Raw genomic sequence first — 72,089 nt, 5'->3', positions numbered from 1 at the left:
AATGCTGGAAGAGGTAGAGACAGAGGTAGAGGAGGCCGATCTAGAGGCCGTGGTAAAAATCAGAATATGCAGCAAACTCAAGAAAACCAGTCCTATGGAGGAGGACGTGGTAACTCTAGAGGCAGGGGGAGCCAAAGAGGTCGTGGTGGATGGCAAAGAGGCCAAAATGTAAACAGCAATGTTGAATGCTACTACTATGGTAAAATGGGTCATATGGCTAAGGACTGCTATAAAAAGCAGAATGACATCATGAATGGTAAATTGCAACAAGGGAATTATGCATCTTCTAGTAGACAGGGTGATGCCAAAAATGAGCATTTGTTTATGGTGCAGCACATGAACAATTCTGTGACAAGTGCAGAAGAAAGCAACGATGTATGGTATGTTGACTCAGGTGCATCAAACCACATGACAGGTCATGCAGAATGGATGGAGGATGCAAGGAAAATGGAAAAACCAGGATTTGTGGAGACTGGTGATGATACTGCACATCCTATTGTGCAGATTGGAAAAATTCCTTTGTCTATGCAGGATGGGAAAAAGAAATACATGTCCGATGTATTTCATGTCCCGAATATCACCAAGAATCTAGTTTCTGTTGGTCAAATGGTTGAACAGGGCTTGCAAGTCAAATTTAATCCTCATGGATGCTTTGTTGAGGATATGAAAAATAAAGGTCGCTCGATAGCAAAAGGAAAGAAGAAGGGCAGAATGTTTACATTGGATGCAGACATGTCTGAATTGAGTGCAGCAATGTTTGCACATGGGACCGGTGTAGTTGCAGATATTGATATCTGGCATAAACGCATTGGTCATGTTAATGTACAGTGACTTAAATCAATGCAGGCCCAAAATATTGTTGCAGGATTGCCTAAATTCAAGGTTGCAGAAATGCATAAGGTATGTGAAGCCTGCCAATTTGGAAAACAGGCAAGGAAACCATTTCCTAGACATGTTCAAGAGAGTAAGAAGCCATTGGAATTAATCCACTCTGATGTGTGGACTACTAAAGCTGCATCTCTTGGAGGCTATCATTATTTTGTCACTTTTATTGATGACTATAGCAGAAAAGTTTGGGTGTATTTTATGAAAAAGAAAAGTGAAGTTTTTGGGCATTTCAAAACTCTTAAAGCTATGGTTGAAAAAGAAACAGGCCTGCAAATAAAATGCCTAAGGTCAGATGGAGGGGGAGAGTACCTCTCAAATGAGTTTGCAAGGTCCCTGCAGGAGCATGGCATAAAGCAGCAATATTCATGCAGTCATACCCCACAACAAAATGGAATTGCAGAAAGGAAAAACAGGCATATTGGAGAGGTATCTCGTGCCATGCTCAACGAAAAAGACTTGCCAGATTTTTACTGGGCTGAAGCAGTTGCTACGGCAGTCTATATAATGAACAGGACTCCCACTGCAGCAATACATGGGATGACTCCAGAGGAGAGGTATACTGGTAAGAAACCAGATATTTCTCATTTGAAATTTTTTGGTTGCATTGCCTATGTACATGTGCCAGATGAGTTGAGATCCAAGTTGGATCCAAAAGCTGAGAAGTGCATCTTTATTGGTTACTCTCTACAGCAAAAAGGGTATAGATGCTATAACCCTTTTACTCATAAGTTTACAGTGAGCAGAGACGTTGTTTTTTATGAGATGAGTAGCTGGTATAAACCAGTAAATGTGATTGATGATGCAAATGCACAAAATGGTAATGCTGCATAGAATTCACAGCAGCAGTCACAAAATATTAGTGGACCTGGAGCGTCCTCTAGCAGTGGTTCACATTCTTCGCCATGGACAAGCAGATTGAGATCAGGAGAATCTTCTCAAAGCAATGCAGATAGTGGTATTCAGGTATCACGAAAAGGAAAAGAGAAGATAGATCATCCCATGTTTGATGTGAATCCAGGTCACTCTTATGTGGATGGTGAATCCAGTGGCTCAGAACAGAGCATTGATGATGAGTTGGGTATTCCTTCTATTGTTACACCTGGAGTAAGGAAGACCAGGGATGTTTTGAGAGCACCTGGGAGTGAACTTACTTTGCGTAGGTCTACTAGAGCTAGGTATCCTGTGGATAGGCTGAAATATGATGGATTTACAGCCATTCACTATGCATATATGGTCAAAGTGATACAGGAACCAGAACCCACTTCTTTTGAGCAAGCCATGGAAAAAGAAAAATGGGAGAAAGCCATGGATGAAGAAATGGATACCTTGGAAGCAAATGCTACATGGGAATTGGTACCTTTGCCTAAAGGTAAGAATACAATTGGCTGTAAGTGGGTTTATAAGGTGAAGCACAATGCAGATGGTTCTGTGAATAGATACAAGACAAGATTAGCAGTCAAGGGGTATGCACAAACATATGGCATTGATAATGAAGAAACATTCAGTCCGGTTGCAAGGATGGCAACCGTAAGAGCAGTCATTGCTATGGCTGCATCAAAGGAATGGTCTTTACATCAAATGGATGTAAAGAATGCCTTCTTGCATGGTGATTTGCAAGAAGAGGTATATATGGAGCAGCCACCAGGTTATATGCATGCTGTTCATCCTGAGTTTGTTTGCAGGTTGAAGAAAGCATTGTATGACTTGAAGCAAGCACCTAGAGCATAGTCTGACAAGATAGGACAGTATCTTGTCACTATTGGCTTTCATATTTCCAAGGCAGATTTCTCACTTTATGTGAGAAAAACAGAGAAAGGTATTATGCTACTTGTCATTTATGTTGATGATTTGATTATGGCAGGTGACAGTGATGAAGATATCCTTCATGTGAAAATGCTATTGAAGCAAAAGTTTGAGATGAAGGATTTGGGAGAGCTGCGTTATTTCTTGGGCATTGAGGTGATTAGATCACCAAGTGGGATACAGCTCTTGCAGAGGTAGTATGGATTGGACATGTTGTCCAAATATGGGATGACAGGCTATAAGCCTATTTCAGTTCCTTTGGAGCAGAATGTGAAGCTGAGCGCAGATGCAGGTGAGCTTTTGGAAGACCCTACTATGTACAAACGCATAGTAGGAAGTTTGATTTATATGACTATTACTAGGCCAGATTTGAGCTATGCTGTTGGATTGGTAAGTCAAATTATACAGGCTCCAAGGAAACCGCATTTGGATGCGGCTAGACGCATATTCAGGTATGTGAAGTCCACATTGCAGTATGGACTATTTTATGAGACTGGGGTTCAGATACAGTTGCATGGATACACTAATGCTGATTGGGCTGGTAGTATTTCTGATAGACGATCTACCAGTGGATATGTGTTCTCTTTTGGGAGTGCTGCAGTCACTTGGAGCAGCAAGAAACAGCCTACAGTTGCCTTGTCGAGCACAGAGGCTGAGTACAAGGGTGCAGCTATGGCTGTATGTGAGATAGCTTGGTTGCATAAGCTACTTTATGATATGCATCAGCCTACAGATGGGCCAGTTGTCATTTATTGTGACAACATGAGCAGTATACACTTGGCAAATAGCCCAATCTATCATGCTAGAACAAAGCACATTGAGGTGCATTATCACTATGTGAGAGAGAGGGTTTTACTAGGTCTTATTGATCTAGTTTATGTCAACACAGAGGATCAGGTAGCTAATATATTTACGAAGGCATTGGGCGCAGAGAAGCTGCGCAAGTTCAGAGACCTGCTTGGTGTGCAGGAATTGGGATTGAGCTCGAGGGGGAGTGTTGAGATATTGAGCTCTACTCGTGATATGCCAGGATGACCGTTGTGCATTTATGTCACCGACTTGTCAGTTGTTGCAGATGCGGTTGGTACACCACCCATGAATAATAGCTACATGACAGCTATCATTATCTACTCTAGTTTGTGGCTCAGTTAGTATGCCACCTTAGTTAGTTGAGTTTGGTTTGAGACCCATATATAGGGTTCTTCTATTTCTATGTACTTGAGTTCTTTTGGCTTACACAACTAAGAAGAGGAAAACTGTTTTCAGCCTCCATCTTTGTGTGTATTCCCCCATTGTGCAAGCAAGAAAGCTACAAGTGAGACTCCTTCCTTCTCTCCCATAATCTGGACAACGTGTAGATCTTCTTCTAGAAGCAATTTATTATACAAGGGTTGTTTTTGGACAATGGCAAAAAGTTGGACCTCATGGACTGTTTCCAATACTCTAATGAGGTCGGGACAACGTACGTGGGATCATTTATTGATGTCCAAAGGGCTTTCCTTTGCTCAGTGGGTGTCATTAGTCAGTGGCCAATTTTGGCTGGGTTGGAGTACCATTTTTGCACAAATTTACCTTGTCCTTTCCCTTTTCATTTGATTGCTTCGAGCTTTTCCTTGCTTGTCTCACATTGAGCAGTATAGAATGAGGGTATCAAGCCCAATTCTCAAGTTGTGGATTTTGGGATGTCCTTTATGACTTCTTCAGCGAGATAGCTACATAGCGGGAGCAAACATGTTGTTGCTCGTCCCAAGTCATGGTTTTGGCTATGAGCTTTGTGAGCTCTGATATTGGTCTTCCGATGTCCACATGGACATATGCATGTGTGATTGGCTATCGGTTTGTGATCAAGCTTCATCTCTGGTTCATTGGTCAGATGCGCTATCTCATTGGCCAAATCTTTGAGAGATTTCTCCTCAAGCCTAGGCTTGAGGCGCTTCAGAATGTTGGTTGCGACATCTCTTCCCCAAGTGAATTGCTAAGGACACATTCCGCAAGGGGCATCGTGGCCAAAGGCTATGACTACTATGAATCCTAATTGGAAGTAGTAGCGGCTAGTTCAGTGGACTGGCTACTGTTGGTAGACTGCGGTGTCAAGTCCTTAGGCAAATCAAAAGTGGTCATGTCTTTTGTTGCCCTTTGCACATTCACTTGTGCAGATCAAGCATCAATTGAGCTAGTCATGGTGGATTGCACATGCATATCCTTAGGCTGAGAATTAGGGGTGGTGTCATGTCCTACACCTTGGACATTTAGAAGCTCAAATGGATATAGAGATTGGGATTGAGCAACTACACTTGACGATTTCTGTTGTGGGTGTAGGAGATTTGGGACTCCTAGGAGGTGGACTTCGCACTGGCTAGAAGATTTGCTCGTGGCTATGAGATGATTCTACCATTTTCTTTGTTGAGCGATCGGCCTTATCATGAGCAACGTTGCACCTATAATGCTCATTATCCTCTTGGGAAGTCAAAGGTTCCTTGAGCACTAGTGGTCTTTATGCACACTCGACAATTATATCGAATATCCTCTTGTTAAGCACGCTAGGTTGAGGATCTACCTTTCGAATAGTCTTGTTTGGTTTCTTGATTTCAATCGTGAGGGGCCCAGTCACTCCAATGTTTTTGACTCGAGACTTGATGAGGTCACCCTTACTAAAGGTTGTGATTATCCTCACACCTGATAATGTCAAGTGTATCCTCTGTGCTACATAATCGGCCTCACACTTTGTCGCCCTTTTGAAGGGTCTTTCTAGGAGGGTTTCCTTTCCACAATTTCCACTATTTAGAGGAACATGGAATAGGATAGGCAAGCTTTCAATTTCAATATTTACAAGGATCATGCACTTCCCTATAAGTGCTTGTGGGTGTCCCCCGTAAGGATTAAGAGTTGTATTGGTCAGTGTGAGCTCTAGTTGGCCTAGTCGAGTCCATGCTTCATAGGTTAAGATATTAAAATCTACTCCTTCATCAATGAGAGCATTTGGTTCGATTATGGGCTTTTGGTTGTTGTTTTGCAAGTGAGAATCGTGCAGAGCCATTACTACACTACGATCTTATTTGGAGGACCTGTCATGGCATACATTTTCTCTCCAGCCTACTTGGGGGAGGTGCGAAGGGGGCAAAGCCCCCCTCTGTGAGAGGGTCCGGGGGGAGGGGGGCGGGGCAATCCCCCCTAGCCACATGACCATTACACTAAATACCATGTGCAATTTGAAGGACCGTTTGTAGCCAAGTTTTGAACCACTTGATCTATATTTCCACCTAGTGATAGATCTATGATGTGCTTTCGGCTCTATATGGTCTTTGGGTCGGTTTCAGGGGTTAGATGTGTCAAATTTGTATTCTATTCACCTGTCCGATTTTGACAATTTTCTATCTGATTCTCAGAGTTGAATGTCTGATTTTGGATTGGTCCACCGATCGACTGATCAAACAGTCCAATTCTAGTGGTCCACCAATTTTGGATGGTTCGATTTTTGTGTGTCCAAAATTTTTTAGTCTGATTCTAGGAGTCCAATTCTAAGAATTGGATGTTCGATTTGACAACTGTCCATTTTGGAGTGTCTGATTCTAGATGGTCTGAGTGTCTGAATCAGACAAGTCCTGTGCGTTCGATGGGACGGTTTTTAGGGTATCCAAGTTCAAAAACTGGATTGCCTGAGTCCGATTCTGAAAATTGGACTTTGGTAACAATGTCCAAGTCCTACGGACGAGTTTCCAGGGATGACGAAAATCAACTCGATTCTAGTGATTTTGGTTATGAGGGATCACATAAACTTTTAGAATGTAAGAATAGAGCCTAATAAATGATTTTATATACCTGGAATAGCAAATAAACTCCAAAATACAAATTGGCAAACAAATCAAACCCTCTTGCCCTATTATGACAACAGAAACCCAAACTTATTTTTCTTTTTTTTTTCTCTATTTTTTCCTACCCTAATGCATCCAAAACACAAAGAAAACACCTACGCTACTCCAACTTGCATTTCCAAATCCAAAAAATCAAAAACTTACTTGCTAAGGAGATTAAATACCTCTTCAAACTCCCTTACTTCCTACCTATCTACCTCAAGCACCAGTTTGGGGCAATAATGGCTATCTCTCACATAGCCAACACACTATCTCTCTCTATGAGTGTAGTGAGTTTACCTCCATGCCCAATCGAGTTTCCTCCTCTCTCAAGCACTCCAGTAGCTCCACGATCCAAGTGCAAGCTTCAAGTGAGCTTGATCCTCAAGCTCCACACTCCAAGCTCCATTGCCCCGCAAGCAAGAGAAGAGAAGAGAAGAGAAGAGAAGAGAAGAAGAGAGGAGAAGATGGAGAGCTTCTCCACCACAGTCCCTCACCCTTACACACTCACTCCCTCACACTCCACACACTCTCTCTCAAGCTCAAGCTCAAGCAAGCAAGAAGAAGAAGAAGAAGAAGAAGAAGAAGAGAGCTACTTTTGGCCACACATAAGAATGAGCTTCTTCATTCACTTTTTGCCTTTTATACAAAACCCTAACCCTAATATCCTTTGGGTGGTCATCCCCTTTTTGGTCCATTCCTCCAACCCTTCTCCTCCTCTTCCCTATTGGCATGGCCTCAACCCATGCCTCTAACCATTTACAATTTGCGCGGGTGAGCACTCTTTTACAAAATAAATCATGGTGTGCATTGTGCTCTTTTACAAAAGTATTGATTGGTGCTTTTTCTTGCGTGCCTCTCCCCTTGATTTAGGACTTTTTTGCACTTCTTGTGTTTCCAGATTTTTCTTGGCGTGCCTTTGTCTTCCGTTTCACTATTTCCTTGGCCTTGTCTTCTGCTTTAGATTTTTTGGATTTTCCACCTTGTTCATCTAAGGGTTAACAACTATAATATATGATCTTGGCTTGAAATCTGAACATGCCATCATAGCTACAATATCCCCCATTGATTGATAATATTTTGATTGATGAGGAATTACATATTGCAAGTCACTTTGGAGAACTTTCCTTGCTTATTGATGTACCTTTGTGGATTGGCTATGAAACCACAATTGACTTGGATATTTTTGTTGAAATGAAGTATAATCTAAATTTGTATCATTTGAGGATTTTCAAAACCATAAAACATTGACTCTTCTACATAACTAATCCTAGTTAGCCTTGTAAATATTTTATTCTTTTGCTCAATGTCTTGCATTGGCAAGAGCTAAGCCCCTCCAACCTTCGGAATAATGCTACATCTTGTGCGAGGGGCCGGATCAAAGGTAGCTCAAAAATTTTACTCACAGTGAGATGGTGAAAATTAAACAATTTATTCATTATTCCTCTTGTCTTTTGACTTTAAATCCACTATATGGTACACTCAAAGCTTCACTAAGTGTATCCAAGAAGGGCATTGTCCTTTTAATGTCCAGTCTCTTGCACATGGAAACAATAAAGCTACATCTTGAGAAATTTCCAATCTATCAACAACAAATGGGTAGAATAAAGACAAACCATATATTCACTTCTTACTTCACATAAAGTCATATGCTTGAAAGGTCATCCAAGCAAGGATTTCCTTTTCATATCCTCTCGATTTGGAAGCACATAGAACATGATGGCTATGCTCTTAGTCTCTACAATCAATAGAATTTTGCATCTTCTAGGAGGGAATATGGTGATCCTCCATACGGTCTGACAACTACATTTGTTAAGATTGGCCAATCTCAATCCATACATCATAAGTCAAAGTGTTTTAATTTGAACCATCATCAATGAGAGCAACAATAATCAGCTCTCAATTGGCAATTAGTTTGACCCTAAGATATGCTAGATCAATCATCTCTTCATCTTCTCAATTATTTGTTATGGCTTTAACCTTGTGGATGCTAGGCATTGTAGACTAGGTTAGGGTGCTACATCGATGACACCATGCATGTTGGACAATCATGACATATGTGAGTGAAGCCACTCTCAATGCATCTTAGTTCAACCTTTATGAATTTATCTATCTTCATCTGGTCTGTTAGATGTGACCTCAGCTCTTGTGTCACTAGCTTGGTCATTTTATAAACAAGTAGTTTGATGGAAATATATGCTCTTTCTTATTGACTATAAGGTTTCAAGACTGTTAGACTTCACAATCTAGTCTATTGTTAAGCACATGAATAGAGTATCAGGCTCTCAAGAGCAAATGAAGATTTTTTAACTCTTATTGCAATGACAAGTACATGTGTGGCCTTGACTTATGTGTGTGGTTTCTTTTCTTGGACTCCTTAGGTTTTTCAAATTTCCTTTGCTCTCAAACTGTTTTTGCATTTTTGTCTCTCCAATTTTAATGATCGTCTCCTCAAATTTTTGGATCTTACACTATGTACAATTGTCCTTGGCCATTCTCGATGTTTCTTTGTCTTAGACAATCATTATTTGTTTGGACCTTGTCCTGATACCCATAGATCCTTGGGGATTGTGATCAAATTAACCTTGCAAGCTATAAGCTTAGGAGTCTCAAGAAGTCCAATAGTTCTTTTTAGGTTTTTTGTAAAGCCTTAGCTAAGGTTTAAAGCTTCATGCTTGCCATCAGCCTCATTTTGTTGGAGAGGCTTTGTAAATATCTTAAGAAAAAAGAAATTGTAGGCTTAGGAAACCTAGGAAATAAAGTGAGAGGCATGTTTCCTTTCCCATGGGATAGATAATTTGACTAACTTAAAAGATCCGCAAGGCCTACGTTAATCTCTTCCTTTAAAAAATATGCTTACTAGGGAAGTCTGTGCCTCTTAAATATAACCAAATAGTTTCAACATATTGTAATGAACAAATACAAATTAATAACATATGAGAAATTTAAGATGTCACCAATTACTATGTAGTTGACCTTCACATATGTAGTAAAGGAACCAAAGCTAGAAATTTTAGTCTTCTCTTTTCTTCTCTTATAAAAATGAGGAAAGTAGGAAATAGCACACCCACAACATATGACAAAAATAGTTCCAATACTGTTCCAATTAAAGAATTCATTTTACTACACTTGAAAAATTAAGAATTCATCCATTATCACACAAATTTAACAATATTTGGGGAGGAAAACCATAAATTCTCCTTTCTTATCTCCTATAAATCATATTTTTTAATTCTATCTAAACCAAGTTCCTTTCTCGTTAAGTAGTAACAATGACTAAAGCAAAGATGGAGGAGCCTCTTCCCAAAAACTCTCTCCTCTTCTCAACTGCAACAAAATGGAAACCAATCTGATGGAGTAGAGGTGGTCAATTTCTCCAATTCTACATAATCAAGATGTCCCTATACCCTTAGCTATGCCACGACAAGTTGTTCAGGTCTGTTGCTAATGTATTATTCTCATAGTTTGATTTATAAAAATTCATACAACAAGGGATAGGGTATATGCAACTAATGTTAGGCCCCAAGTAAAATATACATTCCCTTTTCACTCATCCTTCTATTAAAAAGAGTACTCTAATATAAGGCATTCAAATTAGACCCTAAACCAATTGAAAAGGATCTTAAGAGAATAGTAAGAGACCTTAAACTTATTGAAAAGGATTCAAAGAGCCCAAAAATAATTGAAATGATCTAAATATAATGTTGAGAGCCCTTTGACTAGTTGATAATGCTTCAAAGAGCCCCTAAACTTGTTGAAAGGATTTAAGAAACCCCTAGACTAATTGAAAATTATTAAAAGGATATTACCACATTATCAACTATGGCATTATAGAAATCTAGTTGTGAGATCTTCTAATAAAAATAACAGAGTTCTGCTTTCTTTAAAGTGATATTTAAGTCTTTATAAAATATTTGTATCAATGCAAAAGTTGGACATTAGTCTCAAAATTGATGATTCAAATCCAGAAGGTTAAAGCTAGTTTAAGAGAGGTAAACATGTATAATCCTTAAATTAATGTTTGCTTTAAATGCCTAAAGAATGATTTCTTCAAGAATGAGGAATCTTGAGCCTTTAAGGTTTCTAGATGAAACACTAATGAATATTAATTTTTGCAATAGTTGAGTTAATTTGTTAGAAGACTTAGATGGCATATTCTAGCCTCTATTGTAGTATAAGGTATCCTTGATTAATCCTAGTGGTTCAAGTTTGGATAAGCGGTAATATTGTAGATTTGTCACAATTGGCAAGGGTTGGGGCCACTAGCCCAATTATTCATTCATACATGTTATACTAATAAGTACAATATATCAAAGTAGAAAGATCAATCCATTTACATAATGGAATAATGCATGGATTTGTGCACATAACACTACTTGTCTCTCTTTTTTAGCTTTCATTGCAAGAGACAAATTATAGAAGTATCATAAGTTTATCAAGTTAGCAAAGCAAGGCATATATTTTTGCATGTAGTAATGCCTACTTTCTTTCAAGCTAAGTTCAAGCATAATGAAGAATTGTAGCCATATAGGCTATTCATTAGACTAATGGAGAAGTGTACTCCTACCTACATAGAACAACATTTACTTGTTTCCTTTGTTATAAAACTAGAACAAGTTTTGTAGACATACCATAGTAAACAAAGTACATTAGTTCACTAAATGCCTAAGATTAATTCTTACATAGAACAACACTTATTTACTTACTTCGTTAGAAAATTGGAACAAGTTTGGTAAGCATACAATAGTAAACAAAGTACGTTAGTTCACTAGAGGCGCAAGATTCCAAAATATAATGGATAATTATACTTGTTTTAATTCAAGGGACTAAACTAACACAAGCCATCATAGTAGACAATGCTTATTTCTAGTTCATTAATCAAGGTTATGGATTGTCTATTTCACTAAGCCATTTACTCTAACATATGTGGCACAAGTAATCATTCAACTATTTATCACGTGTGTGTGCAATGTACACAAAATTTGCAAAAAACTTTTACATAAGGATAGTTTGTACCCGAGGTTATGGATTAAGGCAAATTTCAAATAATTTTAGATGAATCACTATGGAATAGATCAGCAAGAAGCTAAAAATTGCATAAAAGCTATGATAAATTAGTGTGTTTAGATTTTACTTGAACAAGGTGGAAAGATCAAAGCTATCTCGACCATTTAACATTGGTTTGTTACTAATGTCGTGTAAGTTTTTTGAAAAAAATAACTTTTATTAAGGATCTACAGACATACATACATACATGTGATGATTTTGCCATCATTTTGTTACCAATCCAAAAGCACTTCTTATTTGTGGAAGTAATGTTCTTCATGTAAGGAATGTAGTAATATTTGCAATGAAGCTTGCATTCTAAAAAGTACGGGAAGTTTTATTTGCTATAATTTAAGTAAGCACCATTATTTTCTGTTGTACTATTTAGTATTTTGGATATTTGCATGGGTATTTCTCAAAAGTGATGGTAGAATTGATAGAAAAAGATTAAGAATACATCATTTGGGAATGTCACGAAGCCAAAACCCTTTGGTGCAAGGTCAAAAGATGGGTCAATAGAGCAGGATTGCATGCGTGCATCTTGGTGAGGTTTCTTCTCTTTGGGTAGTAGAATGGAAAGAGTAAGAAGAAGACGAGGAGGAGGAGGAGGAGGATCTTTTGGTAATGTCCTAGAGCCAAAACCCTTTGGGGCAAGGTCAAAAGATGTGTGAATAGAGCAGGATTGCATGCTTACGTCTTGATGAGGTTTATTCTCCTTTGGTAGAAGAATGGAATGAAAAAATTCTTGAGCTATGGAACATCATAAGAGCTATGGTTATTAGACACATATAGAACCTTAGGAATTTAAGCTATTGGCATGGTTAAAAAACTCACAAACACTAGTGGGCAACATTTTGTAAATATCAAGATGTTGTACTAACAATACTCAAAGGACCTAAGAGATATGCATTAGCACGCAAGGTATATACAAGAGCCCTAGAAACAACCCCATGGTTGTAAGGTTAGGTGGATCCCTCTTTTTCATAAGAAGCTTGCCAATATGATATTAAGGTATTATAAATACTCATTTACTCTCTTACTTAATACAAACTCTACATTAAGAAGAAGAAGAAGAAGAAGAAGAAGAAGAAGAAGAAGAAGATGATGATGATGATGATGATGACAATGATGAATATGTTAACATAATTTCTTATCCAATTCTGAAAGCATGTTACGTCATTTGAGCTCATTATAAATACCTAATGATAGGGGCATTAATCATATTTCCATATTTCTTTATTTTTATTCTATAAGCACACTAAGTCAATACCAAAATCAATTTTGTTTGAAGCATTGAAACTTGTTATTATAAATTATGAAGATAGTTTCTAGTGCTAAACATATTGATTAACCTTATGTTTTGCAAGGTATGTTGTACAAGTTGATTTCAAAAAATCTAAAGCAAGTGTGTATATGCAAGTTGATTGTTAACTTTTACATTTTGTATTATGAAATGTCACTTAGATAAGAAAGGTGTAGCATTATGCAAATGGATTGTCACGTTTGGGCTAAATAAAATTTAGATATACTTGTGATTAGCTTCTTAGACATGTATGTATCATAAATAAACATTTGCTACGAATCTTATTATAAAAACCAATACAATTCTATGTTTGTCCTACATAGTCTAGAGAGCCAACAATGATCACTTCAAGTTATTGAGGGCCATTGTTTGAGAGGTGGTAGCCTACATAGACTAGAGAGCCAATAATGATTACTTCAAGTAATCAAGGGCCATGGGTAGAGAGGTGGTAGCCTTTGGCCTAATGGACAGTTTGATAGCATAGTCCCCTTGAAATCTAAGTAAAGCTACATCAATAGGTGAGTCGGATAAGTGAGTGGCAAGTTTACTTGGATTGTCCCCATTTGTATTTAATCAGATAGCCTCCAACACTAGACCATAGTAAAAAAGTAAAGGCTCAATAATATAGGAAGATAACAAGTAGAATCATGGCCCTACTTAGTTCTAAACACAAAGCTTCAAAAATATGGGTGAGTCTATCAAATACTTTATGGAGATGTAAACTGGCATATGTTCTTTTCAAGTTGTCACCAAACATTATAAATTCATTTAATTTACATTCCAAAGCAACCTTTAAAACTAGCTCAAAGCTTGTTGTGACCCTTTAAAATATTATTTGAGCTATAAATAGCTTCTAAATAATTTCAATGCTCTTGATATTAGATGTGGATTCCCACCTTCCATTGTATCCAAGGTGGTAAAAACTCACACTTGTACCTCTACATCTAACATTTGTCTAGATTAGAATTAAAGCTCATATAAGTGTTTTTGAAGTCTTTAAAAGTGAATTTTTTTAATATACATAATATCTATAGTAGATTTGACATGATATTGCAACTATTTTAATGATGATGTTTATAATTTAGTATCTTTTAGTGAAACTTTAAGATATAAATAGAAGCAATGTATTGAACTTTAAAGCACTTTTTACTATGGGATCCTTGTTATGGACTTTTAGACAGTTTATTCTTAGAAGTAAAAAGAACAAAATCAATTATAGCTAGAGCTATCGAGGCTTTGTACATTTTGCTTTATGCAATTTCTGTCTAGATAGTCCAAAAACAAGTGCATTTTCAATCTTATAGATTTGGATGATTCTTTCAATAGAACAAACATTGGACCACCTCACATAGTTTTAATGTGTACGAGAAAGAGACCTAGAAAAGTTAGGGAGTTGACATGAGAATTGGATTCCATTTTGGGAGGTGGGCTAGCTTACAATGGAGCATTGAGCATTACTTAAGTGATACGCAAGGAGTTGCTTATGCTTGTTTGGCTTGAGTGTTTCAATGAGTAGAAACCCATAATGTTGATAATAATTAAATTTAAATATTTACCATTTTCTATTATTATGCTATTAGCTTGAATATGATGTTTCCCAAATGTTTGAAAATGCTTAAGAGGACAAGCTAAATTCAAAATGAAGACCCTTGACCTCCATGGTACTCCTATAGGGTGTATTGAGTGTTTCCATGTGAGATCACATGGCTGCTCAATTATGAAATCTTTTAAAAAGGAAGGAAAAGACATATAAGTTCTACAACGATGTATTCAATATGTGTACAATTGATTTGTTGTGTAGCCACTAATTACTTGTCCTCATAAAGCGTGATAACAAACATTTAGTCTTCATAAACAAAATTCAATCTCATGGCAAAAGTGTGAACATGGAAATATCACTTCACCATAATGTTGTGCATTCATGAAGAAGTTAAAATATGTCACTTTTTTTCGAGTATTGGCAACACACATTTTACAAACAATGACAGATAGCTTGGGAAACATATCATTCCCAGGTTATCTTCTTTTTGGATATATATTCCACACTTTTATGCTTGTTTAAAAGCACATAGCTCTAGTAACTACAATGGACAACTTGCACTTGGAGACATAGTGACATGGCATGCCACAGGTTGACATGGGTGAGGTGAGGAATTATCTTCGATAAGGTAATTAATGAAGAGGTTGGTTTGGCAAGCACATTCCACCCACAATAATTATCATGAGCAACGTGACCATCATGTTGCTTAAAATTTACTTGTGCAAATGCATTTAATGCTGAGCTTGGTTGGGTGGAATTTTCCTATGCACAATTGATCTCATTGACAATGTGAACATCAAGCATTGCTTAGATTTATGGTTCGTATTTATACACAAACATTCAAATTTTCTTGAACTTAACAAGTATTTGAGGCTTATACCAACATATGGATGTGCTACCAATGCTTTTACATTACCAACAATAAAGAGTAATTGCATGTAGATGGAAGAACTTATCCGTAATGTAATATCGATGGGCTTATTAACACTATTTTTTAGGTGGGTTGAGCTTGTAATTAATAATTGCATTGCTAAACAAAGGTGGGCTAGATGAGATCTGTAATTATGCATGGCTATTGTGGTTATAAGTCCATTGTGCATAGGAGATGAGCTCTTAGTGAAAGTACATGTGGCAATGCCACTCCAAGATCCTTGAGAGAGTTTACACAAAGCATGTATCATGACAAATATGACCTCAAGATTGTCTATTCAAAGCATGTAACACAACACATGTCCGCGTGTCTTGTAACTTTTCATTAGATCAAATATGTTTCCTAGGAATGGCATTGTGACTTTATAATTGTGATAGGAATGACATTAATATTAATAGAAAGAACATTACTAGCTTGGTAACTTATGTTTGTAACCCTATCCCTTCTACTTCCTCAATTGGGCTACACATACAAAGGGCAATTACTAGCCCTCTGAAATGGTCCTTTTTATGAAAGTACCAACATTTCTCACTCATGACACACTGCAAAAGCATTCTTAATAGTGCTTATTTGAGATTCAGTAAAACCAGGTTTTTAATTTTGTGCTTACATAGGTCTAGTTTATCATAGGGCCCCTTGGGGTGGAGATGGTAGTTTTCTATCCAGCACGACTCTCACATCCTTTTATGTCAATAGTAAGGCAAATCAGGTGACTTTGTACTAGCTTACAAATGGTGTGAGAAGATATGTCACAATACCTTATTGACCTTTATATTAGTGTGCAAATAGAGGAATGATAAAATAGGGGTCGAGAAATATACTTGTTGATTGACATATGAATGGTTCTATAAGGTAAATGGGCTAGTTGTTGAGCACCTTAACTTCATTAGATCAATCTATGTAATCAATAGAAAATCTGTAGGTTTAACATCACTAATATGTAGAGCTATGTTGGTAAGACTGAAAAACAATGTGGGTGTTTGCGATAAAAGATTTCATTGTCAATGAAAAGGGGAAATAAATCATTTAATAAAAAATAACTCTTTTAATGCGACATGATCAAGGGCTTTTCAAAAATGTGTTGTTGCACAAATTTGAACATGCATCTTGTGCACTTCTATGCACTCCACATAGCAACTACACCACAATAATATTCCATGTCTTGAGAGTAACTAATTTTTTTAATGGCCTTTGCTAGTAGGTATTACATTATTGGAGGGCGTTCTACGATTGGCTCCTTTACCCTATGTAAAGACCCTTTTTTCCTTATGCCTTGTAGATTTAGAAGTAAGCCATCTATTTTTTGACAAGGTGATTTTCACTTTGTGAAAAAAAGAGCTAGCTCTAGGATGAAGCAAGTGTGTATTTGCAGGAGCTATGCTATGATTACAATTGGCATTATTGAGGGGTAGCTTAGCTAGTTGAGCAAGTGGATTGATTAAAGAAATGGTAGGCTTGAGTGCAATCGGGTCCACTAGCAATCAAGTTGCCTTCACCCAAAATGGGCCTCGTCATGTAGATGATGGAGGCGCGACCACCTTGGCTAATGTGGCAACCACTAATGGAGGTCATGCACGAAGGTGATAGTGACATGTTGACCACTTGGGTGGGTAAATGGACTAAACTAGAAGGGCTTGGCCCATCTCACCATTGACGACATTGGATGGTGGCGATTATGCTACATGTACAAGTCACACCCTTTCTTCTCTCCTCTCTTGCCCTTTTATTGCCATGTCAGTCTTTAGAAAAGAAAAATTTTGATAGAAGACTTCAACCTTGAAAGATGCCTCAAGGGATGTATCGAAGGTATGACACCCATACACACACCCCACACACTCAAACCACTTGGACTACAAACCCATTGGCAACACCACTCTACTTTCCTCATTTGACAAAATAGTTGAGAAGGGAAATGATGGCCATTGGCCACCACCATAGTTGGCTGATGATTGGCGCGCTAGTCACCACTGACACCGATGGTGCCAGGTAATGAGATGCAATCCAGTGAAAATCCCATTGCATCCATAACTAATTTTTCGATGATTCTCAATCTTAATGCTCATCCTTCAATGATGCTCAATCTCATCTCATCTCATCCTCCTTAAATTTTATTTGATTTGATTTGATACAAACACTAGCCTAATGGAGTTTACTAAAATAGATCAAAATAACCCACCGCTTTTTAAAAAAAAGGATTATAAAAATCGAGTAAATTCAAACACGAAAAAAAAAGGCAAGTGTTCCTCACGCCCCCGTGATCCGCCATAGCCGGCGTCTCTCTCTCTCTCTCTCTCATTCCCCGTTCTCTCTCTGCAGCTTCGAGGAACTGACCCTTCTCTCCCTCTCTCTCTGGCTTTTTTGCTCACATTGTTTACGTTGCAGGTTTTTTTAACCTTTGTTCCGCTATTCATGACACCAACTCTCTACAGGATAAAGCTGTCGCCTTTCCTCCCGCAAGGAGTCCCGTAAATGGCAGGCGAGGCCTTCCGGTAACCACAAGCACGCAGAGAGAGAGAGAGAGAGAGAGAGAGAGAGAGAGAGAGAGAGAGAGAGAGAGAGAGAGAGAGAGAGAGAGAGAGAGAGAGAGAGCGCTTCTCCAACCAATGGCTTTAACCTCGTGAGCAGGAAGAAAGACATCTAGCAGGCCAAGACTCAAGCAGCAATTAAAGATCCGTGTGATGACTGCTGTTCCTGATACATGAATTTCAGACCATTGCTGTTTCAAGCGGAAGAAGAGATCCGTGATGGCTGCTGCTCCTGGCACATGAAATTGCAGGCCTTTAAAGGGGAGCTTTAGTGGAATGCAGGTTTCTAGGTCACAAGCCAGAATAAAAAATGGGGAATTCTTTGGGATGCTCGCCTTCAGGGGAACGCCTGGTCTCAGCTGCGCGCGATGGAGATCTGCAGGAGGCCCAGGCACTCCTTGAATTCAACCCCCGCCTTGCCAAGTACTCCACCTTTGGCGTCCGCAACTCCCCCATCCACTTCGCAGCGGCGCAGGGCCACAATGAGGTAAGTTTCCTCTGTCATTCTGCATTCAGATCAACTGCTGTAATAGTTTCTGATCCTTAACATGATGCCGAAGCAATGGCATGTCTCATGAATCTGTGATTGGACGCTTGCATACGATCTTGTTGTTTGAACCTCCCGATCCTTATTTCCCTCTCTCTTTTTGGGTCATTCTGCATAAACAAAGCTTGACCGTACATGTGCCTTGAAGAATCTCATTAAATCCAGTGCCCCATACAGATTGTTTCGCTCTTGCTTGAAAGTGGAGTTGAAGTCAACGTCAGAAATTACAGTGGCCAGGTACTTCTACCCTCACTATCTTGTCAGCTCACTTGGTTACTTAGAAGTACAATTCTATGTGGGCACATCCGTGCATATGTGAGACATTAGACTCTCAGTCCACACTTTCAGAAATAAGTATATTTCAAGTAAACCGTACCAACTGTGAGATATTCTTGGCTGCAGACAGCTCTTATGCAAGCATGCAGAAATGGCCATTGGGAAGTAGTGCAAACGCTGATACTCTTCAAGGCTAATGTAAGGACAACCATAGTTATACTGTTGTCCTTCTCATCTTAGTATGCTGGGTTTAGTTATTCAGTTAACTGCACTGGGTGTGGGTTTTTAGGTCAACAGGGCAGACTACCTAAATGGGAGGACTGCGTTACATTTTGCTGCAGTTAATGGCCATGCACGGTGTGTACGTCTATTACTTGCTGATCATTTTCCCAGTACATGTTACTCTGGGAATGAATCACCACAATCATCAAATGAGGAAGGCTCTTCTGTGAAGTCTTACCTTGACAGGAAGTAAGGCCATATGAGCCTGTACTAATTCTGCAGGTGAAAAATTCAGATTATATGTGCCTTAACAAGTTTGTGTTTGTCTAGCGCTACTTCAAGAATTGTGAACCGACCAGCAGATGGTGGGATCACTGCTTTACATATGGCTGCTCTGAATGGTCATGCGGATTGTGTTTTATTGCTGCTTGACCTTACTGCAAACGTAGCTGCTGTGACAGTGCAGGATGGCACCACTATTGATTTAATAGGTATGTTGTGCCTTTCTTTGTGGTCAAAATAAAGGTATCAATTATGAATGTACCGGCCAGGGTGATAGTTATTTAGATGTGAAAGTGGCATTTTTTTTTCCAAGAAGTGCGATCTGTGGGGTTGGATTTTCTTGAACTACATGTCATTGACTTTCATGTATCTTTTCTCGGCAGTTGTAATTTCTGGTGTAACTTGTTTTTGTTCTGATTTATATTATGTGTAAATCATGGTAGTATTGAAATCAGTCAGTGTGATTTTGGAGAAATGACAATCATCCCATTTGATCACAAAGTGTACTCCTTGCATTTGGTTTAAATCTTTCTTCAGTGGTTAACAAGATAATTCAGAAGAAAGGTAGGTTCTTAAAAGCCTCTTGATTGGTTTGAAGGATGTCATTGATACGGTGTAGCTGGAGATATTATCAAATTCATTTTGCTATAAGTGTCAATGGGCATGACATGAAATTGCACAATGGTTTTTCAAATGCCATTTGAAGGAAGTGACACTGCATAGTAGTTTTCAGAACTTTTTGCTGAGGTGTTTTCCTTTGTATGATGATCTTCTGATTCTCAACACTGGTGGGCTGGAAGAGCTCAATTCATGATATGCTGATAAAGAGTTGTTTTGCCTTGCCGTCATCTTGCCACCCTTTGACACTTAATGTGACAACCCACAAGCTAAGTGATGGACCTACAATGGTATAAATTCCATGTAATGTACAATGGCATGGTGGTTGGCCCAATCATGACAATGGATAATTTGAGAAAGGTGATATGGATATCTTATGTTTGACCCAATTTGAACAAAGTTGGCTCAATACGCATTCAGTCCTGCCAGTCATTAGAAATGCAAGTCACTTTGGAGCAAATCTAACTTCATTCATCCACAAATTTGTGCTCTCTCAACGTAGGTTGGACCAAGTTTGCTCACTGTGGGTTTGGACCTGCCAATCATTAGAAATGCAAGTCATTTTGGAACAAGTCTAACTTCATTCCTCCTCTAATCTGTGCTCTCTCCCTGTGTGTGACGTGTGTTCAGTTGTGATTGATGTGTGTTCCCACCCTAGCGCTATGTCATGTGTTTCTGCTGTCATTCTGTTCAACTTGATCAATGTCGTTTAATTGTATCAAATTATTTGCCTCCCAACATGTACCAAGGTACTTTTTGGTGATAAGTGAATTCTTAAAGTATTTTTGGCTTTCTGATTCAAGGCTGAGCTCTTGTTAAAAATATAAGAAGAGAGCTTGCAATCTTTAGGATCTAAGAAACCTTCTTTTTCTTGCCAAATCAAACTTCAGTGTGACTGTGCCAGGATGCACAAACAGATATCATGAGAAAGCTGTCTTTATATATGCTAATGTTTCCCATTGCGAGGCCACTTCAATGAGTTCATTGTTGTCATGAATGCTTGACATATTATGACATTTTTGACTTATAGGGTATCTATCATGTGGTTCTTTTAGGTGCTGGCAGCACTGCTTTACATTATGCAGCTTGTGGTGGTAATGCGGCTTGTTGTCAGGTATTATTTTGATAGTTGTCCCTATGTTTTTGAAATATTTTTCATACTGCACATGTACACCTTAAGGATAATCAAAAGGTATAATAAGGTATTCTAAATGGAATGGAAATCCACCAAGGGACATACAGAGGGGAACATAAAGGTCAACCCTTTTCAAGGAGTGATATTGCTATAAGATTGTTTAGGGAAGATCTAGATATCAAAGATGTCATTGAATAGCATGATTGAGCCATCTTAAAAAATGAGTATATAATTGATATACCCTCTAGGATAAAGAAAACTTGGATAGAGTTTACTTTGCTAGGATAGGTGAGGTAATGAATGGAGAATGTCTTGTGGTGATAGATGATTGGGCTCCGATATTGGGGTAATGATCATGTATTGTGACCTTCTTTAAACCTTTTAGGCTTAAGTACATCGTACTCCATGATGCCATGAAGTGGTACAAAAAATCCTCTTGGAAAAGAGAGTGATATCACCCTTTGATCTATAGTATGTAGTGGAGTATTATATGTAATGCTTCATCGACTCTACCTTAGTTGGAAAATGCTGTCCTTTGTTTCTTTAAACCTTTTAGGCTTAACTACATCGTACTCCATGATTCCATGAAGTGGTCCAAAACCCTCTTGGAAAAGACAATGATATCACCCTTTGATCTTATAGTACATAGTGGAGTATTATATGTAATACTCCATCGACTCTACCTTAGTTGGAAAATGCTATCCTTTGTTACAATATCCTCAGATCTCCTTGTCTCCATTTACAATATTGGTGTGACGAGGTGTAGATCTAAGTTATGGTACATTCAAGATTGTGAGGTGTGTATTCATATCTATTGACGTTGCATGTATAATGGGTATATGACGCCTAGAATCTAGATTGCTTGTATAGAGGGGTGTGTGTGTGTATGGTGTCAAGAAAAGCGATGGGACTGTATGCACTTCTACCATATCAGAGAGAGAGTAGGTTTGCAGGGAGAAACATAGAGTGTATGACAAATATTGAAGGAAGAAGAAACTCAAAAGAAGAAGAAGAAGAAGATGAATGATGAACATTGAATCATGCTGAATAAATCAAGCTGATACAATGAGCAAAGCTCAAAGATGATTGCATTGTCTTGGTTGATTAGGCGGCAGCACTTGTAGGGAATCTACACAGTGAAGGGAACGAAATGTAGTTCTTTGGGCAGTAGGGTATCAAAGGTAAATGCTAAATGGTGAAGGACAGTTGTAGAGGGAGCGGAACACAGCCCTTGGATGCCATCGGAGAGGAGAGAGAAGATCACCAGCAACCACCGCACTTTGGAGTTTGAGGGACAGTAGGGTGGCCTGCCTTTGGCAGAATTGTGGCAGAAGAGAGCCTCCTGGCAGCAAAACGCAGAATATCGGGGCGGCAAATAGCCCATAAGAGCTGATGTGGATGCTGTGAAGATGCCAGGCTACAAAAATGCAAATCCTAGGGTCTTAGAAAGTTGATGCTTGTAACAATCTAGAGTTCGCAACCAACTTGAAGATGTAAACCAACTAGATGACAGCATTTGGCCAGTAAACATAGCTTGCAAAGGGAGGTATAGGGCACTAGGCATCAAATAGCTGTGAAGGATTGCCTAGGAACTGAGTTCTCCTCTTGGTTTGGGTGTAAACATCAGTGGAGAGGCTGAGAAATAGAGAGAATACGAATAGAGTGGAGTGATCTAATAGAAAGACTAAATGGATGAATGTGTGGCAATGGGTGGAATGAAGGGAGTCAATGCCCTATTTATAGGCCTAGATAGTCTAGAGTGACACCCTAGAATGTGGGTGCCCAACCCTTTTTGGGTCATAAGTGCAAAACCAAAATGAATTAATTAAAAGATATGTAGTTAATGAATGGTTTTCAACACCCCTTTTAGGCTCCAAAAAGGAGCCATAAGAGATGTGTGAGAGAGAGAAGAAGATCCACCCTGTAATCTCATTATTCCACTTGTAAGGTAACGTGTAGTGAAGAACAATAGACATGATGAGTTGATAGTACTTGAAACTCAACCTTGGGAGAGAAGCCTCAAGCTCCGTGTGTTATGTCCTTGGATATCCGAATGGATGCTAGTAGCATTGGTCACGGTGGTTATGAAGTAACTTGATGTGAATGCACTAAGGACACTTCGGGGTTAGGGCAGTTGAGTCCTATAAATAGGACTCAAGGCCCCATTGTGTACATTCATTGTGTGATTACCACTCTTGGACTTTGGGCTTGATGGCCGATGCATTTATACACTGGGATGGTGTGGGCTATTGGTATGGAACGCCAACCCTTAGGATGTGGTTATGACTCGAAGTGTTGCTGGTTCCTAGGCTCGAGGGTGAGTCTATTTGGCTCTATGGGGGGGCAAAGAGGTGAGCCCTTTGTCGAGTCCCTTTTATGGTGAGTTTGGTTTGTGTCGTATCTTGTGTGCAGGTTGGTGGATCCTAGGTGGATGTTTCATTGGTATTAGAGCATCAACTTCCAATTAGGCTTGAGACTTGATGATGTGCACAAAACCACTTTTACTCATGAAACTGTGATGGTTCTTGCTTGATAGGTACGTCTTTATCTCGTTAAGGGTGGAATGGGACATTACTGGCAAGAGAAGCGTGCATGGGGGGCATGTGTTGCAAGTGGTGGGTACGAGAGCAAGGTATGTTTTGCACGTGTTCGGGTTTTGTGTTGGGGTGATGTTAGTGTGCAAGAATTTTTCAGTTGTTCCAATAATTGGAGTGTAGGGAGTTGCCACTTCGGGGCTATGGCAAACCATCGCTATAAAGAAAAATCTCGTAGCCCAAATCAACATTAGAAAAAATTTCATTGACAACGATGTAACATTTTGTATTAATGTTAATAGGGATTTAATGTTAAACATAACATTAAATATTCGTTTTATTTTAACATTTAATGTTTATAGTAATGTTACCATTAATTTTAATATTTATGTTATTAATAATATTGATATTGACTTTTTTGTCAATGTTCTTATTAGATGTCGAAGAGAGAGAAGGACATTAATGTTGATTGAATCGATTGGGAAAAGGGAACAAGTATCTTGCGGAGAGTTGTGATGACTAGAGAGAATGAAGTCTAAAAGAAGTGATTTTTAGCTCTTTGAGCACCTCTGCTCTGTTACCATGTCAAGAAAAGTGATAGGATGCTATGCACTCATACCATATCAAAGAAACAATAGGTTTTGTGGGGAGAAACATAGTGTATGGCAAGCATTGAAGGAAGAAAAGATACAAAAACTTATAAGAAGAAGAAGTTAATGAATAATGAACATTGAATCATGTTGAATAAATCAAGTTGATACAATGGAGCAAGGCTCGGAGGTGATTGTTGTGGCTGATCGTGTGGCAACACTTGTAGGGAATTTGCAGAGTGGAGAGCAAAATGCAGTCCTCGGATGCCATCGAAGAGGAGAGAGAAGATCACTAGTGACCATCGTGCTTCGGAGTTTGAGGGACAGTAGGGTGGCCTATCTCTGGCTGAATCTTGGAGAAGAGAGCCTCCTAGCAACGAAACACAAAATAATGGGGTAGAAGATAGCTTGTAGGAGCCGATGTCGATGCTAGGTTGCCAAATGCAAATCTTGGGGGTTGAGAAAGATGGTGCTTGCTGCAATCCAGTGTTCTCTAATCAATTTGAAGGTATAAACCAGTTGGGCAGTAGCATCTGGCCAGTAAACGCAGTCTATAAAGGGAGGAACAAGCTACCAAGCATTACTCAATTGCAAAAGATCATCCACAAACTGAGTTATTCTCTTGATCGGGTGTAAACAACAATGGAGAGGTTGAGGAATAGAGAGAAGATTGACAAAATGGAGTGATCTGATAGAAAGAGTGAATGGTTGAATGCGTGGCAGTGGATGGAATGAAGGGAGTCAATCCCCTATTTATAGGTATAGATAGTCTTTGGTGAAAGAGGAGGTTGTTAGAGAGCAAGGAGAGTTTGTTGATATGATTTGCAGCCACCAGAGATCAGTCCTACAGTATATGACAGCAGTTTGGAGCCCTCCAGGAGTAGATGACATCAGCCCAAGGTCCTCCTAGTGCAGATGATAGTATACATGAGGGGATAGCAGTCTTTTTGGTTGTCCTAAGTTGTAGTTGACAACTTCCATGGCTGTTTGAGCAAGGTAGTAGTAGCTTTTTAGCGTTTTTTGCTATGAAACTTTGAAAATTCTCTCTTTGCAGCATTATCTCTCATTCTCCAGCTATCTCTCAAGTTATCACAACATTTTCTAAAAGTTTGAGCCATTAGAGGAAGGGATTTTTGTCAATCTTTATTATTAACTATAATTTATAGCAGAAATTAGGGTGGTTTGATATCCACCTCAGGATGTATGCTCAGAATTGAGGGCCTAGGACTTGAATTCTAGTAGCTGAAATTGAGGAGGTTCAAGGAGATTCAAGAGGCCAACTAGTCAATATTAGATTTGGGGCTAAATTTGTCTTTCAAGGAGCACGGTGAAGGTCAATCCCCAAGCAAACCAAGGGGCAAATTGGTTCGAAGGCTTGTTGATCATTTGTGATAGCAAGAAGCATTTGGATTAATGAAGGAGATTAAGGATCTCAATTGTACTCCATTCAATCGCAATATAAGTTAAAGCAATATCTAAAGGGGTGCCTATCTTTGTCCAACAGGTTATCCAATGTCCAAGATTAAAGTGGTCAAGTGTGCATTGCAATTTATGTGAATTTTACACTTGTTGTAATTACTTGTAAATCAGATTATCACCACTCTATCCGAGGAGGAAGGTTGGTTTCACTTAGTGTCCTAGGAGTACATCTAGGGGCCAACTTAGAGTCATGGTAGGGATATTTTTCTAGGCATATTATGCCATGACCAGCATTCATGGCATTTCCAGATTTCAATAGGCCAATTTAGGGGTCTTGTGGATATTTGCAGCCATTCCCTACTTAGCAGTTAGTCCATCGTCATTGTATCAGTATTTTTTTCAATCAGTGCAGTATTCTTCCCTCATATTGTACTGTCTCTCTCTCTCTCTCTCTCTCTCTCTCTTTGCTTCTCTCTAGGTTTGTGTCTCTCTTTCGTTGTGCACTCTCACATGGTATCATTGCCTACGTGAGAACACAGTCTTTCTTACAGAAGAGTAGGTTTTCATCTTGGAGGAGCAATTCAAATTTCCAAAACGCAGATTTTCAGCCTACATTTACTGTGTTTATAGCTCAAACAGGTGGTCCACTGTTTGTTTTCACCCCCAGGTAGCTAGGCGACAGTCTCTAAGGACCAAGTGATAGCTTTTTTGCATTTGGAGGCATCAACTTTTGCATTTTGACCAAAACGCAAATTCGCTTTTTTTGCAAGTGTTGTTTCTTGGCTATAGCTTTCTGCTGTGGGTGACAATTTTTTGTGTAGGTGACAGCTCTTGCTGGTAGGCAACATTTGTTTCTCTGTCTAATGCATCTTTTTGGGAGATTGCAGGTTGGAAGATATCTTATCATTAGTTATTTGTTGACTTAGAGGATGAGGTATCGATTCCTTCCTTTGAGAGACGGAGAGATTTTCGTGCTAGTTCTGCGAATGGAGGTCTCCTAGCCCGTTTGTATGGGATCCCTCTCCTTCTCCATGTTTTCTCCATGTTTCACAAAAGGCCCGTTTTGTTGGCCTTTATATGCCATTCATGGCACCTTCTACATACACAGGTGCTCAGACTTCCTTCTTCAAAGAGGACCGGCTTGATGGTTCCAACTATTGGCTTTGGTCGTGTAAAGTGAAGTGTATCCTTAATACCTTTGATCTTTGGGAGTTTGTTACCCACCCTATCGCCTATTTAGTGGAGGATCTCATCGTTGGATCATTGATGGATTGTGTGGCCTTGTGGGATTGGGTCAACTCTAGGGCCCGATCTTCTCTTTATGAGCTTACAGGATTTTGTCCTAGTGTATGTGCGTAGGTTGCGGAAAGTAGCGAAAGTGTGGACAAAGCTTGCTTCATTGTACCATTAGAAGACATGTGCCCATCGGATTATTCTCGAGAAGAGATTACGGATGCGTGCTGTTGTTGATTCTCCTTCCATGAAGGATCATATCAATAGGCTGGAGGACATGAGGGATGAGCTTACGCCTATTGGTAGAATGATATCTTTAGATGATATTGCTATGATTCTTTTGACTCAGTTGCTATCTCCCTAGTTTGACGTCTTGTACACTAGCCTTCTAACATTGAGGACCCGTGAGAAGCTTCTATGGGAGGAGCTTGCCCTGTTTGTTTTGGAGCATGACGAGCATGCCAAAGAGGTAGTGAGTGAATCCACCTTTACCAAAGCTTTTGTTGTAGGTTCGAGAGGGGGAAAGAAGAAAAAAGAGAAATCAAAGGCTAAAAGATTGGAGAGTTTTTCAAGCTTTGACTCCGATTTGGAGAAGCCTAAATGCCCATACTGTGGGAAGGGGATACATCTAGAGGAGAACCTCTACTCTAGCGATTACCCATGAGTCAATGTTCCTTCGTATTGTTGACTTGGAGGAGGCTTCTTTAGTGGTTGCCTCATCTTCTGAGAGGCCTTGGCTGGTTGATAGTGGAGCTTCTACTCGTATGACTCTACAAGGTGATTTGTTGCAGGATCTATGTCCTTCCAAGGGTTTAGTCTCATTGTTGGTGACATTGTATTGGTGTCTATTTGTGATATTGACACTTTGCCTTTATTTCTCAATTGAATGGCGAGCTCCCTTTCATAAGCCCTTTATATTCTAGTCTTGCGGTTTCCACTCCTCTCACTTTATGGCCTTACTAGGTTTGGTACTCGAGTTGTCTTCATCAAGCAAGTTTTTTGTATTGAGGATTCTACTACAGGGCTTGTTATTGTGACATGTTGGAAGGAGAACGGGCTTTATAAGCTCCATTTCCCTTCTCTTATGCAAGGTCCTCTGAGGTAGTTGTTTATTGTTACACCTTTCCCGCTTGTGTACCATCTTTTCCATAGGTTCTACCCATCCCCCACCCTCTTCTCAGGAGGTTCCCTCCTATCCCCCATTCCTTTCAGAGGGGGACGATCTTGGTGATGAAGCTGTGGATTTCTTGGCTCCCTAGTGTTTTAGAGGGGGCTTCCTAGGATCATTAAGAGCTTCTTTATCGGTAGTCTTTATCGCCAAACTTCATCGACATTGGCATTTCTCTTACTACCCAAGGATTCGTTTATTCTTTGGTCTTCCACCACATCCAAGATTTGAGAGGGGGTGTTAATAGTCATGTTTGCCATGCCTTGTCATCTTTTGTTAGTGAGCCTCAGTCTGAGTCAAACGAGGACTTTCAGAGGACAGGTTTGCCACACGATTTGATAGGGGAGGATACTCATTCTAGAGTGGCTATTTGGGTGCATTTCTTTTGTTTGTTGGGTTTCAGTGTGTTTTTCATGGGCAGTTTTTGCATGTCCCAGACTGTCCACACCTATCGGACATTGTCCATACCAATTGGATTTTTTGATGGCCATTTGGTATTTTTCTAGGCTTTTATTGTGCCACAACCAGCATTAAATGTTGGTTGGCCAGCATTTATGGCATTTTCAGATTTCAGTAGGCTAGTTTATGGGTTTTGTGGCTATTTATAGCCATTCCTCACTTGGCAGTTAGCAGTCCATCATCATTGTATCAGCATTCCACTTTAGTTAGCCCTCATCTTATACTTCCTCTCTCTCTCTCACACACACACATTTTGCTTCTCTCTGTGTTTGTGTTTCTCTTCTATTGTGCAGTCTCACAAGTCTCCCTCTCTCCAAGGATGTAAGATGATGTGATACAACAATTGTATGGATGGAGCGTGTCATAGGGATGTGAAATTTTGAGATGCTTTAATCTTGTTGATAACATTTGATTAAGTTATTAATCAGATGTGCAAGGTTATTTAGCACATGTGATGCATATGGCAATTATTTCATGGTAACAAGCCAAGGACTTCGAGGATGCAGTGGATGCCAAAGGCAAAAGTTGTGATAAGTTATGCTAGCTAGGCTTTGGGGGTTAGTTGGTGGTAGTTTTGACCTTATGAGAGTTATTTGGTCAATAAGTGTTGGTGGTGATACTAGAGACTAGCATTAATTAATTAATTAGTCAATAAAGGTTGCGGACAATTCCAGGTTGCAAATGACCTAGCCAATTTAATTATGGATGGGCACATTTAATTTTGGGCAGAGTCAGAAGGGTTGAAATTAAATTTCAGGATTATTTAATTCTGAAAATTAATTAAATGATTGAATAATGTTAAAAAATGGATTTAGAAGGTTGCTACTTGGCAAAAATGCACATGCAATCTGAGAAAACGTTTTTAACAGTTGGGTCTTAGCCATTCAGTCAGTTTACAGCTTGGGGGGGGAGAGAGATGGAGAGAGTTGTAGGTCCATTTTTTGATTAGAGTACATCAATTTGCTACAGAAGGCAACCATCCGGGGGTGTCAGTAGGCAAGGACAGTAAGGAGTCACCTTTTAGGGGCTGGTAATAGTATTGTTGATCAGGTGACAGCATGTTGGAGGTGTCTCATAGTGGCTGATTGCATTAAATGCAAGTTGGAGCAAGCAACAAGTAGAATTTAGGGTTTTCTTGTGAAGAAAATCAGATTTCTCTCTCATCTTGGCTTTTTCTCACCTTCTCCAACCCATTCTTAGGAGATCTCAGCATTTCTTAGCCATTTTACTAGATCTCAGCCAAATTTGGTGGACAACAGAGAGATCTCTGCTGTAAACCGTAATTTTTTGTAGAAATTAGGGTTTGACAGCCACCTTGGAACCCATGCCTATTGGTGAAGCCACTGTATACTGGATTCAGCACTTGAAATTTGTATAATTGTCAGGGACTTCAGATGCCAGCCCATTCATTGTAATTGGGGCAGCATTTGGCCAGTTGGAGGGTCCATTCGTGTAAGTCTTGGGTGACAAATCAAGGGGCAATTGGCCAGAATTAATTGCTGATTGTTGTTACAGCAAAGAGGCTTTTGGAACAACAAAGGAGATTGTAAATCTTAGCTTGTACTCATTCCATTAGCAATCAAGCTAAAGAAATACCTAAAGAGGTGCTAGTTTTGGGGCCAATAGGGTGTCCAATGTCTGAGATTATTAAGGTAATTTGTGCATTTTAAGTTATGTTCATTTGTTGATTTCTGTAATTAAGTGCTTGATTAGGAAATTACCACCCTTTCCAAGAAGGAAGGCTGGTTTCAGAGCATATATAGGCCTCAAGATGACACGACCCTAGACAATTGAACCAACCCTAAAAGGGTTGTGCAAATGCATCTAAATGGTGTCCAACTGAAGGCTAGTCAAAGTGACTAAAGCCCACAAATCATACCAACATGACATCCATATATATGATGGCAATTGGGCCTAGAGTCCAATGTGGTGATCATACTCAATGCGGCACCATCGAGCCACTAAGTCCTTTTTATAAAATTGCAAGATTGGCCTACCCATGAGCATGTTCACACCGAGCTCCTAAGTAACCCAAGGCTATGACTTAAGTTATGGGCACCCATCTTGGATGTCCAATGATGTAACAGTGGAGGCGTATCTACTGTCATCTCATGCGTGCCCTACCAAGTGCACATTTGAGCATTTTATTTCCATCTACTGCTAATTTCTTGGGGGATGTGAGTGCTAGGCTTGGAGGACGTAGGTGGGGGTATCATCTTTAAAGGAATGTCCTGATCTTGGAGAGGACCTATGTAACCACAAGTATGGCATCTAGCTTTGCTCTAATAATCTCATGGGGTACCAATAGCTTGTTGTGAATCATACATGCCAACATCATAACCAGTGGTCCTTCCATGGGCTGCTGCTCTTCATGGAAAATTCTCTACAATTTGTTGGTCATGCAGCTATCTTTTCCTCTTGTGGTAAAGTCTAGGCTTGGAGATCTTTGCTCTAATCATTTCACGGGGTACCAATAGCTTCTTGTGAATCATAGATGCCAACATCATAACCGATGGTCCTTCCATGGGCTGCTGTTCATCATGGAAATTTCTCATCAATGTGTTGGTCATGCAACTATCTTTTCCTCTTGTGGTAAAGGCTAGGCCTGGAGATCTTTGCTACATTTGTGTGATCGATGTATCAAAAAGCCAGTTTGGTGTGTGGCTCCTAAAGTTGTGCATATGCATATTCTCTCTCAAGTGCCTCTGAGTGCTTAGATCCATGTATGTCTGAGAGAGATACTAGCATACAAAAATGTGTGGACCCCTGTTCTACTGTGGTTGCAATGTTTACTGACTTGAAAGTTAGAAAGTAAACATGTACATTATCACCTCTTAGTCATGTGCCTCTCTAGGGCATGTTCTTAGCTTGAGTTAGTGTACTGTAAGGTCTGTATCGATTTCCACTGCTTCAAAGGCCTGAACTAGCCGATGTTGCTTGCCATGCTCATATGGCTATTTGTAAATGTGATTGAAATATTCGATCTTGTTTTGACAACGGCATTACTTTGGTGGATGGTGGCATGGCCATCCTGTCCTTGTAGCTCCTCGGGTTTAAGAAGATGATTCCTTTCTCATTTTCAAGGATGGATTGGTTATATTGGTTGATGATGATCATACTATTTTGCAAACTTTGTTTTGCATTTAATATGGTTGTTAGACATGGATGTACTTGCTAGTGGGTTTTAAACTCTGGTAGGGTTTTCCCAAATTGAGAGAGAGAGAGAGAGAGAGAGAGAGAGAGACATTTTTAGTTTTGGCAGATTCTTATATCAAGAGGTGCAAGTCGTAGTGCCCAAAATACTAATGGGTATGTAGCTTTTTTGAGTGCTCACTTCTCCATCTTTCTCCCCTCCCAACTGTTCCCCCTTCTCCTCCCCAAACTTCTTTTCTTTGAATGGTAATTAAGCTAATTTGCTTTTGACTTGTGTATGCTGAATTTAATTTTTTTCTATGATCAGGTGGACACCTTTACAAGTTGCACGTCTTTGGCGTAGACATTGGCTTGAATCTTTGTTAGCTCCAGATTCTCAAGTATCAATACCGGCAATACCAGTTTCCCGTTATCTAGCACTTCCGCTAATAAGTATCATAAAAATTGCAAGGTATGACCTTGTGCATGGGCCTTTCCTTTTCTGTCAATTTAATTATTTAAGAAATTCTTCAATAGGATGCTTAACTAAACTTCTTGCTCAGTGCTGACTCCAAGTTGTGCCATAGATACATTGGCATGTTCATGATCTGAACTTAAATAATGAAACACAATAGTGTTTTATTTGTATTACAATATTATGCTGCACGAATAGGCATCATCAAAATAGAACTGATGTTGCTACCCTCAGCCTTTGGTCCCTCCCATTGGTTGAACTCGGCAAAGATAAAGGATTTTTATTATGTCCAGATTGCTTGTTGCCATATGCTGTGCTTGCTGCCCCATCAGTCTGCTGTCATGTTGCTACTGTCCACGATCAGTTTCCAGCTCAATTCTGCCTTGCTTTGACTATCACTCAACACACACAAATCTACTGCGAATCATCCTGCTGTTTACCCCATTGTATATCTTTGGACTGTCCCCTTTTTGCTGCTGTTCCTGAGCTGTCCTGCTGAGTCTTTGTGCCCAGAAACCCTGTGTTTTACCATGCTATAGTGTAGTCTCAGTTCAGATGACAAGGCGTTAGACCCTCCCTCAAATTAGAGTGTAATAAGGTCAATCCGAGTGCTCCAAGTAGTCTACAATGACTTGGACCAATGCTTGGTGGCTCATGATATCTAGCCTAGCCCTGGCACGCCACCTGGCACCAACAACTAGAAACTGTGTCCTCCTCAGAGAACATCCTAAGAACTGAAACCTTAGAGAGAACCCTCAAATGCAGTGCAGATGGCTTAGAAAATAGGTGGAGCTTTTAATGGAAAGCAATCAGCTCTGAGTGGCTGATTTATGTCTCAAGTACCTCAGTCAGCTTTGCCTGGAAAAAATGATGCAATAGGAATAGGAAGCAATCAATTTCATGTAATTGCTGGTTGTTTGTCACTTTTAAGCGTATGAGGGTACCTTGCACCTGCAAAAATATTCTTGGTGTGGACTGCTTTCTCCAGCTGTGGCTTTTAAGACTTGCATGTTCAGAACAAGTGAATATCCAGTTGAATCTGTTCGGCCCGGAAAACCTTAATGATGGAACTCCCCTTGAAAAAGAGGCTAATCACTGTGATTGTGCACCTCTCCACTATTAAATCATAACCATGCTTGTTTTCTTATCGTTTTCTCTATGTAGATGAGGATATAAAATATGTTCTACAGAAAATTCCAACAGAATTATGTTTTGGTTGCAGGGAATGTGGATGGAGGAATCTGGAAACTTGTCCTGGAGGGACTGAGGCTTGTGCAGTTTGCTTAGAAAGAAAATGCACAGTTGCTGCAGAGGGTAGGCTGCTCTGTTTTCACTTTTAATATATTTTTGCTTAGTTTGGTTCTCTCTTAGAGCAAACTACCATTAACTAGTGGAATATAAGCATTTTGTCCTTTTGCCATGCCTTTCAAGTTTTTGCTCATCCACTGGCAAAATTGCACACAGAAACACAGGTAAATGCTGCACGAAAGAAGTGCGAACTGCTTAACTTGAGTTTTGTCCTAGATGGGCTTGATCTTCTGAATATAACTGTTTTGAGTCTAGTTGAATTGATATGAACTGGACTGAGGATTAGAGAAACTGTGCAATCAAGCTTAAGGGTGTCAGCTGCAAACTGAGGGGGCAGCAGTGGAAGAAGGGCAGACACTGCTCCTGACAGCAGATTGCTGGAGCAGATGAACGTAATTTCTGGAGGACAGGAGCAGCAGTGATTGAGGGTGGCAACCTGAAGGCTGAGCTGGTGGCGTCAGGAGCTGTCTTTTGGGTGTGCAATTGCAGAGCAGCAGCAGACTGAGTTGGCTGTACTACTGACTCCGGAGTTGGAGTTGAGAGCCGCCTTGAAGGCAATGGCTTGAATGGCAGCTAGCCAAGTGTGGAGCTCAATGACAATGGCTGTGAAGGTAGATTGTGGAGAGCAATGGCAGGCTTTGATACCACTGTTGGCCCAGATGTGGAGAATTGTGGGAGAGAGAGAGTCAAATGAAGCACAAGAATATACTTAGTCATACTCAATTGAATCGAAATAATGATCCACAAATCCACTTTAGATTGTTGTGATCAACCATTGGTCCCTACCTCGCAGAGTATATGCGTCTTTTCGAAGGCACTCTTTGTGCCAAGTCACCGATGTGGCCGATGTAGATCATTTTGCGTTGGTCCATGCTCACGGCAATAAGATGCCCATGATGCATGCTAAGCCCTTTCGAGTATATCAAGGCATTGATAACAAGCCCTCCCCAAGACATACATAAATTGATGTGGAGTTTTCCTCTCCCGGTTCTTTATTTGCTCAAGGCCATAAGAGGCTTGTGACGGGCACTAAGCCTTTTTGAGCCCTTAGAGGCCATTAGACCTCATGAGGCAATAAGCCCTCTTGGAGATTGCCTCAATGAGCTACAGAGGTTTCTCCTACCTATTTTCAGGCTCAATGGCTTTCATGACCCTTGGCTTTGCAATCCGCTCCATTGATGGACAGTAGCTGTTTGCCACCTTCGGCTTTGCAGTCCACTCTAGCGAGAGACAGAGGCTGCCGCCTATGGCTTCATAGGAGCTACACATTCCCACTCACTTCTATGACTCACGGATGCAAATGCCACCATGAGCATTGATGAGATCATTTGTGCCCCAAATTCCACTTTTACTCAGCATCGGAAGGCCATGTTTGGTACCTGCTCGGAGGATTGTGTTTTGCTCCTCCACAGCTGCCCCAGTTCCCATACTTCTTTTGCTCTCTTGGTAGATATTCTTTCTACTTCAAAATGCTTGGAGGCCATCCTTCATGGAGTCTTTGGATTCCCTATCTCCTTGAGAGGGGGTCATGGTCCAGTAAGACCATTCACCAGATGAGAGTATTTTGCTTCCTCTCTATTGCAGACATCCATACACCACAGTGAGAGTTGTGGCTTTCATCCTCCATCTTTGATATCAACACTCAAGATCTATGGGTTCTACCTAGGTTGGAGCCTTGGATTTTCAGTTGTGCTTTGGTGGTTATGCATTTGCATCTCGTCCAACAAGGAGACGGGGATAGTGGTTACTGTTCTTCCTCATAGGTTTCTTCTTTGGTGGAGCCTCATCTCCTTGGATTTCAAGTGCTCCTATTTCAGTCCTCTTCTCTTGGATTGTTGGTGGAATGTGTAATGTGTTTTCCTCCCATTTCAGCTACTAATGATTCTCTACGACGGCACCTTGCCACATAACTGCTCTTAATGGGGGATTCTATGGTCTTGTTTATTGCCTAACATTTTTAAAGTTAATAATAGGGTGGAGTATGACTTGCTCTCCATCTTAGAACTCTTTTTGAACCTGAGAAGGGGTGTTGAGCCACCAAAATCAAAGCTTGCATTAACATCGAATTGCCACAAATTAATGCCTAATTTTGCTCCTTTAAAAACATCCTCCAAAAGCTTTATTTATGTTAAAAGGCCTTATTTGTGCACAATAGGACATACCCAAAATCCCCTTATAAAAGGACATGTTGTGGGCATCCCAATCCCATCCCAATCCCTAATTCACATTTACCCCTTGGTGTCTAGTGGATGCTGTCCTTCTCTAGGCTGCCACCCAGTCTGCTGGCTGTTGCCTAGCTGCTGCCCAGTAGATGCGACTTGCTGCCCACCATCATTTCAGGTTTTACCCCTCTCGGAGGCTGTTGCCCTTCAGTTGTTGCAATTGCCACCTCGTCCAGTCATTGTCTACTGCGTTTTTTGTGCTGCTGCTCTTGCTGGTGCTTGATGCCCATCTTCAATATGCTGTTGCCACCTGCATTTACAGCACCTGCCACCCTCACCGTCTGATCTGTCTCTTGACCTGGATCTGTCATCTTTAGACTTGTGCATTTTGCATTTGATGGCCCTAGACATTGCTTTTTCTTCACCACTAGCTACGGAGGACTACATTTTGCTCCCTTCACTACTGTCCACATCCATCTTGTGTCTTCTTCGGCATCCCCTTGTCTATGTTTGACTCCCTTCACAATGCACATCCCTTCTACAGATGTTGCCCTACTTCATCGGCAAGAAGAGTGGAGTCATCTTGAGCCACTCCATCATTATCTACTGCTTGGCTCAACCCGTAGCCTGACCTACAGATACAGAGTGAGGCCATTGGATAGTTGTTTGATTTCATTCATCATTCTTCCATTTGGTATCTTTTTGAGTTCATTCACTACTAGTGTTTGTTGTATGCCATTGTTCCCACTGCAAACCGTACTGTTTTTGTTCAAAGCCTAGGATTCATATATCGAGACATGTAGTGCACTATCACATTTTGCCAAAATTACTTAGACTTGTATAGTGCATTGTTATAGTTTGCCGAAATTAGTCAAGTTTGTATAAAGTTGAGTAATTTTGACAAGGTGTGATACTGCACTCTCTCTTAATATAAACCCTAACCTTGGTGTGCTAGGGTACTACCCTAACAAGTAACAATGGTGGGGTAAGGTGTACATGATTGTATGGTGCAAAGTATAATTATTAGTTTTGGAGAGTGGATGGAGCAAGAATCAAGGTCTTCTTTGGACTATTTTGTTAAGATGATTTGGCATGATGATGTAGCATCATAGCGTGATGATGTGGCATCAAATTTAATTTTGATTGTTGACAAGTGAAGTGACCTTTTGATTTTTATAATTTAAAAGGATTTAACTTGTAGTTTTTAACATTAAAGTTTCATTTGATGTTTTTAAAAGTCCAGTTTGTAGATTTTACAAGGAGACTATTTAAATTGGTTGTGGTGACTAATTTTTGAGTCATATGGTTTGTTGCTCTATTGTGAAGGTGCATGTGCAATCATTTGATTGGTCTTGCTATTGTAGGGGTTGATGTTATAGTGATGGTGCTTTTGCACTAGTTGTGGTAGTTAATGGCTGCTTGCTTGTTGCTCTAAGTTGTATTAAGAGATTTGGGACTACATGTTTGGTTGGGCCGACATAGGGTGCTGGCTTTGCATGTCTATGCTCGTGTTTTGGGATTTTGTGCAAGGATCAAGGATTGCTCCCATAGGGTGCAAGTGTATATTGCCAATGTTGAAGATTGCTAAATTACAAGGTGCAACAAACAGAACTTTGCAACTACACAACAAGTTAGAGAAGAAGTGAGATTTCTTCATTTCAAAACAAGGTTATATATTGACAGCTGTGTCCATCCATACATCTCCATAGTGATGCTTATATGAGCTTAGATGGTGGTTTAGATAGATTCTAGGTGAAGAGCTTAAAGTTTTCTTGATGGTTTTTTTATAGATAAGTGGATGATGATTGTTTTGGGCGGGTCATCTTTTTACAGCCCTTGAAGGTGGCAATCGGCATGGCTGACGTATCATATCATTAACCTTCCCTAGTTGGCCAATGAATATTCTTTCTAGATTATTATTAGATTAGGGGCATCTTTGCGGGTGCCCCTTGGGACTTTACAATCAAGTGCTATCTCCATGGCCCTTGTCTTATATGCTCACAACTCGATGTAGTGTGAGTTGAGTTGCTACCAACTTAACCTCTTTATCTTTGTACTATCCAATCACATAGACGTCATTTGACATGAAAGTTGTCCAAGCTTCCGTATGGCTTCTCCTAATAGGGGCCTTACAACTTTGGGCACATGGATCGCTAGTACCTCATGGGGATAGGACATTGAGCATATCTAACAAAGACTTCCAAGATACCTGATATACTTGTGTTCTTGGAATAAAGGTAAAGAAATATTGCAAGAGACACAATGTTTTTTGGGTCAATCTGTTGGTGGTGTCCAGGTGAATATGTTTAGTCACAATTTAGCTTCATTTGTATTGTGCTTTCAAACCTTGCTCGAAGTATTGAATTTGGACGGTGTGTCTATAAACCTTTTACAAGCACCTTGTACAAGTCTAGCCACCAGTGTGTAGTCCTAGATCTCCGGCCACAGAAGTAAGCATGCAGACGACAACCACAATTTGTCAAGAACTGCACAACGTAAAAGATGAGCTCATGACTGTAGAAAAACAGCCCATGACGGTAGCAAAAACAGTCGCTGGTGGAAAAGTCGCTCCTCTTTCCTAGATCAAAGTCATGGGCTTTCCCTAGTCGGAAAAGCCAAACACAGACACACACACACGCGCGTACATGCGCATGCATGCAGACACCACCACAACAACAACATAACACAACTATTGAAATTAATTTAAAATTAAAAAGTATTTAAACCTTAAAGAAGTCACTTTCTTGATCAGGTGTAAAACTAACGACACATGAATATGTTGTGCTTTTGTGTCATCATGCCACATCATGATGATGGAACATGGACATGTTTTACAGTCAGATGAATTGTCTCAGAAACCCCTTCCAAGGATGGAACTGCTATGTTTGAATTTCATCTCCAGAAGGGACCTTGGTTTTTGATCCATCAAGTGTCCAAGGACCAAAGACGCATAACTACTCTGCTCACCATACAATCTTATACACCTAGTCTCTCTACCCCACCATTGTTACACATTAGGGTCGATTTTATCTACAGAAACACTGCAGAGCCATAACTTGCGAAATTACTCAGGGTTGTAACAGCTACATCAAGTCAGTGGGTGTGATTGGCTATGGACCAAAAGAGGAGTCAATTGTTAGACCATGAGATCGGACATAGTTGCAAAAGTTGATGCTTTGCTTTGTGATCTTAGAGCCCCTTTTGACTTGGGAGACTGCAGTGAAGGAGATAGGATTTGCAAGGCAGCCCATGGTGGAATGCTTTGCTTTTTTCAGTAATTCTTTTGATAGAATAAGATTTATTGTTTGAAACGGAAAATACAAGATTTTCAGTAGTACTTTTTGGCAAAGCCCTAATAAAAGGTGGACCAGGTCCTTGCCTTCAACCTTTGATCTTTCATTATTTAATGGAAAATAAAAGTTATTTTCCCTGGTTTATGGACTAGTCAAGGAGATAAATAGCTGAAATGAACCCTTATGTCTGCACTTGCATGGAAGATGATGGAGGTAGCTCGGCCATCACATGTCAGCATCTTCTCTCAATGCACCTAATTGAGGGATGGTGTGTCTAGCTGGCAGGTGGTCAGTGTGTTGGACCTTTTTGGGGCTGGAGGAACAGACCACATCCAAGAGTACCTGCGGCAGAGAAGTGACTTAGGTCTGGTCTACTCCTGGCTCTGCTGGAGTAGTCTTGTTCCCCAAGTGGAAATCACAGGTGGCCGGTCAACAAGTTGCCGAAGTTTGGACAAACTGTGTAGATTCAGGGAGATTTTGTTCAAATGTGTGTGGCTGTGTCCATATGTAAAAGACATTTGAATGTCAAAATCTGAACATGTGTATCTAATTAAAGTGCTAAAATTCTTGTTTTTGAATACGAAGCAGTTCTTTAATGTGCTGAATGTGTTTGAACTTTAGGAATATCACAGATTTGTGAGTGTACCAGAATCATCAAGTTCATTTAGCATATATGTCATCTTTTTGTGTACCTGCTGAATGTTTTTACAGTGAATGTGCAGTGACTGAAAAAAATTAATTGTGAAATGCAGGTTGTGCTCATGAACTTTGTACCAAATGTGCTTTATACCTGTGCTCCACAAGCAGTGCTTCAACCACCACCACCGGGCCTCCTGGATCTATTCCTTGTCCGCTATGTCGGCATTGCATCACCTCGTTTGTGAAGCTCCCTGCTACACCAGTTATAAAAGAGCTAATGAAGCCTAACTTGTCTTTATCTCTATGCACTGTGTGCTCAGCACAAGTGGCTGAACCTATGACATTGTCTGGGCCAATCTCAAAGATGGAATATGGAGGCGGCAATGCTTCTTCTCCCGAGTCATCATCATCAAGTGCAGTCAGTTGCTCGGGTTTTCCTGCCATCAGCCTTCACTTCACATGCCATGGAGATCCGGATGAGGAAACCCCACCCCTTACAAGGTGTTACTCAGTAAAATCCTCGGAGCAAAGAAGGGACAACTTCTCATCGTGGTCCACACCTCGCCACTCCTTGTCTTCTCGAACACAGCTGGAGAACAGATGGTGTTTTCAAAACTTGTTGCCAGCAGTCACTTGAGGAGAAGTTCCACTCCAGCTATCGGGGAGCACACAAAATTCTGAACATACACCCATTTGTAATGTAAAATTTCACATTCTTTACTCCAAAGGTTCAGGTAATGCTGCAGTTGTACAGCTACTGACGAGTTTAGATGTGTGGGATTGCTATACATGTAATTGGTCTAATGATTGCTTTTATCACTCTGTAAGCTAGGGACTAAGATGCACATCAGTGTGTATAATCAAGATGACTTTCTTGATCTCCTTTGCCAGATATATATCTGCATTTTTTAAGTCTCAGAAAATACTGATTTGAACGAAAATATTTATCATGCATCAATTTATATTTTCCAATGTTTGGAAGGAAAAATACTGGTTTCACCATTATGAGTGAGTTATTAAAGGAGCATTTGCATGCGTATGGGATAAAACGCTTTAAAGACACACTCATGCCTCTGCTGATTCTAATTGCTTTGCATACACACTTGTGGTCTGACACACCAACTTGCCAGTACACACTCGTGGAATAGCAAGGCATTGTAAAGCAGATGTGAAACCTTTCTTGTTACAGGTCAAGTTACACAATGAATGAACCCAGCTTTGTGAAACAGAAGGCGTCTGGTCTCAAAGCCTCTCTTGGAGTCACCCTTCCTGATGAGCGAAAGGGCAGGGCATGCTCGTCCCTCCTCATCAAACCAAATCTTTGACTGTTAGTGTTATTACTAGAGCAAAAGAGCAGGGCATGTCGTTCTAATGCACTCCTTTGGATGCTAATGTTATCACCAAAAGTAAGCGTGATCCTAAGTATGCTTGTGGCATGTGGTTTGATTATCATCAGAAGAAAGATGGAGGAAGATGGCAAACATGAAGGCTCCCTACACATCTTAATCTAAGGATCTATAAAATTGATAAATGCATCGATGCAATTACTGACAACCGCTAAACGGATTCATGATGCAGAGGTCAAAATAAACGTTATAGAGAAGATCAAGCAGCAGATCCACACAGCAACATCTTTATACGAGATATGTGGAAGCGACTTGCAGTGCAAGCCAACCTTTCTGCAATCGCTTTTGTTCATTATAATGAAACGTGGTGCACTAATCCCCTCCATTCGTAAGCGACTCGCAATCTTCTATCACAGTAATCCATAAAACTGTGGAGGTGATGCCATCTCGCCAAGCTGGAGAGGATCACGATGCATAGCACTGCTGTGTTGGCGCGAGCTTAAGACGGCCGCCCTGCACACTAGAAGAGCAATGATCAACAAGAGATAGAAAAGGAACGAGAGAATCAGCAACGTAACTGCTAAATGTTTCAACCCCCGAAACCCTAAAACGTGTGTTTTACCTCCACACACACCACTTTTGGGCAGGTTCCAAGTGAAACGCCAAGTGAAACAATCGAGTAATGCTTGTGAGAATTTTTTATAAATGAGAAACATTCCAACTTACACATTTATACCATGTAAACCTTTTCATGTCAGCAAATGATGCCTTTTTTTTCGGGTACATGATAGTTTCGGTCAGCTGTTTTGCTTGAGAAGTTTTGTATTTTAGGTGTTTCGCTCGAAATGTGTTTCATGGTTACCGTACAAATCACTGACTTCAAACACCATTGCAAGTTATACCCTTTCCTCTACCCTAGTAGAATAGGTTTCATTCATGGTGCCATTCATCCTCTCTTGACTCCATGCAAAGCTTCCTCATTGATTGGGTCAAACATTAGTGACTCTAGAGTGGCTTTATACATGCTCTTCAACTAATGAAAGTAGTGCATAGATCAACTTCAAGAATAGCAAGTTGATGTAGGGCATGAGATTGTTGCTACGGTGACAAATTCTAGATCAAGTCATTGTTTTGATGCAAAGTAGCATGGGAATAGTACTAAATCAACTTGCTGCAGGACATGGGATTGTTGCTATGGTGACAAATTCTAGATCAAGTCATTGTTTTGATGAGTCTAATTAGCTCCAAATCTATATTATATTTTAGAAGTTGCTTTACAATTTACATTACACATAAGATTTTGATTTGTCAATTGTATTCGACATTTTGATATGGAAGGACCAACTGCATCATTATATTTTTGTGAATGTAAAACAACCGCCCTATTTTCTTAACACAAGGTTGCGGTGGTTGCCTTATCTCATAATCTTTTAAATGACTTTCACTGTGTTATTCACTCATTGTGATTCTTCATATTAGTCATGCCAAGGACTAATGGTCATGTCTTGCTAATATAGTGGAGCCCCAATAGGAACACCAAGAAAAATGGGGAATCTATTGTAAGAAAATCTATATATCACACCGACAAGCATGCTCTTCATATTTTAATCAATCATAAGAAGAAACATAATACCAATCTTCACAAATCTTCATGCAACATCATATAGCAATTCTCTCACGGATTTATCACAACAAATCTTCAACATATTCTTCATAGAAAGCATCAAATAACCACAATGACACAAAAGAAATATCAACTTTGAATGGAATTAATAACATAGTATTCATCTTTCATCATCTTCATACAATGTTTCTCATAGAAAATTGGCTCTCTCATACTCTCTCTCTCTCTCTCTCTCTCATATATGCTCTCTCTCAATAGTATATTGGAATAACCAAGAATTTCTCTCAATAATCCTCTCTTAATCATGGATACCCCTCCTAAGAGGTATGTTTGATATGAAGAGCCACGAGAGCCACTACAGTGTCCCTTGGAAGCTCACTACTATCACTGTCACTGCACTCTTCATCAGCTACTTCTTCTACTTCTTCAAGCTATTTCGAGCTTGTATTCTTTCTTTTTCAAGATTACAAAACATTTTCCAAGCTAAACATCCATCCATCAGAACACATACAAAAGTAAACAAAGGCTTACAAAACATACATGGAAGCTCTACAGAACAGTATAAAGGGTCAACAAAAGACATAAAAACCATACAGCTCAAACCAAATCCAGTTCAAACCATCAAAAACCTTCCAACACACTCTCAATCACTTTTTAAAAGACTCACTCACAATCTCAACCTCACAAACATAAAGAAATTAGATCAAAACAAAGGCAAAACATGCCCTATGAGAACCATTATAGAATCTATCAGAACATCATATCTATTAAAAAAAAACCATCATGAGCTTCTCAAACATACTCAACCCATCCCAACACACTCCAAAACACTTCCAAACTCAATAAAAGTCAATCATCAATAAACCCTCAAAATCAATCATTCAGCTCACAAAAAGAACAAAAATTAGCCTTAAAAAACAAGTCAATTCAGTCCTCAACATATCCCCAAACTTAATGAGGGAGCATCCTTGCAATCTTGAAACAAGGAACAACACTAAGCCCAAAATCTAACTCAGCAATTCTTTTTGGGAATTCGATCAATCAATCAGTATTCATGACCCAAAATCAAGTCCATCAATCTCCAAAATTATCTTGATCTATTATCAAATAGATTGATGAAAGGAAAACACCTGAAAGCATAAACCAATCCTTAGTTTTCGAAATAGAACAAAAAAAATTGGTAAATGGTATAAGAGGTTCTTCCATTCCTTTGCGATTCATCAAAACTTTAACCAAATCCATAAATCAATATCTTCGAATCTTTTTGACTGTCTCAAACCATATCTCCAGATAAACACAAATCAAACACACCCACACACTAACACATAGCACAAAAAAATCTGAATGACACCCCAATAAGGGAGAATGAAAAGAGAATCCATTAAAGCTCAATCCACCAATTACATCCAAAAAGAAATCATCAATGAAGATGTTCTCTTTTAAAGGCCTGATGATTTTGGAACCTATCCATAGAAAGGGATTCATCTACAAATATCTTGGAAGGATTTTGAAAGACTTGCAAACAACACATCCTCTCTACAAGGACAAGATATCTACTTGGAAGATAAAGATCATGGAAATACAAGATATCCAATAATTGATAGAGATTAACATCCACATTGGCATTCATACACAACTTTGGTATTGGCATCTGATCATTATGAGAATGTTGATGTATGTACGCTAGATACTAAGAAAAATGAGCAGTTAATTCAACTGAAGGATCAGTAGATTGATGATAGATTTGGGCAAACTACTAGTAGGCTTGGATAGGAGACTTTGCTAATCCCTTGGAATCACAAGGCAATTAATCTGAGGTCCTGTCAATGAATCAATTTGGCTCTACCCTCTTCATCTTTGTATTTGCAAATCAAAACATGATCCTTATCCTCATTAACAGTAGCTACGTAAGCCTACAAAGAGGATATTTTCACTTTCTCAGCTTCACGGATTCTAGTTTGTGACTCCATTTGTTTAAAAAGATCGGAAAGTGTTTTCTTAGTTGAGGCAAGCTCAGTATTAGCCTTATGTAACTCCTCCTTGGAGTGTTGCATCTTCTCATGGAAAGAATACTACAATTGTTGAACACAAGCTCTAAAAACTCATATCTTTATGGAACTCTAAATGTCCTTATAGAGGAAAGAAATGGCATCTCCTACCACTTGGTGATGTAGAGAAGGAACTGGTATGTCCAAACTACCATCTCTATGTGCCATGAATAAATTTGGAGATGTGAGGCATGCAGGAAAGGTATTGCTGTGCTCGATGTAGTAGGGATTGACATTGGAGGAACAAAAGTAGGAACTGTTTTAGCCACTCGCTTTAAGCGCTTCTTTGAATGACCAGAGAAGGAGGGGAGTCATGATCTCCGGGGATAGATTCAGAATCTTCAATAGAAGGAGGGGGAACCACTGAAGGATTTTTAGGAGGTGGTGGAATTTCCTTTGCAAGGGTAGACTATGTTAGGAAAACATACAAGTAAGAACCATATGTGATAGTCACATTACCCCTAGTCACCCTGATAAAGTGTTGATCCATTTTGGCAAGGAGATAGGAACTCCAATCAATGGTCATGCCCATGAGCACCATTCTAGAAGCAGTGAATAATTCCTTGGACATATAAGTAGATGGAGTCTTGGCATGCATAAACCTATCCTGAAGGAACTGACATAGCTGTTTCCAAAAGGGATCAAAGATCATGGAAACAAAAACTCCAAAAGTGGTGATGATCCATTTAGCATCCGATAAGTCCTTCGTTTGTTGTTGTAATAGCTTCAGAATATCAACATTGAAAAAGAGTTGGCGGGTTGGTGGAAAGAGTTCCCTATGATAGGGAAGAGACAAAGCCTTCTCCAATCCTTGAGGTGTTATCAAAATAGTGGTATCACGAACAGAGCTAGACTACTTGCTATAAGAGGTTAAAAATTCATCACATAGGGTGGGATCATCATGAATGAGTTGCAATGAGAGAGCCACAAAATGGGATAAGACAGCCTTAGTAACAAGGTCTGATTTTTGACAACTAAGAATAATCATGACTGACCAATGGACATATTGGATTAGAGGAGGAGTTTGAGGTGCCATTAAAAAATAAAAAAATACACACCACACAAATAAGCATAGAGGAGGCATGCAAAACATTCAAACAAAAAACAAATAAGATCTTAACAGAGGATAGTTCATCCACAATACAGAAGACCACCCTAAGCAAATCACATCCTAGAAAAAAATTGGCATGATCTACCCACAATGCGACCGACAACTTTGTGAAGTACAACAACATGCACCCTAATCCCCGTATCAAGAAAGAAAATAAAAAGCTTTGTACACACTACTGTAGCCCAAACTATAGCAGGGTGACCATCAAAGCAGAAGGAATATCACAAACTACACCACTCTTGATACAACTAACTGAAACCTGTCAACATGGATTGAGTAATAAACTACGTCACCTTCATTTCCATGTATCACATTCATTGATTAGACGAGAGATATGCAGTGAAGATGGATTTAGATTTAATGGTAGATGAATTTTACCAATCATTATCAGTGGGTGATTTTTTTAAAATTAGGTAATTAATATTAAAAAGAAAATAATGGCTCATTTTATTCTTTAAGAAAAATTATTACATGTTTACAATGCATTAAACGAACTCTAATCCCAACTCCATGGGTATTTAAATGCATATTCATTTATCACCATTTCTTGTGCATAGAGTGCTTTTTTTTTGCAAGTAAGAGTGATGGTTGATTTACTTTATCACAAATTAAAAATGTGCGTGTGTAGTGCATGAAGCACATGCAATGTGAATGGTATGCTTATTAATATTTTAGTGAATTTTAACTATTTTTTGAAAATTTCTAGATTTTATTTGAATTTTATTGTTTTATTTAGATTTTATAGTGTTTTTGGCATTTTTAGCAATTTTGAATTGCAAGAAGGCATGTACCGAGATCCGTTACTCTGTGTGTGAATAGCAACAATGCCTTGGGATGGTTGAGATCCCATGTGCATCCTCCCGCGCACCTGAATGGTAGCTTAATCACTGCTAGGGGGCGATAGGAGGATAGGAGAGGTGGAGGGGGAGGGGACAGGGGAGTAGGCAAGGGCACATGCGAGGGGGGAGGAGAAGGGAGGAGGGATGGAGGGAGAGAGGGAGGTACAAGGATGGGTGGGAGACGAGGAGAGAGAAAGAAGAAAGAGAGGAGAGAGAGAGAAAGAAGAAGAAGAAAGAGAGGGGGGGGGGGGGGGGGACACAATTGGGTGGGAGGGCCATCCTGCACACAAGGGCAAAGTGAGGTTTAAAAATGGCGGGAATAAATAGTAAAGGAGAAGGACATGCGAGTTGGCCACAAGACTATAGACTTGATTGCACGCAATACAAGGCAAAAACCATATGTTCGCATACAAACATGCAGGCAACAAAAAAAAAAAATCATGAAAAAAGTATTTTGAAAAGATCCGAACCTTGGATTGATATAGACAAAAAAAAAAGTGGGTAGGACGACAAGAGGAACATGGTGAACAACATAAACAATATGTCCAACATGAAAAATAGATGTTTACATGGAAAAATTATGAAAAAGGCACTTGAAAATGGGATAAAAAATTACTAATTTTTTTAAAAATGGCTGAAACAGTGTAGGAAAAAAAGTGGCCAGTTTGACAACATGGATAGAGCTAGGAAAGAAAACACAACTCCAGTAGAAACGGGAGCATTCACATGAAAAATGGTAAAAATACACACGAAAAGCATAACAAAAATTAATTTGAAAAGATATGCCAATTGAAACAGAGGGCAATGAAAATGAGAAATATTAGTGGAGAGGTGTTCCCGATTGCTATGTCGAAATGTAGTTTAGGTGTAAGAAAGATGTTTGCATGAAAAGAAGGTAAAAAATGTGTAGAAAAATACCATAAAAAATTAATAACACGAAATCCTTGTGTTGGAATGGAGGGAAGAAAAAAGGAAGAAGGTCCAATGCGACAAGCGGCTCAAGGCTATCCAAGTGAGACATCATTCCAACGATAAGAGAGAGTGTCCATATGAAAAAAGAGCAAAAAGCACATAAGAAATACTTGCAAATACATAAAAATGAGTAATGGCCAGTCAGATAAATAGGTTGTAAAAAGAAAAATTATGCAAAAGAATGAAAAGATCAGGGCTATCATGTTAGACTATAGTGTCGGGGTGAGAAAGGCACATTCACATGAAAATACATCCAATTCACACAAAATTCTTCAAAAATTAATAATGGAGGAATTGTGTCTTGGAATAGAGGAAAATAAAAAGAAAAACTGTCTAATTCGATGGGAAAAACATGGCTGTAAAGTTAAATTTCAATCTTGATGAATGTAGTATGAGTTCACATGAAAGAATGACAAAATGAGGAAAAAGGCTAAAAGGGCAAGGAAAGACCCCATGGATGGGTTAGAACATGACAATTAGGTGGGGAAGGGACCTCAACAGGGTGTAGATAAAGCATGATATCATTTAAAGATCAGATAGTGGGGTGTTCATGAATATATACAGACAAGACGTATAGGGACGTGCCCCACGCTTAAAACCTTAATCGATTGGTTTGTCAAATCAATAGGTACCTAGCATTTGACTATGATTAGAACCCTTGCATTCCCACACTTAAGACATGACACATATACATATAAACATACGAGGTAGTGTTAGAAACACTTGGCCCATTCAGTTGGTCGAGGTGGACTATTGGTCGACGCGCTGGGAGTCCAAGTCATTTGCAATACCACAGCTCACCACAACATGCATAGAGCATAGCAAGAACCATGCAACATCACCTAGGGAGGTAGCATTGTTGATGAAGACCCGTTAAGTTATCAGTGACGAAGAATATAGCACTTAGCTCAACAAGCGCTCATGTGAGAATGATAGATCAGTCTCTCTCCCCATGACTCACATCACTTAGAGAGGAAGAAAGAAGAACCCATATCTCACATACGATTGAGAAACCAACAAGGGGAATGATGCAGAGGGAGGTGCATCAGTGCATCCAACCCATTTGGCATAGGTGCAAGAAGGCAGGCAGGCTATGGAGCCTTGTGCAGTGCAGTGAACAAAATAGAGTGATGTGTCCTGTGATGATAGTAGAGGCTCGTTCCATGTGTGGCATAGGAAAAATAAAAGATACCTAGTGCTAGTGTCATAACATTCCTCAATCTACACCTCTTAGAGTTGATTGAAGGAAAAATCAATCACTCTCCACCCCCCTCTATCTTACACTATGTTGTTGATGAATACAAGAGAGCAGGCCATACTCACATCCCCAACAGCTTAGGATGAAAGCTCATATTACTCAAAGGGTTTATAGATAAAGAGCGACTTTGTCATATTGATGATGTCAACAAATAGTGTTTGCTGAGATAAAGAGGCATACTTAGCGAGATAGCCAATATGTCATGAACTTGAATTGCTTGTAGAAGAGGTCGTCTACTATGGCGGAGGTTAGATGCAATTGTTTAAGCACAAGACACAATGTACCAAGAGAGGTGGCTTTGGAAATGCATCTTGGGGATATCCACTAAGAAGTCAGCTGTTCTGTACTACGAGATATTGCTACCTTTTCCATAGCAGCAGGCAGCTTCCCATCCAAGGGTGTTTGCCACCTTTTCTTGGAATGAGGCCTACTATGATGGGGAATTTCTTCCTTTTCTCCCATAACAATTTTTATTATTTATTATTTTTCTCTTTTTTTTTCTTCTTTACTCTACTCATGAGGGTATTTTTACATTTTCTTGAAGAATAGGTCGGCATGACAAGGACTAAAGTCCTTTTCTCTCATAACCTATGTTTTTCATTTTTCTTTCGTTTGTTTCCCTAAATAAATGGCAGACCACCAATATCAGAACCACCTCGGCACTCAGTTGGATTGAATAGGAGGGTAACCAAATAGAGGCAAGAGTTGGAGGTGAGAGGCTAAGAGAAGGATGCCACTTCGTCAGGGTGAGAATGATAGCCATCAATAGCAACATGAGAAGTAGTAATAAGTGATGCCCACCAAGAGGGAGAGGGACTCTCAACTGTGATTGTCAAGATCCTTAGGGAGGGTAATACTTCTTCAAGAAATAACCATTATACCAGAAAGGATCATCAAAGACATCAATGGCTTGCACTTAGATAGAGCCGTTAGGATCAATAGGAGTACCTTGTAGGGCCCACCTAGCATTGTTAGAGCTTTCTTGGAAACTTGACAAAGTGCGAATCATAGGCAAAGGGCTAGATCACCTTCCTTGAATTCTTTGTGCTTGAGGAAGTTGCCATGGTAAGACTTTTGCCGAGCTTGTGTGGCTTCCATACACTATAAGACAATTTTTCGAGTCTCATCCAAACATTCCATGTGTAGGAGGTGGCGTCGTGTAGGGATTTAGCATCTCCCAATCGCTCTGTGATAGCCACTAGAAAAGAGGATAGTTCTAACTCGACAGGGAAGATGAATTTTGGGCTATACACATGCTAGAAAGGTGTCTATCTTGTAGTAGCCTTGTAAGAGGTTTTGTATGCCCAAAGAGCCTCTATAAGTATATTATCCCAATCACAACAATGTGCAGTAATCGTCCTTGTCAGGATCGAGCAAAGGATGCAATTGGTAATTTTGACTTGGTTGTTGGCTCTAGGGTAGTAGGGTGTGGACTTGCGATGGTGTATATTATAAAGGTGTGTTAGCTCTTCCATAATGTTGTTCAGGAAGTAAGTGTCTTTGCACTAACTAGCTCTAAGGGATTACCAAAGCGGGTGATGATATTCTCATATAGGAACAGGCCCATGTTTTTTACTGTCATTTCATTTGAGAGCTTTAGCTTCACACTACTTCGTTATATAGTCCGTACATACCAATATGTATCGGTTGTACTTTCTTCTGGTTGGAGGGTAAATTAGGCCCATGAAATCGATAGCCTACTTCTCAAATGGTTTTAAGGAAAGGATGGACACTATAGTGGCATAGCACTAGATTTGGTAGGCTTTTCCATCTGTTGACAAGCATCACAACATTTGTAGTAGTCATAGGCATCTTTATGTAGTGTAGGTCACCAATAGCCTACGAGTAGAGCCTTTTTGGCAGTCACTTCTCCCACAAAGTGTCCGCCACAGGGCTTGTCATGGCATGCTTTCAACATGATTCCAATCTCATCTCTTGCAACACATCTCCATAATACTTCATCTTTGTCTCTCTTGTACAAAGAGCCACCTAGCTAAGTGTAGGGGCTTGATTCCAACAGAAGCTTCTTCTTCTCTTTGTTAGAGATACCAGGGGGATACTATTGTGTGGCCAAGAGGTTGACACTGTCTACATACCATGGGTTTACTGTTTGTACAAAAAACAAGGAAGCATTAGGGAGGTTTGGATCATCCTGCTCCTCTTTTTCAGTCTAAGGGATCCGTAACAAATGATCAGCCAAAACATGGGGGGAGCTACCAAGCTTGATAACCACTTCAAAATCAAAATCTTGAAACATAAAGAGCCATCTCATCATTCTACCTTTAACATCTACCTTATTCATAAGGAAGGACACTGCCTCATGATCCACATAAAAATTGAAGTGCATTGACAATAAGTAGTATCGAAACTTCTCCAAGGCAAAGACCATTGCCAGGCACTCTAACTCCATCACTATGTAGTTCCTCTCTTGATCAACGACCTTATGGCTTGTGTAGTAGATGGGTTGATCCAACTTGGAGAAGCCTTTCTGGCACAAGACTGCACTTAACCCTTCTACAAATGCATCAGTGTGCACATGGAATTCCTTCGTCTAATTAGGGGATTGCAAGATGGGTGCTTCAATCAGACACTACGTCAAAGTGCTGAAAGCTTTTTCACAATCAGCGATCTAAGTAAACTTTGCATCTTTTCTCAAGAGCTTATGCAAGGGTGACACCTTTGTTGCAAAATGAGCGATGAACCGCCTGTAATAGCCCACATGGCCAAGAAACCCCCTCAACTATTTGAGGTTGATTGGTGTGGTTAGAGTTGCAATCTTCTCTATCTTGGTAGGAGGGCCTGTTGCTATTTCTTGTGTAGGAACAATGAGACCCAGAAGAACTCCTGAAGAGACTCCAAAAGATGCATTTATTGGGGTTGAGGGAGATCCCATACTCCTAGTATAAATCAAAGTACTACCCAGGTGTCCCCGATGCTCATGGATTATGCTATAAATACAAAATTCATCTAGATACACCTCAATGAGATCATGTAAGTGATTTTGGAATGCGGCCATCATCACTCTTTGAAAGGTAGTAGGGACATTACTACAGAGCCCAACTGGCATCACTTTGTAAGCATAGATTCCCCATTCTGTTGTGAAGGTTATTTTGGATTGATTCTCTTCTGCTATATGGACTTGGTTATACCCATTGAATCCATCCTAGAGCTCATGTTCCACCACGGTGTCTAATAGTTAGTATGTGAAAAGAATATGAAAATGATACTTCTTTATCTTGGAGTTCAACTTGTGAAAGTCCACACATATTCACAAATTTCCATTCTTCTTGGGTACTACCACAATGGGTGAAACCCATTCACTATTGGCCACTGGATAGATAAACTCAGCTTCAAGGAGCTTCAACAACTCTGCTTTCATTAGGGTTGAGTAATTTGTATTCATGCACCTTTGCCTATCGTGGGATTAATCCCCTTTAGATCTTTATATAACATTTTCCTTTGCCTTACTGGCTTTGACACAATGTGAGATCAATTCCCTTTAGATCGTTATATAACATTTTCCTTTGTATTACTGGCTTTGACACAATGTGGGATCAATCCCCTTTAGATCTTTATATGACTATGCAAAGACGTCCAAGGTCTCCTTTAGTAGGTCATGCAAGATCAATAACTCCTCTTTTGGAAGATTGGTACCCACATTCAAGTGATGTTGGTGCCATCTGCATCCGTAAAAGTTAATTGCTTTTCACTTCCACTTCACAGATGAAGGTCCCATGGACTGCTTCTAGATATAGATTTGACTCCTTCAAGGGAGTGGCCTCCTTGTCTGATGCTTCATTGGAAGCGACTTCTTCCTTCCATAGGGACTCCACTGGCTCTTTGGAATGCTGAAATGGTACCATGGCATTTTTGTATTTTATGGAAGAGTCAATTATCTCTTGACTCAAGGACTCATCTTCTGAGGATACCTCCAAGAAGATCATATATTAGGAACCATCTGAGTTTTGCTTCGGCTGCATGACTAGTGTTTGTTGGCAAGGTGCATAATCATTATCCTTTCTTAAGAAGGGTAAATTAGGGTGACAAGAGCCACTACTAAAGAAGGGCTTACTTTTCTTAATTCATTTCCTATAGAGATTTTGCATATGATGGGATTTTCAGCTTCAAAAGCTTGTGGGAGTTTTTGATTATTTCTATCCTCTTCCAATTGAATAGATTCCTCCACCTTGCTTTCATAATCTTCATCTTGACTTCCATCTTCATCCTCTTCAGAATTTGGCTTTGTCTCTATAGGGGCTATGTAGGAGAAGAACAAGCTCTCTGTTGCATCTTCTACTTTTGCTTTTGTATCTGCTTCTGTATTTGTCTATGCTTCTACTGTGGCTATGTAACAAGGGGAGTAGTGCCTCCATGATTCTATCTCACTATTAGAGGTAATTTTGAAAGTCATTTTTGGTTCAAGTAGAATATATTTATCCATTGACAAGGACTTTACTTCTTTTGGGAGTTGGCTTACAATGTCCACTATTAAGAAATGTACCTTTGTTTTCATAGGAAAGATCTATTTGACTTCTTCATTTGTTGATGTACCATCTGTAACTTCGTTGGAAAAGTCTATTAAGACTTCAATAGAGGTGAATCTATTATCTTTTTGCAAGCCATATAATTTCAGTATCGCATTGTTGGGTTCTTTGCCTAGGGTCAGGGTTCCCTTGAACCAATTTGTTTGTGCTTTTGCTTCAAAAAGCCATGGTCTTCCCAATAATAGAGGATATGAGGTCCCATAGGAATTTGGTTTTACCACAAGATAGGTCAACCCCAATAGTCTCGTCCTGTGAGAGTTGTCTTCACATATGGGAGAATGTCCAAAGGCTTAATTCTTCTCTGTTCTGCTAGTCTAATAAGCCAGTGTGTATAGGAGGTTGCATGTCTAGATCCTTCATTGTCATATCCATCATTATGCTCATTTATGAGATGCCATCAATCAATGCATCTATAAAATAAAACATCCTTCAATCCAAATGCCAATCTATGGGGTATGGGGATCCAAGAAGGCATTAGCCACATCCACTTCTTTCACAGGCTCTAAGCCTTTATTGAACTTGGTGGCAGTTGTGGGAGCAATCCTTAGGCTATGTCTACTTGTTAGTATGTTTTTAAATTTCCTTTAGTACAACTAGGGGATAGCATTAGTAACTATAGGAATGTTAGGTTTGATTTGAAGATGTTTAGGTCTTTAACCAAGTTATACTCTTTGATAGGATCCATGGGCTTCTCTAGTAAGCTAGGGAATGGGGCAACATATACTTTCATATTTCCTCTTTCTTCTAGCAATGGAAACATTGGAACTTCTTCTATTATTGGGGGTACTTGTGTATCCTCTATCTCTTGGAGCTCTAGTTTTGTCTCTAGAACTGTCACTGTGTCATGGGATTTCTCTATACTGCACTATTATGTTCTATACTATTATGTTTCTCTTTTAGAAGATTGAACTTCATAGTTTTGGTAGAGGGAATGTTCTCGTTTGGAAGTGTGGGTTCTCGTTTCTTGGAACATGTTATTGCGGTAACTTCCAATTCCACTAAGTTGGAGGTAGGTTCTTGGGTCTTCTATTGATTTTGAGCAGCACTGGCCTTCATAGGGATTGGATTGTGATAGTCTTTTGCAGAGTGGCCTTCTCCCTTGCATTGACTGCATAAGGGCTTATAGTCCATGGACCGTCTGGGACAATTTGGTGAGATATGTCTCTTTTCTCCATATTTGTAACACTTCACTTTTGATCTTTGGCTACTCCCAGACTGTCTTCCTCTATAACTTTGGGCAGGGAACGTCATGGGACTAAAATTAGGACCAAAATCTCTTGGCTTTAGTCCCATAACTTGGGTGGTCATCTTGGATTTCACTAGATTGAATCTTGCTTCTTTGTCTATCTTTCTTTTGTTATGCATCTCCTTTAGAGAACATATGTCTTCTGCATGATTGTTCTTTTAACAGTGCGAATATAAGACTCTAGGGATAGTTGAATTTTGGGTACATTCACTCGCTTGATTGCACTTTCTGTACCATGTATTTGATGGCATCACATCTCTTTCACCTCTTGTAGTACTAGATATGTTGGCAGTATTCACCTTCAGTGTCTATAGTTGTTTTGTAATTACATCCATCAGCTCTTTTTTGATGGTTGCAAGTGAATTCCATAAATAGTCCTTTAGGTTTTCCCTCTTGGAGTACTCATAGTAGGGTTTTGGAAAGTCTTTGTAATCACTTCATAGACTGGTTGGGTTGGTCCAAGGGGTTCTTTGTTTTGATTATGATTTAGAGCTCCTATTGAGACTAGTGATTTTTGGTTCCAATTGGTAGGATTCCACTATTGTTATTGAGTTGCCATTGGGGGAACTATTTGAGGCCACTGTTATTGTGGTTAAACCATCATTTGAGGTACTGTTGTCTGTGGCCATTGTGGTATCACTATTTGCATCTAAGGGTAGGGATATGGAACAATCATTGGGACTACATTTGGTGGGTATACCATCCTTGGCATGGGAGGGGGTAAGACTCCTCTTCGTGAGGTCATAGACAATCTTGCTTCAACTTCATCATACAGTCTTGCACCTTCCACTACAACTTGCTGGTTGACTGGTCCTCTCATCTCCACAAACTTACAAACTTCTGGTTGTAGGCCTCTAAGAAAAACTCCCTTTTGGATGCCTTCATCCAAGTAATGGTTGGTCTATCTCTTCAGTATATGGATTCTATTCTAGAGACATATATTTCCATCCATTCACCAGAAAACTAACTTAGATTCATGAACTCCTCTCATATCTCCTCTTCAAAACCTTCACACCTAAATTTGGTGAGGAAGGCCACCTTCAAGTCATCCCATATGCGAAAAGTTTCTTTTGCTTGTCTCTCATACCATTGAAACATCGCGCCTTTGAAAGTGGCACGGAATATTGCCAACCAATGCTTAGGGATTTTAGCATTGTTAGCTACACATGCTACCATGAACTTAGCTACATGAAGATCAGGGTCTTCATTGTACTCTCCCTTAAAGATTGCCAATGTGACTACATTTGCTGGTTTGTCATCCATATTTTCAGGACAATAGATCTGGCTAAGAAGGGGACCTTGATTTTCCATTGGGAATTTTGTAAAGAGTGCTACAAGGGTGTTAAAGGAGGCTTCTACTGCTAGCTTATTCTGGGTTTGCATTTCCTCTTCTCACATACCTCTGGATTTGTTCTAGTGCTTTGCTCTTTATTGTGGCTTCATCAGGGAGTTAGCTCCACCTAGTTTGTCTGTACTCAACAAAAGGGAATCAAGAGGACTTCAGTCCTTGGAGAAATATCTTGCCAACATTTCTTCTATTTTCTTCTTTTCAACATATCTGAATTCAACTTTCATTCCACTATAGAGGGGAAGATATTCAGTTATGAAAGTATCAAAATTCATTCTTTCGAGGATTACCATAATGCCATTGGCTTGATAATATCAATTTTGGAGGGTTTTAATAGCATATGTTGTGAAGAACACTCTATCTACTAGCTTTCAATGAGTTGCCACCAACTGGACAATTGTCTATACACTAAGCATCCCACGTATCTTGGTGTTGAGTATCCACAAACAAATTCCAACTTTTTTTCTTCTTATTCTTGTGAACCTAAATTGACCAAAACTCTTAAGCTTTTTCACAATCTCCCACATAATGATGTCTAGAAATTCTTCAATGAAGGCTAAGTCTCCCATGGATGGCCATTCTCTCTATTTCTGTTTTGCTTTTCAGCTTTGTGGGAAACATTTAGCTATAGTGATACAACTTTCTGTAGCTTCCAAAGACAATGGGATCAGTCTCTCACATAGAGCCTGCATCAAGATAGTGACATGTTTTCGCCATTGAGGGATACACTTCTTGTAGAAAGTGGTTTTAGCAATGAAGATATTCAATTCTTCAATAGTAGCAATAATTCTATAATCTTCCATTACTTTTCTTCCTCTTCAACAATGCCAGTTCTTCCATTTTTAATCTCTGTTGGTGCTTGTTGATGGTACTCTTTCTTGACTGTGCATAAAAAACATGGAGCCCCAAGAGGAACACCAAGAAAAATAAGAAATATATTGCAAGTAAATCTATCTTGTCACACCAACAAGCATGTTCTTTATATTTTAATCAACCACAAGAAGAAAAACAACATCAATCTTTACAAATCTTCACGCAATATCATATAGCAATTCTCCCACAAATTTATTACAACAAATACTCAATCCATTCTTCATATTCTTCATAGAAACCATCAAAGAACCACAATGACATAAAAGAAAGATAAACTTTGAATAGAATTCATCACATAGTATTCATCTTTCATCATCTTTATAATCTTTGTAGTCTTTCTCATGTAGATACAATGTTTCTCATAGAAAATTGGCTCTCTCTTATACTCCATCTCTCTCATATATGATCTCTCTTAATAGTACATTGTAATAACCAAGAATTACTCTTGATAATCCTCTCTTGGTCGTGGATACCCCTCTTAAGAGGTATGTCTAATATGAAGAGTCACTAGAGTCACTACAATGTCCCTTGGAAGCTCACTACTATCATTGTCACTGTAGTCTTCACTTCAAGTCTTCATTAGCTACTTCTTCTACTTCTTCAAGCTATTTAGAGCTCGTATTCTTCCTTTTCCAAGATTAAAAAACATCCTCTGAGCTAAAAATACATCCATGAGAACACATATAGAACCTGTACAGAACATTATAGAGGGTCAATAGAAGACATAAAAATCATATAGCTCAAAATGAAACCAATTCAAACCATCACAAACCTTCCAATACACTCTCAATCACTCCTAAAAAGACTCATTCACAATCTCAACCTCATAAATAGAAAGAAATCAGATCAAAACAGAGGCAAAATAGGCCCTATTAGAACCAAATAGACACATTATAGAACCTATCAGAACATCATATCTCAATCAAAAACCATCATGAACTTATCAAACACACTCAAACCATCCCAACACACTCCAAAATACTTCAAAAAAAAAAAGTAAACCCCTTAAAATCAATCATTCAGCTCACAAAAACAACAAAAATCAGCCCAAAAAACGAGTCAATTTAGCCCTTAACAGATCCCCGAACTTAATCGGGGAGTGTTCTTGTTGTAAAAAGATAGGGAGAGATAGATGAGGCAACACAGAGAGTCAACTCCCACATTCTCCTTATTTCATATATCACACACACATACATAAAATGATTAGAAAAGATCTAAGTCTACTCAAACTGACTAACTCTACTAGAGTTAAGTGTACTTGACTTATTGACTACAACTCCCATATTAGAGACAATTGGACACTACCTGTCATGTTGATGTACGTAAGTTGAGCTTGAAGTTTCAACACTCCCCCTCAAGCTTAGACTAGCTACTATACTCGAAGTAGCTCCCTAAAATGCACAAAATTCTCTTTACCAAGTGATTTGGTAAAGATGTCTGCTTCTTGGTCTTCTATCTTCACATGAAGTAGATCAATCTATCTTGCAAGTACCATTTCCCTGATGAAACGGTAATGAATCTCTATGTAGATGGGGTTGCTAGCTAGCATCACACTACTGAGATTGTCACAATGCAATGTGACTTTGCTGTCCAAGTGAATACCCAAATCATGTAGCAGTTTCACAAGCCAAACTGCTTCGCATGTTGCTAAGGCTACACCCTTGTATTCAGCCTCTGTACTAGATAAAGTAATGGTGGGCTACTTCTTACTACTCCAACTGATCATATTGTTTCCCAAACTAAAAGCATAACCACTAGTTGATGTCCTATCATATACACAACTAGCCGAATCAATATCTCTATAACCTGTCAAGTCAAATGATTTTCCATGTTCATATAACAATCCATAATTAGTAGTACCCTTTACGTATCACATAATCCTTCTATGATTGCATCTAAGTGTAGCTTACGAGGTTTTTGCATAAACTAGCTAATCAGTCCCATTGTATAACTCAAGTTAGGAGATGCGTAATATTAAGGTAAATCAGGTTGCCCACCATTTGTGTATACATAGTGACATTCTCAATCTCAGTCCCAATATCAACTACAAGTTTGACATTCTGATCCAATGGTGTTTCCATGGCTTTACACTCCATCATGCCATATTTCAGCAACATATCATGAGAATACTATTTTTGCAATAGCCATGTACCTTGAGGTGTAGACACAACCTCAATCCTGAGAAAGTACTTCAACTCACCACCAAGATCCTTGACTTTGAATTTAGCCTGTAACATTGGTTTAATTTTAGCAATCCCATGATCATAATCTCTAGTGATGATCAAATCATTGACATAAACCACCAGAAACACATAACCATGCTCTGTCTTTTTTGTAAACAGGCTGTGATCTGCATGACCTATCTGAAAACCAAGTTGCTACAAATAAGCGCTTATGTGAGCATTCCATGCTCTCAGTGCTTGTTTTAGCCCATACAATGTCTTTTTTAGCTTATATACATATGTTAGATAGTCACAATGTAAATAACCCTCAAGCTGCTCCATATACACCTCTTCAAGTAAGTCACCATTCAAGAATGCATTTTTGACATCCATCTGCCATAATTTCCAGTCCTTAGAAGCTGCTAATGCAATGACTGTTCTCACCATTGCCATCTTGGAAACCGTGCTGAAAGTCTCCTTATAATCTAGGCCGTATTGCTATGCATATCCCTTTGCAACCAGTCGGGCTTTATACCTTTCCAACAAACCATCTAACTTGCATTTCACTTTTCAAACCCATTTGTAGCCAATGAGTACTTTGCCTTCAGGTAGACAGACCAATTTCCATGTCTCATTTTTAGCCAATGCTACGTACTCCTCATCATGGCAACACACCAATTCTCATCTATAACTGCCTCACTGAACTTTGTAGGCTCTCTGTAACATGAAACTTAGTCATAATATGCATAATGTTTGGCTGAATACCCATTGTAGCCTATCAATTGGTTTTTTGACCCTTTTAGACCTCCTCAATTGCAGTGCACTTTGGGCTTGCCTCTCATGAGGCGGCACATACCTGCTTTGCCTTGCACCAGATGTCATAATTGATGGTATGCCCAATTCACTGTCAAGACTATCACTGCTAGGTGACTCATATCCAATTGTAAGCAGGCCAGTCACATCTTCAAACATCTTTTCTTTGCCTTTATCCAATCTCCCTCTCACTGATATATGCGTGTCAGTGGATGCAATATCACGACTTCGGAGTCGTTCTACAGTAGATGAACCATTACGTGTCGGCGGTCCACTCATAGACATACTAGTTGAAGGATAATTTTCAGCATAAGTAGGGCTAGTTGGTCCATTAGAGATTACTGCATTCGAGTTACCACACCATGAGGCCAGCTCATCAAAAACTACATCCCTGTTGATCAAGGTTTTCTGAGTGGACGGATCATAGCATTTGTAAGCCTTTTTTCTCTTGTGCTGCATAGCCAAGAAAGACACTTTTGACAGCTTTCAGATCTAACTTCTTCATCTTTTCATTAGGCACATGTATGTAGGCAATGCGGCCAAATACTTTTAGGTGACTAATATCACGCTTGTGCCCATATCATTTCTCATAGGGAGTCAAAACATGAACCCTAGCTGTAGATGTTTGATTTAGCATATAAACTGTTGTAACCACTGCTTCAGCAGCCCAATAAGCATTTGGAAAACTCTTTTCATTAAGTATTGCCCTATGGTTTGGCAACTTCCATAAGCACCCAATTTTTTCTATGTGCCACACCATTTTTCTGAGGCATGTGACTGCATGTGAGTTACCTTTTTATGCCATATTTAGCAAGGTACCTATTGTCAAACTTTCTGGATACATATTCTCCACCTCCATCAGATCTTAGACATGAGATATAACAACCAAGTTCATTTTTAGCATGCTTCTTAAAGTCCTTAAAGACATCGAGCACCTCATCCTTGTGCTTCAGAATGTACAACCATGTGTATCGGTTGAAATCATCAATGAAGGATACATAGTACCTAGCACCACCAAGAGACACATTATGGGCAGGACCCCATACATCGGAATGTATCAACTGCAAAGGCCGATAACTGTTTTTGACTTATCTCATGAACGGGAATCTTGCTTGTTTCCCAAAATGACAAGCCGAGCATACATGTCCAAGATCAGTGTACTTGAACTTCGGTAAGCCAAGTACAACCTCTTTTTGTTGCATATTTTTCAGCTTCTATACATTAACATTACTGATGTGTTTGTGTCAAATTTCTACATCCCAAACTACTCAATTATCATGGGCATTTGGCTGCCTTCAATTCAGGGATAGATGCATCCAAGGTAAACATTCTACCATCTCTCTTGCCTTTGGCAATAAATTTACAACAATTTCCATATTCTTCAATAAAACAACCATGCGTGTTGAATTTGACTTGCAGATTCTGTTCCATGTGTTCAAGTGACAGTAAATTCTTGGTAATATAAGGTTATCGTACATGTAGTACATCATGTAGGATTTTCTTTTTGCCATCATGCATAAGCAATGGAACCACACGTGTATGCCAAATATCATGTTGTGTATCATCACTAGTACATACAAATCCATGAGACCTTGCTACTAACTCATCAAACCATTCGCCATGAGGAGTCATATGATTGGATGCTCTTGAGTCTATGCACCATTTCTCATCTTTGCCTTGCTTAGGCGTATTCCTTGATACATGTTGAATAGCAAATAGTCTATCTCCTTGGTCCTCCTGAGTACCATTGGAAGATGCATAATGTCCATGTTGCCTGCCTTTTACCTTCATATCAACTTTTTGTTAATGGCAATCCTTTGTGATATGCCCATATCTTCCACAATAATGATAGTCTTTATCCCTGTTAGATTACTCATGCGACTGCCAAGAGCCACCTCCTCTGCCTCTCTAGGTGATCTCCCTTGCCGTTAAAGGCTCCAGATCCTCGCTGTCCTTGCATATTTGTGCTGTGCCAAGTATGTTGCTACTGTCCATGTGTGTTTCGAGTGTCTCCTCGACCCCAAAAAGCTTCACGAGCTCTACCACCTCTAGCTCACTGACTAGAGTAAGAGATAATGTCTTTACCACCTTGAGATGTGCTTGAACTTGTATTCAAGCCAAGCTTTACTTCTTCATGTAGTAGCAGTGCAAGGAGCTCATCCCAATTAGGGGGCTCTATTCTCACAAAAATGGATGTATCAAATGTCTTATACTCATTGCCTAACCTATTTAATGTCAATGCAATCATATCATCCTCTGAAATGTGAGATCCAATAGTAGCTAGGTGATCAACTATAGTCTTTATTTCCGTCGTGTATGCTTGAATACTCCTGCCATTCCTAGACATATTGTTGAACTACTGCTTCAGTTGTATCTTCCTTGTATCCCAAGCAACCTTTGGGGAATGGCAATTGGTAATCTGCATAGTCATCACATCAGAAATGCACAAAGAAAACCAATATAGTTACTTTGCTAGCTCCTTCCAACCACTGTTAGTGAGCTCTTTGTTGTTCCTATGTCAGATTCCATTCAGACAATTTGGGTTCAACTTCAGCCCCTCGGTACACAAATCCCAATAACCTTTGCCAATTAAAAAAGTATGCATCCTGAACTTCCATAGATTGAAGTTATTGTTGTTGAGCTTCTCACCGAAAATCTGAGTGATGCTATCAGTATCTTGAGCATTTTCCATAGCTGCAAATTTAGTGTTTGCTGAATGCTTGACTCTGTGCACACCTCTCAGGTGTTTATGATAGTTTTAGTTCAATAATCTGTTGCCATATGTATGTCAAATACATCCTAGTCATGTGGCAAAACATCTAGATGTAGTGTTATTCCAAATAGATAGCATGTGTTTGTATAGTAGACATGTAGGTATTCATGACACTCAATGACAAACAATAGTTTGTGACAGCAGTCTATGTATGACCAACAGTGTTTCCTCTGCTAGAACAAGAGTATTCAGACCTCAAAATAGTCACAAAACATATTAGACAGTTGTCACTCCATGTAATAGTTGATACCTATCCAACCATGCATCATAGATTGCATATACATCAAGTAGAGATGACATATAACCTTCCCATTGATGGATACCCTACCAACAATTAATCTATCTAGACTTTGAGCATTTACAACTCATACATACCATAAGAAAAACCCAATACATATAGCAATGACCCAAGCATTCATGGGTATCAAATAAGCTTCAGGAAGCTTCAAATGCCAGGTATAAATTGTCAAATTTCACGATAGCGCTCTGCTTAAATTTGTAACTTCAAATTTGAGTATTTAATGCTCATAACCTTTCATAAGCCATCCAACAAACATGTGACCTCATGTAAGCATGGTTAAGCATCAATACATGCTCCTATGAGCTTCAGAACTCCAAAACTTAGGTTTTTCAAAGATTATGACATCAGTATGTCTGTATAGTGTACATGAAGCTCAATAGCTTTCACAAATGCTTAACCAACCAAAGCTAATGGCATACACATTGATCAATCATGGTACCCTCTGCAGGTATGACATTCATCAACAATGGGTTGCCTTAATCATTGTGATACAAAGAAGGAAATAAGTACATTCCATGCTAGACTAAGTGATTTTTAGAACTACTTGATTGCATTTGTCTCTACTACAAGCACAAGGTCAATGCAATCTTTAGATGGTGCTTGCTGATGCCATACCAATTGTACTTTTCAAATCAATGCTTAGGACTTGCTGTTCATGCTCACATGACTTTTCAAACTGTCTTTAAACTACAGAAAACTGGAGCATTCTTCCATTGCTATCCACATTGATTTCTGCTCCTCTTGATTTCCAAAGTATTCAACCATACATGCTCAAGGTGTGGCAAATATGCTACTTCCCAGTAGTAGCTGTTAATGGCATTCACCAGGACAGCCATGTAATCATTCAAAATCTATTCCACAATCATTCAGAATCTGCATCATTTTCTGTTGCGCTTCATGCTGGGTTTGCAGTAGTACACCACAAGCATTTGTGGTTCATACATCCTTAGCAAATCACTTGGATGGATGCTACTCTATCTGCAGCCCGCCCTAGCAAGTGTCTCAGTTTGATAACTACAAGCTATGCTTGAATAGCTACTGATTACTCACTCCACACTGATTTGGCCATTCTTGGCACTGTCCACGTTAGGCAAAATGAGCACGTTTTTGTTGCTATGATTCACAGCTCTTGAGTGTGCATACTTTAGCTTGGTCACACAACTCACTAGTATGCTTCTTGACAAGAGAGGAAGGTCCATCCATGACATTCAAGGTGCTTCTTGAAGTATTATTTTGGGTACCTCTGAATCACCATTAACCCCTTCTCATATGCTACCTCAATAGGCCTTGTGCAGTAGTCTCATTGGACCAAGGTCACAAAGCTTACTGGAGCACAATGGCTATGATACCATGTAAAAAGATAGGGAGAGATAGATGAGGCAGCATGGAGCACTTAACTCCCACATTCTCCTTATTTCATATATATCACACACATACATAAAATGACTAGAAAAGATCTAGGTCTACTAAAGCTGACTAACTCTACTAGAGCTAAGTGTATCCGACTTATTGACTACGACTCCCATACTAGAGACAATTAGACACTAGACACTAGCTGTCATGTTGGTGTATGTAAGTTGAGCTTGAAGGATTAACACTCATGACCTTGAAATAAGGAGGAAGAACACTAAGCTTCTGGTACTCATCTTCATAATGCTTGTAGTGCAAGTGGTTGTCTAAAGTGTTGTCACGACTACAACAAATCAACTGTTAGAAATTGTATCCCTTACTAGGTCTATAATACATGTAGTTCCCATCTCATCTGTGCAAACTTCTAGTATGCATGTTAGAATCTTTGTAATTCGAGTGGTTGGGAGGCTAGGAGTGCTACAACTATAATAAATTAGTTGCTAAATAGTAGTTGTCCATTCATGCAAAGTTTTGGTATCTATGCTATAGCACTACCACTACCATGGTTTGGGAGCTTTGAAGTTGTATTGGTCAATCCTAGTCAAATGTCTATAATTGTTGAAATTGAAATTTGCAGTCTAATTAGCTCCAAATCTATATTATACTTTTAAAGTTGCTTTACAATTTACATTACACACAAGATTTTGATTTGTCAATTGTATTCAACATTTTGATATGGAAGAACCAAATGTATCATTATATTTTTTGTGAACATAAAACAACCACCCTACTTTCCTAACACAGGGTTGCGGCGATTGCCTTATCTCATAATCTTGTAAATGGCTTTCACTGTGTTATTCACTCATTGTGATTCTTCATAGTAGTCATGCTAAGAACTAATGGTTGTGTCTTACTAATATAGTGGAGCCCCAATATGAACACAAAGAAAAACGGGGAATCTACATTAAGAAAATCTATCTTGTCACGCCAAGCATGTTCTTCATATTTTAATCAACCATAAGAAGAGAAACAAACACCAATCTTCACGCAACATCATATAGCAATTCTCCCACGAATTTATCACAAAAAATCTTCAACATATTCTTCTTATTCTTCATATAAACCATCAAAGAACCACAATGATAGAAAAGAAATATCAACTTTGAATGGAATTCATCACATAGTATTCATCTTTCATCATCTTCATATAATGTTTCTCATAGAAAATTGGCTATCTCTCATATTCTATCTCTCCCATATATGATCTCTCTCAATCGTACATTGGAATAACCAAGAAATACTGTCAATAATCATTTGTTGATTGTGGATATCCCTTCCAAGAGGTATGTGTGATATGAAGAGTCACGAGAGTCACTACAGTGTCCCTTGTAAGCTAACTACTATCATCGTGACTGTAGTCTTAACGTCAAGTCTTCATTAGCTACTTCTGCTTCTTCAAGCTATTTCGAGATTTTATTCTTCTTTTTTCAAGATTGAAAAATATTTCCCAAGATAAGCATCCATCCATCAAAACATATACAAAAGGAAATAGACGCTTACAAAACAAATACAGAAGCTCTATAGAACATTATATAGGGTCAATAGAAGACATAGAAAACATACAACTCAAACCAAATCCACTTCAAACCATCAAAAACCTTCCAACACACTCTCAATCACTCCTTAAAAGCCTCACTCACAATGTCAACCTCACAAATAGAAAGAAATCAGATCAAAATAGAGGCAAAACAGGCCTTATCAAAACCAAATAGACACATTATAGAACCTATTAGAACATCATATCTCAATCAAAAACCATCATGAGCTTCTCAAACATACTCAAACCATCCCAACATTGATGCCAGGAGGCATATTTCATGGTGGATTCCGTGAGGTTTTACGGTGGATTCCGTAAACTTTGTTGACCGGGGCTCATACACAAAGTGGATTCTTTGTGCGAGAAGTTGATGGGGACGCTTATCCTTTTCGGGCATTTCATTAATTTAGTGTGTACATGGGTGATTCCATAACGGGTGATTCCGCAAAATACATATTAAATTAATAAACATTTATGAGTTTAGAGTGCGCACTTGTGATAAATTAAGGTTAGGATTGATTTCTAACCAGTTGATTTATTTTTGTAGCTGAAGACTGCTAGGTATTCACTTTTGTCGGTTTAATTGTATTATTTTACTAACGATTGTGAATGCTTCAATTGATGTGTAGAGATAGCAGCAGTGGCGGAGGAAAGCATTAGAGGATAGTGTGTATTCGAGTTATCATTTATATTTTGATGGGCGCATACCTTAGGCATGGCGCCTATATTTTGTCGCGCCTATTTATTAAGGCGTTGGATATTTATTTATTATTTTGTATGTGCATGGGTGCATGATTATGATATTTGTATTTGGACATTGTATTGGGTATGCCTGACTCTTGGGTCGCCCGCCCATTAGCTTTATTTCTATTTTGTGCTAAAGCAAACTCAAAAGCCAAAAGCGTGCTACTTTGTAATTTGGGCTATTATTTGAGCTTGAAGATGATTAATACATAAAATACATGCTTTGTGGAGCGCTTACACAAGGCATGGGGGGAGATTGCAACCAATTGGTCTCTTGTTCATGTCATGCATGCTTTCTACCTTGAGTTTTGTGCAAAAAGTAGAGTTATTTTGTTCTTGGGGACCTTCCGGCGTTCACTACGCGAGCATACAACATCCGATCTGTGCACTGGTGGTATCAGAGCGAAGCTGAGATCGAGAGCTTTCGATCGCTACCCATCTTGTGTGAAGGCGGAGCTCCTGGAACAATTGAGCTCTATAGTCAGTCTCATCGCGAACAGTCGATACGGGTGGATTCCTGGCGGTCAAGAACCTCTGTCTACAGCCTCTGGTCTCGCGAAGGACCGGCCTGAGGAGGTGGAGGACCACGTCAACATCTCCTTCTATCAAGTCGTTTTTCTCAGAGACCACAGATAAGTTCCATATCTATTATAAAGCTTAAAATCTTAAAAAGTAAGCTTTTAAAAAGCTTAGCCAATCCAATTTCAAAATCAACGGTGTTAGTATACATCCGCCGTGATTTTCGTGGAACAAAAACGGCCCCCCCCTTAAAATTCAACGTTGTTTACAGATTAAGCTTCAAGCTTAATCACTCAAGTCCAAAGTCATACAAATCTTCAAAATTGATCAAGTTCCATAAGTTCTGCAACTTCGCAAGTTAGTTAAGTCACCAGAAGTCAGAACTGACTTATGCCAAAAACTCCCATAAGGACTGTTCCTGCACAGAAGTACTGAACTGAAAAGTTGTTCCCTGGAAGATTCTGTTCGCATACGCAGACTTGCTGAACCAGTTTCAGCACACACGCAGAAGGTCATACGCAGAATTTACGAAGATTTCAAATCCTGCAACCGCAAAAGTCGAAGATCGTGAAAGCCAAATAAAAATCTATAAGCCTTGTACACCCGACTTAGAGCTACGCTCATTCCGCTAATTGGATTTTAAGAGTGTGAGGTCTTTTGAATTTTTACAGGATGACAGAACAAAATATGGATGATTTAATGGCTGAAGGCGATCTTCCTGAACCTACAATGGAACAAAAATTGGATTTAATTATGATGTAGTTGGACGAAGAATGAAGAGCCCGGCAAGCCTTGCAAGTTCAATTGGCCAATTTACAAAGATCGACTACCGACAAAGATGGACCACAACTCGAAGATCTTATCCGACGAACCATTGATGCGACTCTCGAAGCTCAATCCATCCGCAAAGAAACAAAGATAAGTAAAAGAAATTTCAAATTCCGTACTTTCAATGGCACTCGAGATGGAAAGACTGTTCTTGCATTCATCAGTCAGTTTGATGATTACTTTCATGGAGAGACATACGCTGAAAAAGATAAAATCAAGTGTGTCACTAATCATTTAGTGGATAGAGCATCTCTTTGGTGGACCATGGTTTGTAAGAGCATAGATTGTCCCACTACCTGGGAGAGTTTCAAGAAGAAGTTTATGCAGAAATTCCTTCCTCCACAATTCCATGAAGCAATAGGACCTTCTTCAGCAAAGAGATCGTGAGCCTATTTCCCAGTACATTGAACGCTTTTGGAATGCCTTACTGCAACTACGCATGCTTGAAGACATACCTGAAGTGACTCACAAGTGCAAGTATATGTCTGGATTACTTGGGCATTACTACGCTGAAGTCAATATGTTCAAGCCTGCAACTCTTGAAGATGCAATTTCTCTAGCTCATGACACTGAAGACAAGCTTTGAGGAAGAGACAAGCGTCCACAACAATTTCAAGCAAATGGTAACTATGGTTCAAAGCAATTCAATTCAAATTTTAGAAGATTCAATCAAGGTCGATTTCCTTCTTCATCTTTCTGTAAGTCTTGGACAAAACCACCTGCTTTGCCATCAAATACCAATCAAAACCCTAAGCCATCTTCATAGCCAAATCCTAATATTCCTAGACTTCCTGCCATTGCAAACAATGTATCTAAAGCCAAACCTATAGTGTGTTACAAATGCCATCAACCTGGACATCTAGCAGCCAATTGCCAATCGAAGAAGCCACCTGTCCATATCAACTATCTTGGAGCAATGTAAGATGAATAACATGAGGAAATGCCTGACTTTACGGAAGATGAGGATGACATTACTACTCCTTCGGATACTTTACCAGGTATGCCAACTCCACATTCTTTGTTGACAATAAATGTTTAGTACATGGAAAAGAAAAGATTATTTTGCATGATGATGGTAGTACACATGATTTTATTTCTGCAAAGTTACTGAAAGAATTGAAATTACAAACTGTTCCTACGCATTATCGCATTAAAGCAGTATTCTTAGGCACAAGGTATAATGAAACACAAGAGGTGCATGATTTAGAAATTCAAATCGGTGAATACACTGAAAGAAGAAATTTTCTAGTTGTACCATTACAGTCGAGTGATATTATCCTAGGTATGCCTTGACGTCATCCAATAATTTTCCATTGCTTACTCATACTCAAGCTAAACGTGCATTACGCAAAAGTAGTAAATCTTATCTAATATGGGTGAATGAACTTCAAGCTAAAGAAAAACATATGCACCCTAGGCATAAAGAATTCCTTGCACAATTTAAAGATTGTTTTGCTGAAGATTTACCACCTGGACTACCTCCTTCATGTCCTGAAGATCACAAAATAGAATTAATTCCTGGTACACAACCACCTTGTAAAGCACCATGTAGGCACAACCAAATAGAGCAGAAAGAAATTCAAAATCAAGTTGAGGAATTATTAAACAGAGGATTAATTAGACCTAGTAGTTCTCCATTTGGCGCACCTATTTTGTTGGTAAAGAAGAATAATAATACTTATCATATGTGCATTGATTATCGTGTCCTAAATAAGATTACTGCAAAGAATAGATATCCAATTCCTAGGGTAGATGATCTTATGGATAAACTACAAGATTCTGCCATATTTAGTAAAATAGATCTTTAATCTGGTTATCATCAGGTGAGATTAGATAAATCTGACATATTCAAGACTGCATTTAGAACACAATTTGGTCATTATGAATTTCTAGTGATGCCTTTTGGATTGACTAATGCACATGCTACATTTAGTAGAATGATGAATCGCATATTTTTGAAATATCAGCACTGTGTTATAATATTCTTTGATGATATCTTGGTATTCAGTAAAAATGAGAAAGAACATTATGAACATCTGTCTTTGGTTTTCAAGTTTTTGAAAGATAATCAATTGTATGCTAATCCGGAAAAGAGTGAGTTATTTCAAACAGAAATTGAATATTTAGGTCATATTGTGTCATCAGAAGGTATTAAGGTTGACCCTAAGAAGATAGAAGCAATATTGAACTGGCCTATACCTAAAAATGTGCATGAGTTATGTTCTTTTCTTGGTCTTGCTAGTTTTTGCAAGAAGTTTGTGCAAAAATTTTCATTACTTGCTTTGCCTTTGACTAAACTTTTAAAGAAAGGTATTGTTTATCATTGGTCTGATAATCAACACAAATCTTTTGATTTATTGAAACATGCATTAACCCATGCTCCTATATTACAACTACCTGATTTTAATAGACCATTCTTTTTAGTAGTTACTAATGCTAGCAGATCTGGAATAGGAGCCGAACTTATGAAAGATAATCATCCCATAGCCTATTTTGGCTGTAAACTGAAACCATCCGAACTTAAATATTCCACTTATGATAAAGAATTGTTAGCTGTTGTACAAGCTTTAAGACAATGGAAACATTATTTAATGGGTTCTGAGTTTATGATTAAGACTGACCAACAAAGTATTAGACATCTACTTAGTCAACCTCAAATATCTGACCGACATATCAAATGGGCAGCTTTTATTCAGAGTTTTCATCCCCTTATCCAATATCAACCAGGTAAAGAAAATGTAGTAGATGATGCATTAAGTAGAAGACCGACCATTCATAATATCTATGTTATATCATTTGATTCTCTAACCCCTATGAAAGATACTTATCATCAAGACATTACTTTTCATGCTGATTGGAATAAATTAGTTGAAAATAACTGGATTCCTATTGATTCACTGTCTTACAATGATGGATTCATGTTTTATGAAAAGAGATTATGTGTTACAGTTCCATTTAGATCCTTCGTTTTGAATGAGATTCATTGTCCTCCATATCAAGGTCATAGAGGTATCACATCTACTTTGCGTACATTGACTAAAGATTTTTATTGGCCACATATGGACACTGATGTATCTAACTTTGTTTCTGAATGTTTGGTTTGTCAAAGAGTTAAGAGACATCATGGTAAACAGTATGGATTACTTATGCCTTTATCTATTCCATTAAGACCATGGGAACAGATTTCTATGGATTTTATTACTGGTTTACCTAATACTAAAGCTAACCATGATATGATTTGGACTATTGTAGACAAGTTTAGTAAACAAGCATATTTCATTCCATGTAAGAAAACTTTAACAGCATCTAAGGCAGCACAATTGTTTTTGAAAACTATTTTCACTAATCATGGATTACCAAAAGTTATTATTTCTGACCGTGATTCTAGATTTTGTAATAACTTTTGGATTACTTTGTTTGCTAACCTAGGAACAAATATTGATTTCTCATCTGTATTTCATCCTGAAACTAATGGACAAACAGAAGCCACTAACAGTACTATTTTAGATCTTTTACGTGCTTACACTATTTCTAAACCACAGACATGGGACACACATTTGCATTTACTGCAGTTTGCATATAACAATACACCACACACAGCTACAAAGAAAGCACTGTTTGAAGTAATTTATGGTTATAGATTGTCCACACCTGTTGCATCTTTATCAAATAGAATTCAGAGTGCTGATGATATTGCTAACATGCATGCTACTATTTTTGATGAGGTTAAAGACATGATTGCCAAAGCCCAGCAATCATATACAAAACAAGCCAATAAGAAAAGACAGGCCATGAATTTCAAAGTTGATGACTATGTTTGGTTAAGAATAGAAAAACGTAGATTACAAAGTGTAGATAAACACCCAGTTGTGAAATTAGCACCTAGATTCTATGGACCATTTAAGATCATTCACAAAATTAATGACAATGCATTCAAGTTAGAACTACCACCTCACTGGAAAATTCACAACACCTTTCACATTAGTTTATTACGACCCTTTAGAGGCCAATTACCTGTACACCCTGTTTATGAAAACCCACCTTTGCTAGATGAAGAGACTGAGATACTTGAACCTGAAGCTATCATAGATACTGACTTTATGACCACTAGAACTGGCCGTAGATATTCTAGATATTTGGTCAAGTTTAAAAACCATCCTGTTGAAGAAGGCCAATGGATGCACGCTAGGGACTTAAATGCTTTTCCCACTCTGTTAGCTCCACATTGAGCTAATAGCAATTGAGGACAATTGCTATCCCACCCCGGGGGTATGATGCCAGGAGGCATATTTAATGGTGGATTTCGTGAGGTTTTACGGTGGATTCCGTAAACTTTGTTGACCGGGGCTCATACATAAACTGGATTCTTTGTGCGAGAAGTTGATGGGGACACTTATCCTTTTCAGGCGTTTCA

At 39.2% G+C, this 72,089-nt stretch overlaps 1 protein-coding gene across 1 annotated transcript; it reads left to right on the top strand.

Moving 5' to 3' along the window:
• The first annotated feature begins 17,612 nt into the window (after positions 1-17,612).
• Positions 17,613-40,343, top strand: LOC148031400 (putative E3 ubiquitin-protein ligase XBOS32). The gene is made up of 11 exons (XM_087684925.1): positions 17,613-17,851; positions 17,988-18,374; positions 18,612-18,671; positions 18,837-18,908; positions 19,000-19,181; positions 19,263-19,423; positions 20,888-20,946; positions 31,633-31,679; positions 31,831-31,974; positions 33,200-33,291; positions 39,493-40,343. The coding sequence occupies exons 2-11, from the start codon at positions 18,198-18,200 to the stop codon at positions 40,014-40,016; spliced, it is 1,518 nt and encodes a 505-aa protein (XP_087541051.1). The 5' UTR covers positions 17,613-17,851; positions 17,988-18,197; the 3' UTR covers positions 40,017-40,343.
• Positions 40,344-72,089: the final 31,746 nt, after the last annotated feature.

Source organism: Lygodium microphyllum, chromosome 9, assembly GCF_053477565.2.
Source record: "Lygodium microphyllum isolate KBCC chromosome 9, Lygodium_microphyllum_v1.1.10, whole genome shotgun sequence".
Lineage (NCBI taxonomy): Eukaryota > Viridiplantae > Streptophyta > Polypodiopsida > Schizaeales > Lygodiaceae > Lygodium > Lygodium microphyllum.
Note: the sequence above shows the minus strand (reverse complement) of the source record. Positions and strands in the feature narration are given on the sequence as shown.

Coding starts and splice junctions, on each gene's coding strand:
- LOC148031400 (XM_087684925.1), top strand. CDS start 18,198: ATGGGGAATTCTTTGGGATGCTCGCCTTCAGGGGAACGCCTGGTCTCA. Junction 19,182..19,262: donor AAGTCTTACCTTGACAGGAA/GTAAGGCCATAT, acceptor GTGTTTGTCTAG/CGCTACTTCAAGAATTGTGA. Junction 19,424..20,887: donor CACCACTATTGATTTAATAG/GTATGTTGTGCC, acceptor TGGTTCTTTTAG/GTGCTGGCAGCACTGCTTTA.